Raw genomic sequence first — 72,089 nt, 5'->3', positions numbered from 1 at the left:
CTAGCGCTATGTTCACCTGTTAATATTATGCTTACTCCCTTGTTTAAAGATTTTTTTTTTTACAATTAAATCCTTAAAAATATTTTTTAAATAAATCTTCTTACTTTAAGATATATAATTCTTCAAAATCAATATGCAATATTTTTGTCTAGAATGCATCACACTGATCAGATTGATTTCAGAGTTAATGATTTATGATATTGAACAGACATTATACCAATCAGTATCATACTATTTTAGTTGATAACTCAATATACTTTATTTTTTTTGTAAACTCCCAGTGTTTAGGTAGTGACCACTACTTTGTTTGCAAGGTTGTATCATATTTCCTCAATCTTATTGCTTAATATTAACTTAGCTTGATGTTGAAAATATTGCAAACACTATGTTTTGTGGTCAATAAAATCATTTATTTTTGGAGAAAACTGTTAATATCAGTTGAAAATATATATGTTTTAATTGTCTTTAAAAGCGCGTTCATGTGCTTCTTGTGTTGAACTGTTTAAAAGAGCATAATGTTTAAAACACATGTCATTGAAGCAAATTAATTGTCCAATCATGGTGTTAAAATTTGAAAATAATCTCTCTGGGGTACACTTATTCATGACGAAAAATGTTATATATCTGCGATTATTCTTGAGTTAACTATGAACAAACAGTGATTAATCGTGATTAAATACTTTAATCGTTTGACAGCCGAGTTAGAATGCAATAAAAAAAAAAAGACTTGTCTCTCATAAAGGGATGTGAATTATAGGCAAAATTTCAAAAAAAGTGGGACCCGTTTTCACACCATACAACCCCCCTACACATTTCTATTACATAAAAGATATCCGAGTCCACTGGACCCGGGGCTAATGGACGTGTGGAAATGGATGTTCTGTGTACCACACACACCCACCCACACAAACACACACACACACACACACACACACACAGCAGGCCTAGACAGGAGGAGGACAGAGTGAAGGTACACAGAACATCAGAGGGTCAAATGTGCGAGAAAATGAGAGCAGACAGTGTTGACAAACAATGTTGCAACCTTGTGTGGGAACTATCTAACATATTATGTTAAAATACTGATCAGGTGTTTATTGGGATAAGGTAAACATCTGTTCAGTATTTTAACATAAAAGTGTTTGATTGTGAGGCATTAAAAGCCACAAAATGCAACGGGCCCATCAGACCCACAAACGCTGGCTGAGTAACAACAATATGAACATTACACAAGGGTTAAGCTCTTGCCAAACACGCTGTAGCATGTCCCCGGTCACATTAACCAGCGTGGAAGGGATTATCTGCTTAAGATCATCGATGCTAGTGATGTGTATTTCTTGTTTAGTCATCCTCGTCCCGACAGAAGGGTGACACGGCAGTGCGGCTGGATCAAAAGAGACGTCGGGGATGCTTTACTGAACCAAAAGTTGCTTTATTACAAGCGAGCATCATTATACAGGACTGCAGTTCCTGGAGGAGGTCAGGTCAAGAAAATGAGGCACTTCTAACTTGGAGGAGCCGAATCACAGTCTGTTATTCCTTCTTTCTCTGTCTGGGTGTGTGCTAATTCAGGAGAGTACAAGCTGACCATGATCATTCCCCACTCCATCCAGCTGTATAATCTCGCCATACAGCAATAGATGATATCTGTATATTACCTGACACCTTCTATGTTAGCTACTTCTCTTTGTTTTTAATGTCTATGTTCTATTTTCTGCTGGATTTACTCTCTATTTTATGCTGCTGCTGTCATATATACTGTAATATTGTACATGTTAATTGTTATATATTGTATATATGATATAGACATAATATAATATATCAGTATATATAATATACTGTACATATATTATGTAAATATTACGTATATACCTTATTTTCCGGACTATAAGTCACAGTTTTTTTCATAGTTTGGCCGGGGGTGCGACTTATACTCAGGAGCGACTTATGTGTGAAATTATTAACACATTACCGTAAAATATCAAATAAATGTCCCCAAAAAATGCGACTTATACTCCAGTGTGACTTATATATGTTTTTTTCTTCTTTATTATGCATTTTCGGCCGGTGCGACTTATACTCCGAAAAATACGGTATGTTATATTTTATATTGCTATATTTAGTCTATTTATACCTGCATTGTCCTTTCCAACCTTACACTTTCCATCATTGTAACTGAGCTACTGTGTGGAACAATTTCCCTTGTGGATCATTAAAGTTTGTCTAAGTCTAAATCGAAGTCTAGGGAGATGTTCATGTGTAAGTGACCGGAAAAAAAAACTCTGTATGTCGGAACTTAAATGTTGGCGTGAAGATAGACATGGATTCTCTCCTCCAGGATAGAGCTATCACTTTTGCATTCAAAAGTCTGAATTTATTGCCTCTTTTCGTGAGAGAGTTAACCCAGTCCACATACGAATGTCCAACTAAGGCTCCTTCATTTATTATGGGCTCAACCATTGTTTACTGTCACGGTATGGTTGCGGCTTACTGCGCGGTTCGTTTTCCCGGGATGCAAACGGACGACTCCGGACAGGACTTGCAGGTAGGAACATCATTTAATTCTTAATAAACACTCAACGAGGTACAAAACAGAAAACAAATCGAAGGAACAATGTGCCAATCGCACTACTGCTTAGCACAGACTAAAGACAAGCCAAACTTACTTAACAGGAGCGTGACGCAAACAAAGAAGGCAAAGGCAGGCTTAAATAGTGTCTCTGATGAGCAACAGGTGCGCGTCCGGAACAACAGAGGCAGGTTAAAATCATAAGTAGCCATGGTAACAAACTCAGGAGGTGCACAAACAGGAACTAAAGAAGTCCAAAACAAACACAAAACACAAAACATGAACCGGACCACGGATCATGACAGTTTACTTAAACCTGGTGGTTCGCTTTCTCCAAGGTGAATATAAACATTCACCATACGTAGAACATAATGAGTTAATTAATTCACTTCACTAGCAAGACGAAGGGGGACCTAGACCAAATCTTGATGTGTTTCAAATTATTTGGTGAAAGTTATTTCAACAAAAAATTCCGGAATTATTGGCCTTCAAATTTTTGGGGACACACTGTTCATCAAACACATTTCTAATATTTTGTCATATTTAACTAGAACACGGCTGAGGTAAAAAAAAAAGAAAGGAAAAAAAAGGAAAATGTTTTGCAATAGTGCCATATTATCAAATCAATCTTCCAACTTTACAGGATTATTTTTCTAAAGAACCCCAGTAGGGACGAGCGATGAGGTCAAAGACCAGATCGCTTTCCCTTGTGAGTGGTCTGCTGGTCACGGTTTTTAAACCAAAGCCGTATTGAGCTCTAAAGATCTTAGACAAAGGAGGGCTAATATGTCTGGGGTGAAAGGTCAAATTGTACAGAGTCACAATTTTCAATCTACCCTCGTTTTCTTTGATAATTACCGACGACTCTTTTCGTTCCTATAGCCCTCTTTAAGTTCGACAAGACTGACCGTCATACTTCATAGCTGGAACATCGAATGAACCAAACTGCATTTGAATGCATCATCAATCGGCCGTATCTTGATAGCGTGGTCATACCTGGTTTTACCATCGGCGAGCCATGCGTTTCCCACCTAGGCCGTCAGTGATGTCCTACTTAGTCCGACTTCAATAATTACCTTTTTAAAATACCATCATCTATGTCACCACAAGACCACGGCTGGAGAAATACTACACAGAAACTGGAGATGTCCTATAATATCGGATAAATGCTTTAAAATGTAATATCGGAAATTATCGGTATCGGTTTCAAAAAGTAAAATGTATGACTTTTTAAAACGCCGCTGTACGGAGTGGTACACTTACAGAGCGCCAATAAACCTTAAAGGCACTTCCTTTGCGTGCCAGCCCAGTCACATAATATCTACAGCTTTTCACACACACAATCCAAGGCATACTTGGTCAACAGCCATACAGGTCACACTGAGGGTGGCCGTACAAACAACTTGAACACTGTTACAAATATGCGCCACACTGTGAACCCACACCAAACAAGAATGACAAAACACATTTTGGGAGAACATCTGCACCGTAACAAAACATAAACACAACAGAACAAATACCCAGAACCCCTTGCAGCACTAACTCTTCCGGGACGCTACAGTATACACCCCCCGCTACCCCCTACCCCGCCCACCTCAACCTCCTCATGCTCTCTCAGGGAGAGCATGTCCCAAATTCCAAGCTGCTGTTTTGAGGCATGTTGAAAACAATAATGCACTTTGTGACTTCAATAATAAATATGGCAGTGCCATGTTGGCATTTTTTTTTTACATAACTTGAATGATTTATTTTGGAAAACCTTGTTACATTGTTTAATGTATCCAGCGGGGCATCACAACAAAATTAGGCATAATAATGTGTTAATTCCGCGACTATATATATCGGTATCGGTAATTAAGAGTTGGACAATATCGGAATATCGGATATCGGCAAAAAAACGCCGTATAAGCCAGTGGTGCCACTCGTAGCTGGTTGATACAAGTAGCTTAGCCAGCTTCCTCATCTCAAAAGATCTACTTTCTCTTTAAATATCCTTTTTCAACCCTTCTTTGTGGGTTAAAATTAAATTAAATTAAAATGTCTCTGCCACTTCCTTCTTTCGCAAATCACAAGTTGTGTTTGTCGGGTTTAACGTAAGCCTAGAAAGAGGTGGGCCACTCGTGATCTGATTGGCTATCGCAACTGTCTATCAACCGTATGTCCTCCGTTCGTTTACACCGCACAGCCGGCACTAATGTTGATTGTATGCAGCGCTGGCAACAAGCTGGCTGAATTCTGATAAAAGTTTTAACGGAAAAACCTTTTAAACTAGAGCCTATTCCAGTTGACTGGTCACCAGGTAATTGCAGGGCACATACAGAGTGCATCCGGAATGTACTCACAGAGCTTTTTCCACATGTTTATCTTGCGAGGGTTGTCCCGATACCAAAATGTATATTGATACTTTTCAAAATAAGTGTCACCACAAAATCATTATTGGCTTCTGTAGAGGTTTCAGTGTGCGTGGGCTCTCTGTGGTCGTAGAGAATCGAAGGGACCCGCAGTCCAGGGCTCAACAAAGCCTTTTATTATTTTTATCTTTTAAGCTCAGTGCTCTTTTGCTTGCGGCCTCCTGCTCTCGCGTGCGTCTCGGCTCTCTCGTGTGCCTGCTATCCTCTCTCCCCCTCTCATGGCCTCGGCCCCTGCTGATAAAGGAGACAGGTGATTAGATAACCCACCTCAGGTGGGAAATCCACTCACCTGTCAGCTGCTTCGAAGCCGGTCCATACACACGCCCTTCCCGCAGGAGTTGCGCGGACCACGCCCCCCTCCACAACTTCATTTTTAACAAAACATGTTATGATTTATTAAACATATGTTTCATTTTGCGCTCAAAAAACACTTTTACATACACTATATTGCCAAAAGTATTTGGCCACCCATCCAAATGATCAGAATCAGGTGTCCTAGTCACTTGTCTCAGCCACAGGTGTATAAAATCAAGAACTTAGGCATTGAGACTGTTTCTACAAACATTTGTGAAAGAATGGGAGCTCAGTGATTTCCAGTGTGGAACTGTCATAGGATGCCACCTGTGCAACAAATCTAGTTGTGAAATTGCCTCACTCCTAAATATTCCAAAGTCAACTGTCAGCTTTATTATAAAAAAAAATGGAAGAGTTTGGAAAAAACAGCAACTCAGCCACAAAGTGGTAGGCCACGTAAACTGACAGAGGGGTCAACAGATGCTGAAGCGCATAGTGCAAAGATGTCGCCGACTTTGCTACAGAGCTCCAAAATTCATGTGACCTTCCAATTAGCCTACGCACAGCACGCAGAGAGCTTCATGGAATGGGTTTCCATGGCCAAGCAGCCTAATTTAAGCCATACATCGCCAAGTCCAATGCAAAGCGTGGGATGCAGTGTTGTAACGTGCGTCGCCACTGGGCTCTAGAGCAGAGGAGACGCCTTCCCTGGAGTGATGAATCACGCTTTTCCATCTGGCAATCTGATGGACGAGTGTGGTTTGGAGGTTGCCAGGAGAACGGGATTTCGGACTGCATTGTGCCGAGTGTAAAATTAGGTGGAGGAGGAATTATGGTGTGGGGCTGTTTTTCTAGAGTTGGGCTTGGCCCCTTAGTTCCAGTGAAATTAACTTTGAATGCTCCAGGATACCAAAACATTTTGGACAATTTCATGCTCCCAACCTTGTGGGAACAATTTGGAGCGGGCCCCTTCCTCTTCCAACATGACTGTGAACCAGTACACAAAGCAAGGTCCATAAAGACATGGATGACAGAGTCCGGTGTGGATGAACTTGACTGGCCTGCACAGAGTCCTGACCTGAACCCGATAGAACACCTTTGGGATGAACTAGAACGGAGACTGAGAGCCAGGCCTTCTCGACAAATTTTAGTGTGTGACCTCACCAATGCACTTTTGGAAGAATGGTCAAAAATTCCTATAAACACACTCCGCAACCTTGTCGACAGCCTTCCCAGAAGAGTTGAAGGTGTAATAGCTGCAAAAGGTGGACCCACATCTTATTGAACCCTATGGGTTAGGAATGGGATGGCACTTCAAGTTCATATGTGAGTCGAGGCAGGTAGCCAATAACTTTTGGCAATATAGTGTATTACTTATAGTCTGCCGTAATCTAGAATTAGGTTGGAATACAGTATGAATAATATACAGTCTGAATATAAATGCGTATGTATAAAACATGTATAATTGTCTCTTTTTGTACATACGCTGTACAAAACCAAATCTTTAGATTCGCCACAATTTTACCGTAATATTTGCAGGTTTTTTTCTTTTTTTTACAGCTTAAAAAATAAAATAAAAATGCATGGAATTAAATTAAATGCTATCGAAAAACGGTACCACTGTTTTGTTTACGTAAAAATTCATGCACGTTTTTTATACTGTAAAATCTACGGTTGTTGTGTTTTATAGTGTATTATTATTCTATAATGAAACTGGATTTTACTGTAAATACATTTTACTGTAACAGTTTTACATGAACAGTTTGTTTGATCATTTGCTTTGAAATCGCAAGTAGAGCAAATATTTAAGTATTTATCTTTATTTGAACGATAACATTGTTTTGAAATGTATGATGATATAATATTTTGTTTTATTAATAGAGATGATTCAAGTTTAAATATATGTAATTGTACGCAGTACATTTATTTTTGTAATACATTTATTAAAAAAAGATCATGTACTCTATTTACACATTTCCACACTTTCGGGCGCCACACAAATTGATGTGGCGGGCCAGATCTGGCCCCCGGGCCTTGAGTTTGACACATGTGTGTTAAATGCTTCATGATTTATGGTCACCAATTTTCATTGAAGACAAATCCAATAATTAGTAAATATTAAAAATAGGCTATATAGGTAAAACACATTGTAAAGATAAAACACACATGAAATTGTGGGAATTTGTCACAAAATTCAGTCATTTCACTTGCATTAGTTTACGCTACGTGGGCGTTTTTGACTGTGCTAATAATTGTCAACAAGCCCAGCAGCTGTGTGTGCCTCTTTGTATCCATATGTGCACAACAGGGAAGCTCGTTCACTACATTACCTGTTGCTTTTTGCACTCCTTGTGCGGGTCTGAATGCTTGTTGTTTAAATATTACGTTTGAAGGACAGGTGGTAATGCTGTATTGTCACTGAAGTGAATTAATTAACTCATATTATTTTTTGCATATGGCGAATGTTTATATTCATCTTGGAGAAAGCAAACCACCAAGTTTAATTAAATTAAGATATTTCAGTTTGAGCACATAATAAGATAAGGCCGCTTAGTTTGATATTCGCAGGTGGATTGGATCACCTCTCGTAGGAAAGAGGCCCTAATTGGGACTTCGGAATGCAAGAGTGATAGCCCTATCCTTGAGAAGAGACTACCTGTCTAGCTAAACGCCAACATTTAAGTTATGACTTAAAGCAGTTGTTTTCCAGACACTTAAATGCTAACATCTCCTTTTATGGTCAGGATGTGCTCTCCCGACTTAGCACCCACACACAGACAGGAAGGGGGAATATACAACTGATGGTTTGGCTTCTCCAAGTTAGGAGTGCCTCATTTTCTTCACCTGACCTCCTCCAGGAACTGCAGTCCTGTATAATGGAGCTCGCTTGTAATAAAGCAACTTTTGGTTCAGTAAAGCGTCTCCGACTTCTCTTTTGATCCAGCCGCACTGCCGCGTCGTCCATTTGTCGGGACGAGGATGACAAGACCAGAAAAACACATCATCACCTTTGGCGAGGCGTGTTTTAAAGTAGCGATTGAAGCAGTTTAAAGCGTCAGCTTTATCATTAGTTTTGAAGCAAAAATACCTCCATTTGCGCTTCATGCACCCTCTTTATTAACCAGTAGGATTGCCGTTTTTTTGCCATTGTTTCTCTCAACTCTGTTTCTAGTTGTAAGCGCTCTGTGTGTGCATGTTGACAGACTCAACAGTTACTTCAGCTCAGCAACGCCACTGCCGCACAGATAAACAAAAAAAAAAATAACGGTATTTTTCAAAGGTAGTACAGTACCTTTTTTTAATTCATTATTACAGTGGTACTTTATGAGTACCAGTATACTGAACAGCCAGTGTTACAGCCTTATTCCAAAATACAATAAATTCATTTTTGCCCTTAAAATTATTGACACTATCCTCATAATTGACTTTGTTTTAATGCAGATTTATTGAAAACTAAACACATTTTTAAATCACATGTACCTGAAAGACTCTCAGAACATGGGAAACAAAATTATCTGGTCTGATGAGACAAAGAATGAAGGCGTTGGCTTGAATGCCAGGCGTCATGTTTTGGATTGAACCAGGCACCGCTCATCACCAGGCCAATACCATCTCTGCAGTGAAGCATGGTGGTGGCAGCATCATGCTGCAGGGATGTTTTTCAGCGGCAAGAACTGGGAGACAAGTCAGGATAGAGGGAAAGATGAATGCAGCAATGAACAGAGACATCCCGGATGAAAACCAAAGCTTCTCACCCAACCTGATGGAGCTTGAGGGGTGCTGCAAAGAGGAAGAGGTGAAACTGCCCAAAGATAGGTGTGCCAAGTTGAAACTGCCCAAAGATAAGTGTGCCAAGTTTGTGGCCTCGTATTCAAAAAGACTTGGGGCTGTAATTACTGCCAAAGGTGCATCAAGAAAGTATTGAGCAAAGGCTGTGAATACTTATGATTATTAATGTTTTATTTTTAATACATTTGCAATTAAAAAAAAAAAAAACATGTTCACATTGTCAGTATGGGATATTGTCTGTAGAATTTTGAGGAGACAAATTATTCAGTTTAGAATAAGGCTGTTACATAACAAAATGAGGGAAAAGTGAAGTGTAGACACTCACATTTACACAGTTAAGAACATACGTCTCAACTCTGCGGCCTGTAGGCCCATATTTCGTGGCCCTCGACTTAAAAGGAATTGCACTTTTTTTTAAAAATATTGCTCATCATTAACAACTCAAATGTGAGACAAGAACTAAATTGTAAAAATGCGCTTGCACAAGGTCGCTGACGATGCAGGTGTGGAAGTCGCTTTCTAGCGGTCCCACTGACAGACACTTCACAGGAGACAGGCGTGCAAAGTTGAAGAAAGTTTTTAATGCACATAGATTTTATCCAAGTCTTTTTTCCGCAGAACGTGACTTTTCAGTCACGTCCGTATCCTCTCTCCCTCTCTGCTCTTGGCCGCTCACTATTAAAGACAACAGATGATTAGATTAACACGTACCACCTGGGAAATCTAATCACTTGCCAGCTGTGTCTCGCCGTCAGCACATTCCCCGCCTCCATCTGATGGTGCTCGTACTCAGCACCATAGACAGAGGCGGTGACCTTTGCTACTGCAGACACACTGGCCACACCTTCCTCCTCAGCAGGTAATGGGGGTTTGATCTATTACGCCTATAAAGCCCTCTGAAAACCATCTTAGAACCTTTATTGCTGTATACACATACTGTGAATATATATTTAATGCAGTAACAGACACATTCATAATAACATACAATACTTAATATATATTGGTCATTTCAAGCAATGCCAGAACATTTTTTTTTTTAAATTAATCATGGCAGACTTCATCAAAGCCAACGACAACTACTTTGGGGACAAATGATGAGGATTCAGAACCTTATATTTTTGAGCCTGAATATAAGGAGGATGAGCTGCAAGTTTTAGAAAGTGGGTGCCAGGCAAATCCAGCTCTAGCTGATGTAACAGCATCGTTAAGTCCTCAACAAGAAATGCAAACTTCGAATATAATAAAAAAACTCACTGTACATCGTCTGCTCTAATTGGGGTGCCGACTGATGGGATGTTTATATCTTTCAGCAGCATACTTGTGTTTCCTGTTTATATGAATTAGCCATTATAATCCTCACTCCTCAGGCGAACATGCTGGGAGCAAAGAAGCATCTCGCTGTCTTCTTAGCGATGTCTTTGGGTCTAACTTCAATCTAAGTTGACCAACTTCTCGGCTTATGGCCACAACCTTCTCGTATACAGGTGTGAGGCATGATTAAATATAGAGCTAATAGCAGCAGTTTTGTAATAAAGGCACCGTGTTACTAAAAATATTTTTTCAGAGTTAGCTCCCACAACAACATATGTTGCTAATACTTTGTTAATATGCAAATCACGGCATGTAAATGGAGAATTGTGAATGAAAGGCCAAAGGAAAAATAAATAAAGAAAAATGCAGTTCCTCTTCACCTGCATAGTTGATTTTAATTGCGGCCGGCATACCCCGGGTGGTTAATAGTACAATTAATGGTGGCGATCTTGAATCCAATTAGACACCAACGGTGCAAACACAAATATTACAAGACAGCAAACCGAAATTGGGCAACATAAAAAGCAAGTGACGACAGCGACAAAACATACAAATGTTATATTTAATCTTACATTTCTATTGACTTAAGGCCGACCACAGCTCAGAGTGACTATAATAGCTAGTAGAGGTACAATTAGTCAACAAAATGTGGTCAGGTGGTTGAAACATGATTTTGAAGTAAATATTTTATGCAGTGGCCCTCAGATAAATTGAGTTTGAGACCCCTGATTTAGAGTCTCCAATTAAACTAACATGCATGTTTTTTGCATGTGGGAGGATCCAAAGTATCCAGAGAAAAACACCGCGCGCAGGTGGAGAATACAAACTTATATATTTGTGTGTATATATATATATATATATATATATATATATATATATATATATATATATATATATATATATATATATATATATATATATATATATATATATATATATATATATATATATATATATATACATATATATATACAAATATATGTATATATATATATATATATATACATATATATATACAAATATATGTATATATATACAAATGGATGTGTGTGTATGTGTGTGTATATTTATATTTATATACATATATATATATATACAGTATATATATATATATATATATATATATATATGTATGTATATATATATATGTATATATATATATATATATATATATATATATATATATATATATATGTATGTGTGGGAAAAAAATCACAAGACTATTTCATCTCTACAGGCCTGTTTCATGAGGAGGGGTACCCTCAATCGTCAGGAGATTTTAATGGGAGCATTCGCATACCATGGTTTATATAGGGCACGGAGTGGGTGGGTACAGGCTGGCCTAGGGGCGTGGTGATTGGCTCATGTGTTACCTAGGAGGTGTTTCCGTCTATGGCGGCATGCTGTGACAATTTCGCTGCGCTTGTTGAGGGATGACAGGTCTGGACGGTAAATAATAAACAGTTTCTCTTTCAAGCATAGGTTGCATCTTTTATTACCACTATTGTAAGGTGTGCTGGATGCAAGAATTTGCCATGTTATTGAATATTCAACATTATTGTCTTTGAGGTCCCAAATGTGTTTGCTGAGTTCTGTGGTATTTCGCAGGTTTTTGTTCCTGTGGTATATATATATATATATATATATATATATATATATATATATATGTATATATATATATATATATATATATATATATATATATATATATATATATATATATATGTATATAAATATAAATACACACACACACATATAATTAATAAGTACAGACCTAACTGCTTGGCATCTCTGCCTGTCGCACCTCCTCCAGTGCACTTGGAGGTCAGCTGCAGGGTCGTCAGCTGGTGCCACCGTTCACTGATGTTTCGCCCCCAAGCCAGGACACCTCGCGGTGGGGGGGCAGTGGCTAAGCGGGGACGTCTCCCCGCGCCACTCCCTGCAACTGACCTCAATGGGGTGTTGAGCCCCAAGTGTTGTCCCTCCTTCTTAGCCACATCCAGAAACTTGCCTTTTCTGCCTCCTCTGCCAACTCCTTGATGGCCCTCCTCAGGTTGGAACCGGTCATTCCCGCCGCACGCAGGAGCCGGGTCGCAGAACCTCCTACGAAGCCCCTGCATCCGATCTCCACGGGGTGAATGGACGCAGACCAGCCTCCCCCCTTGCAGTCCTCTGCCAGGTCGTTGTACTTTGACTGTTTGAACTCATGTGCTACTGGTATTCCCTCCTCCCATGGCACGGTTAGTTCAATGACAGTACAACATTACACAAGGCTTTCAAAAATATTTTAAAATATTTTAGTATGTCTTTGGTAAGCTACAAAGCCACACCGTCGGCGAATTACAGCTACAGTAGTCAGACGTACTGTGCTTCAACATAAGGGTATTATTATGGTGTGTGTATAAGGACTGCAAAATGGCACATTTCCGGTGTTGCTCCATTATTTAACCACGGATGAGATGCTGCTCTGTTATTGATTTAAATAAAGTCTGAATGTCATTAAAATAATTAGTTCGTTCAAGAGACGGTGAAAAGGCCGCCCGAAAATGGCCTGTGAAACCTAATCAATGCCAAATTTTGACCAAAGAACCACCATTACATGTTATGTAGACCACAAGGCATATGCTTTATAATCCGGTGCGCCTTTTGTATGAAAATAGTCCCGAATAGACCCGCTCATCGATATCACATTATAAAGCATTTTATCAGCCGATAATATCGGCCTGATGATATTATCGACTGATAAATGCTTTAAAATGTGATATAGGAAATTATCGCTTTCGCGACTTATACTCCGAAAAATACGGTAATTTTACTTTTTGAAACCGAATTCGATAATTTCCGATATCACATTATAAAGCATTTATCAGCCGATAATATCGGCCTGATGATATTATTGGCTGATAAATGCTTTAAAATGTGACATCGGAAATTATCGATTTCGGTTTCAAAAAGTAAAATTACCGTATTTTTCGGAGTATAAGTCGCACCGGAGTGTAAGTCGCACCTTCCGAAAATGCAAAATAAAGAAGGAAAAAAACATATATAAATCGCACTGGAGCCCGGCCAAACTATGAAAAAAACTGCGACTTATAGTCCGAAAAATACGGTAATTAGTTTGGTATTCAGGCGTGTTACTCACCTTTGTCCTGTACATGCAGGAAGCGCATGCACATACATATAGACGCAGTCCCATAGAAGCAACAAACACTTTTTAATCATTTTTAAAGATGTAGTACCGTATTTTTCGGAGTATAAGTCGCACCGGAGTATAAGTCGCACCTGCCGAAAATGCACAATAAAGAAGGAAAAAAACATATTTAAGTTGCAGTGGAGGCCAAACCATGAACAAAACTGCGAATTATAGTCCGAAAAATACGGTAATGACTTTTTAAAACGCCGTTGTACGGAGCGGTACATATTCGGTAAAACACATATATAAACCCTGTCAGCAGCCCCTCCTGTCTCCCCTCTCCCACACACAACACAGGAGTCGACGACTGCAGCATGAGAGGTTTACTGGCGACGCTTGATGACCTCATCAAACCGCCGCGAGCGAAGCATAACAACAACAAGAGTGTGTTGTTGCCGGTGCTGTAGCCGTGGCTAACAAGCCAGCGAACTCGGTGACTGACTAACGACACCATTTCTATGATTTGGGAATATTTTAAAGTGTGTCTGACGGATAAAAAAAACTGGCAATTTGCAATGACTGCAAAAAGTTGGTTATGCGAGGAGGAACCAAGACGTCTTCCTTTAATACGAGCAATTTGACCTCCCACCTCTTCTAATGATACGTGCGACCGGTACATGGCAGTCACACATAAGAGATCCGTGTAGACTGCAAGATGACGTTGGCAAGCAAGCCTAAGCCCTGAATAGACCCACTCATCGGCAGTGCGCCTTATAATCCGGCGCGCCCTATAGTCCATAAGATGTGTACAATATTGTGTTGCAGGAGCAGACATTCCAGGACTCGTTTCTTTTGATGAAATGCGGGCCCGAGGCGTGTTGGTTTCAGTATAGCCCCGCGGGCCGGTAGTTTGACACATCCTGGTTAAAACACGACACGGACGCTGGACTTTAAACCAATACCATAACTTTCGCTGACATTTCAACGACAAGTATTGAAAAGTTTCCCCACAGAAGCGAGTCATTATTGACCGGAGTGCTTGGCAAAGTAGCACACAGCTCACTGGACGTGGCTCTCTGTAACTGTTCAATCTCACGCCAGAGATGTTTTATTGGATTCTAATCTTGTGACCGGACAGTCTATTGCATTAAGATGAATTTACTGCCATGGCCACAGAGCCGTTTCTGGACAATTCCCTTCATATGGTGCGGGGTCTTTGGCTGTGGAAAATTTCCTCCCGCTGCAGAGTATTTCATGCTGTCAGAGATGCGCCTAATTGGCAATTGAATCATGCTGCAGTGGACCATCACTTGTCTTTTATGAAGGGATCAAGTGTGTGCTCGCCAACATATAATACCGTATGTCTGTGCTGGATGTTGCAAAAAAACATATGCTCAAATGCATTGTCCTTTTTTTTAGCAAGCCACAGCAGAAATACGTTGAATTAAGATCACCCTTCTCGGTTTATTGGTCAGAATTTTAACAGTAAAGGACAATTAAAAGCACATTTATATGGTCCAAGAGTTGTTTGCGGCTAATAAACCCCCCGATCTATGTAAATATAAATTAATGTTTAAGAGACAAGGTTAAAAGTCTAACACATTTACAAGGAGAACTTGCAATCCCGTGACACTATTAATGTCATAAATGCAACCATCAAATCCAAATCAAGCCATAATTTTCCCCGCTGCTCTTTGAGTCGATCGCTTTTGCAGGAATTTAGCAAAAACTGAAATCTCAATAAGATTAAATATCTCAAATAAGGGTGATAATTGCTTATTTTCTGTCTGATAAGATAATTCTTCTCACTAAGCAGATTTTATGTTAGAGTCTTTTACTTGTTTTAAGGGTTCTGGTCCGAATTTATCTCAGTAAGATATTGCAGCTTGTTGCTGATATTTTATGACCTATATTGAGTAAAACATGCTTGAAACTAGAATATCAACTGTTGCAAAACTGTGTCATCAGCACCCATAAGTATAAAACTTTTTTTTTAAAGTAATAATTTCTTATTTCAAGCATGAAAAAAAAAAATCATGACTTTGACACAATTGTGTCTCATAAACAAAACAGACATTTGCTGTTTTACTTTCAATGAAACAATAGAAAATACGTACTCATATAGTAGTACAGTTGGCACAGTACAGTAAACTGACAGTTAATATTTAAACATTTGACATTTCAAACAATTTTGAACAGAAATAGTTCATGCACATTCAGATAAATTCCTCAAAATTACAATTAAAACATTTTGGCCGGAGGCCAGGCTGTATATATGCGCACTAGTTGACTGAAAGAGCACGCACTTGGCGCGATGATGTCATGTTATCGATGGAAAAATGCATTTTTATGTTAGAGTCTTTTAACTTATTTTAAGGGTTTTGGTCCTAATTTATCTCAGTAAGATATTGCAGCTTGTTGCTGATATTTTATGACCTATATTGAGTAAAACATGCTTGAAACTAGAATATCAACTGTTGCAAAACTGTGTCATCAGCACTCATAAGTATAAAACTTTTTTTTTTAAAGTAATAATTTCTTATTTCAAGCATGAAAAAAAAAAATCATGACTTTGACACAATTGTGTCTCATAAACAAAACAGACATTTGCTGTTTTACTTTCAATGAAACAATAGAAAATACGTACTCATATAGTAGTACAGTTGGCACAGTACAGTAAACTGACGGTTAATATTTAAACATTTGACATTTCAAACAATTTTGAACAGAAATAGTTCATGCACATTCAGATAAATTCCTCAAAATTACAATTAAAACATTTTGGCCGGGGGCCGGGCTGTATATATGCGCACTAGTTGACTGAAAGAGCACACACTTGGCGCGATGATGTCATGTTATTGATTGAAAAATGCATTTTTATGTTAGAGTCTTTTACTTGTTTTAAGGGTTTTGGTCCTAATTTATCTCAGTAAGATAATACAGCTTGTTGCTGAGATTTTATTACCTATATTGAGTAAAACATGCTTGAAACTAGAATATCAATTGTTGCAAAGCTGTGTCATCAACACTCACAAGTATAAAACTACTTTTTTAAAGTAATAATTTCTTATTTCAAGCATGAAAAAAAAAAATCATGTCTTTGACACAATTGTGTCTCATAAACAAAACAAATGACAGCCAAATGAACTTTGCTGTTTTATTTTCAATGAAACAATAGAAAACATGTAATCATATAGTAGTACAGTTGGCACAGTACAGTAAACTGACAGTTAATATTTAAACATTTGACATTTCAAACAATTTTGAACAGAAATAGTTCATGCACATTCAGATAAATTCCTCAAAATTACAATTAAAACATTTTGGCCGGGGGCCGGGCTGTATATATGCGCACTAGTTGACTGAAAGAGCACACACTTGGCGCGATGATGTCATGTTATTGATTGAAAAATGCATTTTTATGTTAGAGTCTTTTACTTGTTTTAAGGGTTTTGGTCCTAATTTATCTCAGTAAGATATTACAGCTTGTTGCTGAGATTTTATTACCTATATTGAGTAAAACATGCTTGAAACTAGAATATCAATTGTTGCAAAACTGTGTCATCAACACTCACAAGTATAAAACTACTTTTTTAAAGTAATAATTTCTTATTTCAAGCATGAAAAAAAAAAATCATGTCTTTGACACAATTGTGTCTCATAAACAAAACAAATGACAGCCAAATGAACTTTGCTGTTTTATTTTCAATGAAACAATAGAAAACATGTAATCATATAGTAGTACAGATGGCGCAGTACAGTAAACTGACAGTTAATATTTAAACATTTAACATTTCAAACATTTTTGAACAGAAATAGTTCATGCACATTCAGATAAATTCCTCAAAATTACAATTAAAACATTTTGGCCGGAGGCCAGGCTGTATATATGCGCACTAGTTGACTGAAAGAGCACGCACTTGGCGCGATGATGTCATGTTATCGATGGAAAAATGCATTTTTATGTTAGAGTCTTTTAACTTGTTTTAAGGGTTTTGGTCCTAATTTATCTCAGTAAGATATTACAGCTTGTTGCTGAGATTTTACGACCTATATTGAGTAAAGCATGCTTGAAACTAGAATATCAACTGTTGCAAAGCTGTGTCATCAACACTCACAAGTATAAAACTACTTTTTTAAAGTAATAATTTCTTATTTCAAGCATGAAATAAAAAAATCATGACTTTGACACAATTGTGTCTCATAAACAAAACAGACATTTGCTGTTTTACTTTCAATGAAACAATAGAAAATACGTACTCATATAGTAGTACAGTTGGCACAGTACAGTAAACTGACAGTTAATATTTAAACATTTGACATTTCAAACAATTTTGAACAGAAATAGTTCATGCACATTCAGACAAATTCCTCAAAATTACAATTAAAACATTTTGGCCGGGGGCCGGGCTGTACATATGCGCACTAGTTGACTGAAAGAGCACGCACTTGGCGCGATGATGTCATGTTATCGATGGAAAAATGCATTTTTATGTTAGAGTCTTTTAACTTGTTTTAAGGGTTTTGGTCCTAATTTATCTCAGTAAGATATTACAGCTTGTTGCTGAGATTTTACGACCTATATTGAGTAAAGCATGCTTGAAACTAGAATATCAACTGTTGCAAAGCTGTGTCATCAACACTCACAAGTATAAAACTACTTTTTTAAAGTAATAATTTCTTATTTCAAGCATGAAATAAAAAAATCATGACTTTGACACAATTGTGTCTCATAAACAAAACAGACATTTGCTGTTTTACTTTCAATGAAACAATAGAAAATACGTACTCATATAGTAGTACAGTTGGCACAGTACAGTAAACTGACAGTTAATATTTAAACATTTGACATTTCAAACAATTTTGAACAGAAATAGTTCATGCACATTCAGACAAATTCCTCAAAATTACAATTAAAACATTTTGGCCGGGGGCCGGGCTGTACATATGCGCACTAGTTGACTGAAAGAGCACGCACTTGGCGCGATGATGTCATGTTATCGATGGAAAAATGTATTTTTATGTTAGAGTCTTTTAACTTGTTTTAAGGGTTTTGGTCCTAATTTATCTCAGTAAGATATTACAGCTTGTTGCTGAGATTTTATTACCTATATTGAGTAAAGCATGCTTGAAACTAGAATATCAACTGTTGCAAAGCTGTGTCATCAACACTCACAAGTATAAAACTACTTTTTTAAAGTAATAATTTCTTATTTCAAGCATGAAAAAAAAAAATCATGTCTTTGACACAATTGTGTCTCATAAACAAAACAAATGACAGCCAAATGAACTTTGCTGTTTTATTTTCAATGAAACAATAGAAAACATGTAATCATATAGTAGTACAGATGGCGCAGTACAGTAAACTGACAGTTAATATTTAAACATTTAACATTTCAAACATTTTTGAACAGAAATAGTTCATGCACATTCAGATAAATTCCTCAAAATTACAATTAAAACATTTTGGCCGGAGGCCAGGCTGTATATATGCGCACTAGTTGACTGAAAGAGCACGCACTTGGCGCGATGATGTCATGTTATCGATGGAAAAATGCATTTTTATGTTAGAGTCTTTTAACTTGTTTTAAGGGTTTTGGTCCTAATTTATCTCAGTAAGATATTATAGCTTGTTGCTGAGATTTTACGACCTATATTGAGTAAAGCATGCTTGAAACTAGAATATCAACTGTTGCAAAGCTGTGTCATCAACACTCACAAGTATAAAACTACTTTTTTAAAGTAATAATTTCTTATTTCAAGCATGAAATAAAAAAATCATGACTTTGACACAATTGTGTCTCATAAACAAAACAGACATTTGCTATTTTACTTTTAATGAAACAATATAACAAACGTACTCATATAGTAGTAGAGATGCCACAGTACAGTAAACTGACGGTTAATATTTAAACTTTTAACATTTCAAACAATTTTGAACAGAAATAGTTCATGCACATTCAGACAAATTCCTCAAAATTACAATTACAAAATTTTGGCCGAGGTCCGGGCTGTATATATGCGCACTAATTGACTGAAAGAGCACACACTTGGCGCGATGATGTCATGTTATCGATTGAAAAATGCATTTTTATGTTAGAGTCTTTTACTTGTTTTAAGGGTTCTGGTCCGAATTTATCTCAGTAAGATATTGCAGCTTGTTGCTGATATTTTATGACCTATATTGAGTAAAACATGCTTGAAACTAGAATATCAACTGTTGCAAAACTGTGTCATCAGCACTCATAAGTATAAAACTTTTTTTTTTAAAGTAATAATTTCTTATTTCAAGCATGAAAAAAAAAAAATCATGACTTTGACACAATTGTGTCTCATAAACAAAACAGACATTTGCTGTTTTACTTTCAATGAAACAATAGAAAATACGTACTCATATAGTAGTACAGTTGGCACAGTACAGTAAACTGACAGTTAATATTTAAACATTTGACATTTCAAACAATTTTGAACAGAAATAGTTCATGCACATTCAGATAAATTCCTCAAAATTACAATTAAAACATTTTGGCCGGGGGCCGGGCTGTATATATGCGCACTAGTTGACTGAAAGAGCACACACTTGGCGCGATGATGTCATGTTATTGATTGAAAAATGCATTTTTATGTTAGAGTCTTTTACTTGTTTTAAGGGTTTTGGTCCTAATTTATCTCAGTAAGATATTACAGCTTGTTGCTGAGATTTTATTACCTATATTGAGTAAAACATGCTTGAAACTAGAATATCAATTGTTGCAAAGCTGTGTCATCAACACTCACAAGTATAAAACTACTTTTTTAAAGTAATAATTTCTTATTTCAAGCATGAAATAAAAAAATCATGACTTTGACACAATTGTGTCTCATAAACAAAACAGACATTTGCTGTTTTACTTTCAATGAAACAATAGAAAATACGTACTCATATAGTAGTACAGTTGGCACAGTACAGTAAACTGACAGTTAATATTTAAACATTTGACATTTCAAACAATTTTGAACAGAAATAGTTCATGCACATTCAGATAAATTCCTCAAAATTACAATTAAAACATTTTGGCCGGGGGCCGGGCTGTATATATGCGCACTAGTTGACTGGAAGAGCACACACTTGGCGCGATAATGTCATGTTATTGATTGAAAAATGCATTTTTATCTTAGAGTCTTTTACTTGTTTTAAGGGTTTTGGTCCTAATTTATCTCAGTAAGATATTACAGCTTGTTGCTGAGATTTTATTACCTATATTGAGTAAAACATGCTTGAAACTAGAATATCAATTGTTGCAAAACTGTGTCATCAACACTCACAAGTATAAAACTACTTTTTTAAAGTAATAATTTCTTATTTCAAGCATGAAAAAAAAAAATCATGTCTTTGACACAATTGTGTCTCATAAACAAAACAAATGACAGCCAAATGAACTTTGCTGTTTTATTTTCAATGAAACAATAGAAAACATGTAATCATATAGTAGTACAGATGGCGCAGTACAGTAAACTGACAGTTAATATTTAAACATTTAACATTTCAAACATTTTTGAACAGAAATAGTTCATGCACATTCAGATAAATTCCTCAAAATTACAATTAAAACGTTTTGGCCGGAGGCCAGGCTGTATATATGCGCACTAGTTGACTGAAAGAGCACGCACTTGGCGCGATGATGTCATGTTATCGATGGAAAAATGCATTTTTATGTTAGAGTCTTTTAACTTGTTTTAAGGGTTTTGGTCCTAATTTATCTCAGTAAGATATTACAGCTTGTTGCTGAGATTTTACGACCTATATTGAGTAAAGCATGCTTGAAACTAGAATATCAACTGTTGCAAAACTGTGTCATCAACACTCACAAGTATAAAACTACTTTTTTAAAGTAATAATTTCTTATTTCAAGCATGAAATAAAAAAATCATGACTTTGACACAATTGTGTCTCATAAACAAAACAGACATTTGCTATTTTACTTTTAATGAAACAATATAATATACGTACTCATATAGTAGTAGAGATGCCACAGTACAGTAAACTGACAGTTAATATTTAAACTTTTAACATTTCAAACAATTTTGAACAGAAATAGTTCATGCACATTCAGACAAATTCCTCAAAATTACAATTACAAAATTTTGGCCGAGGTCCGGGCTGTATATATGCGCACTAATTGACTGAAAGAGCACACACTTGGCGCGATGATGTCATGTTATCGATTGAAAAATGCATTTTTATGTTAGAGTCTTTTACTTGTTTTAAGGGTTTTGGTCCTAATTTATCTCAGTAAGATATTACAGCTTGTGTGCTGAGATTTTATGACCTATATTGAGTAAAACATGCTTGAAACTAGAATATCAACTGTTGCAAAGCTGTGTCATCAACACTCACAAGTATAAAACTACTTTTTTAAAGTAATAATTTCTTATTTCAAGCATGAAATAAAAAAATCATGACTTTGACACAATTGTGTCTCATAAACAAAACAGACATTTGCTATTTTACTTTTAATGAAACAATATAACATACGTACTCATATAGTAGTAGAGATGCCACAGTACAGTAAACTGACAGTTAATATTTAAACTTTTAACATTTCAAACAATTTTGAACAGAAATAGTTCATGCACATTCAGACAAATTCCTCAAAATTACAATTAAAACATTTTGGCCGGAGGCCAGGCTGTATATATGCGCACTAGTTGACTGAAAGAGCACGCACTTGGCGCGATGATGTCATGTTATCGATGGAAAAATGCATTTTTATGTTAGAGTCTTTTAACGTGTTTTAAGGGTTTTGGTCCTAATTTATCTCAGTAAGATATTGCAGCTTGTTGCTGATATTTTATGACCTATATTGAGTAAAACATGCTTGAAACTAGAATATCAACTGTTGCAAAACTGTGTCATCAGCACTCACAAGTATAAAACTTTTTTTTTTAAAGTAATAATTTCTTATTTCAAGCATGAAAAAAAAAAATCATGACTTTGACACAATTGTGTCTCATAAACAAAACAGACATTTGCTGTTTTACTTTCAATGAAACAATATAACATACGTACTCATATAGTAGTAGAGATGCCACAGTACAGTAAACTGACAGTTAATATTTAAACTTTTAACATTTCAAACAATTTTGAACAGAAATAGTTCATGCACATTCAGACAAATTCCTCAAAATTACAATTACAAAATTTTGGCCGAGGTCCGGGCTGTATATATGCGCACTAATTGACTGAAAGAGCACACACTTGGCGCGATGATGTCATGTTATTGATTGAAAAATGCATTTTTATGTTAGAGTCTTTTACTTGTTTTAAGGGTTTTGGTCCTAATTTATCTCAGTAAGATATTACAGCTTGTGTGCTGAGATTTTATGACCTATATTGAGTAAAACATGCTTGAAACTAGAATATCAACTGTTGCAAAGCTGTGTCATCAACACTCACAAGTATAAAACTACTTTTTTAAAGTAATAATTTATTATTTCAAGCATGAAAAAAAAATCATGACTTTGACACAATTGTGTCTCATAATTAAAACAGATGGCAGCCAAATGGACTTTGCTGTTTTATTTTCAATGAAACAATAGAAAATATGTACTCATATAGTAAGTAGTACAGTTGGCACAGTACAGTAAACTGACAGTTAATATTTAAACATTTAACATTTGACATTTCAAACAATTTAGAACAGAAATAGTTAATACACATTGAGATAATTTCCTCAAAATTACAATTAAAAAATGTTGGCCGGGGGCCTGGGCTGTATATATGCGCACTAATTGACTGAAAGAGCACGCACTTGGCGCGATGATGTCATGTCATTGATGAAAAAATGCATTTTTAGACCATATGATTTGCCTGAGCGGCTAGGAAACCCCGATCAGTAACAAGCGGTTGCCTTGTTGCCTTTCCATTAAGAATAATAAATTAGTTTTTAGTATAAGTTTGCTGGTTTCAAAAAATGTAATGCCGAGCGCATATCAATAAGATAATGGCACTAGCATGTACTTAATTTAACAATATTTTTCAACACATTGAGCAAATATTAGTGAGAATATTTTCATTTTAGTGAGAATATTCTTATTTTAAGGTATTTTGGGGTTCATTGAAGTTAGCTAATTAGGGACCGCAATATCCCTTTGGGACAGAGGACCCTATTGTATTTGTAAGGTTTTAATATTATTATTCCGCTGCCTCTTTGAGCTGTAATTTGACCCCCTTAACATGCTTCAAAACTCACCATATTTGACACACACATCAGGACTGGCGATAATAAAAAAAAAAAAACCCAAAACTCAAAATTGCGCTCTAGCGCCCCCTAGGAAGAAAACACAGACAAAACTGCCTATAACTTCCAGTAGAAATGTTGTAGCGACATGAAACAAAAACCTCTATGTAGGTCTCACTTAGACCTACTTTTTATTCACTAACACCCTTCAGCAAAAATCAACAGAAAGTTGGCAATTCTCCCTTCAAAACAAAAGTTTTGTAAAAACAGTCACATTTGCCTCTTTGAGCTACAATTTTACCCCCTTAACATGCTTAAAAACTCACCAACCTGGACACAAACATCAGGACTGTCAAAAATTGAGATCTAATAAAAAAAAACCCAACCCCAAAACTCAAAATTGCGCTCTAGCGCCCCCTAGGAATAAAACACAGACAAAACTGCTCCTAGGAAGAAAATACAGACAAAACTGCCTGTAACTTCCAGTAGGAATGTCGTAGAAACATGAAACAAAAACCTTTATGTCCTGTAGGTCTTACTTAGACCTACATTTCATAAATTGACAACCCCCAGCAAAAATCAACAGGAAGTTTGCAATTACCCCTTCAAAGCAAAAGTTTTGTAAAAACCAGTCACCTTTTTTCAAAAATTATCTCCTCTGAGCACGTTTGTCGTGTCGGCTTCAAACGAGCACAGGAGAGAGATTGAACCCTTTTGATTAAAAGTTGACGAAAGAGTTTTAATTACTGCTCCGGTTTGGATTTTATGTGCCGTCAAAGTCGGTCCCGTCCATCGCTGCTTGCAGCTTTAATTTTACTTGTTTTGGAAAGTCTTGACAAGCCAAATGTCCTTGTTCTATTGGCAGATAATTTTGCTTCGTTCAAATAAAATACCCCTAATTTTTTTATTTTTTTTTCTTCTTTTCAACACTGACTTCTTGCAGTGTAGCACGGATGAGTTATGGCTGCAGGTTGACAGGGGTTATCTATCAGGCGAATATTTGATTAAGCTAAATAGAATCCTTCAGCGGGAGAGACAGCAAACAATGAAAAACTTTTCACGGACCATCTCGCGTTGTAAAAAAAAAAAAAAAAAAAAAAAAGCATCAGTGACAGGAGGAGACATTAGATTGGCATCATGTGTCAGTGTCATCCTTCAGGTGATTAAAAGCCAAACGATTGATGTTTTCCTCCGAATCTCTAATTAAAAGAATAATTGGAAAATTAATAGCTCTTATGAATTTGGAGGTGCCAGTCACCATCGCGACTCCCAGTTGTAAGTCAGGCATTTATGATCTGTGGGACGCCAATAAATTGTCTGTAACAGTAACTTTAATATGCATAGTTTTAATGGGAAAAAAGTTAAATGTGCTTGTAAACACGGATTGAGTCGTGAATGCTCAATGCAGAAGGCCTAAATCGCCAAATTGCTCCTAAAATATCGAGGCTTCACTATATTGCAGATTGTTTAAAGGGGAACTGCATTTTTTTTTTTTTCCTGTTTTTCACATTCATTATGAAACACCTGACAATGGATGGATTTTTTTTATGCATTCCAACTTGTAAATAAAAGTCAGCTTACAGCGAAGCCAATGGAAGGTCCTCTATATCACCATAAATAACCATTCAAAAAGCGCCAACAATACTCAAATGTACATTTCCTGACTTGAATATGAACCAAGAGTTAGTGATATTGTTATTATAAGCGCTAATGCATACAAGCTATTTAAAGCAGTAATTTACCATGTGTTCCAATGTTTACATCATCGAACGGTCTGCTGCTTCTTTGCTTCCTTGCTCCCCGGAGGTTTATTCTAGATCAGGGGTCTCAAACTCAATTTACCTGGGGGCCACTGGATGCAGAAACTGAGTGAGGCTGGCCCGCAAGAAAATATTTCTTAAAAAAAATCTAACATGCAGTTTTTAATGAATTCCCCTTCTTTGAATGGCTTTCCCGCCCGAGCAACCATCTCACTCACCATGTAGCTAGCTTTGACTGCTGCATCGCTCTTTTCGCTTGCTTTCTTGAAGAGATCTTGTTGCCTCAGTAGACTGCTTTTAAAATTTACAACCCGGTTCACTCTCTCATCTCCCTGGTATTTTGCATACTCCTCAGCGTCTAGTTGTATAATGACGTTTCAAATTGTATTCCTTGTGCACCACAACTTTCTCTGTGCAAATAAGACATGTCGGGGTGCTCCTGTGCTCAACAAAGAAATGTTGCATTTCCCACTTTTCCTGGAATTGTCTTTGCTCATCACTAACCGTTCTCTTCACTGCAGGCTTTGAAAACGACATGTTTGGGGTTGTGGAATATATTTCTATTTAGCCAACGCACTGTGCAATAAACAATCCACTCATTTTCTGGGTCCACTCAACACCGAAAGCATGGAATGTTCGGTGAGTGTGAGTGGACTTTATCTCCACACTGCTGACATGACAAAGGTTAATTGACTGTTCTCATGTTATAATGAGTGGGTCCATAAGGTGCCTTTGGTGTCCTCATCAGAATCCCTGAGTCATCAGAAAAATATGGCAGAATAATATAACTCTGTAGCCTTAATATGAATGGTAAAACATGTCCACACATTAAAGGCCTACTGAAACCCACTACTACCGACCACACAGTCTGATAGTTTATATATCAATGATGAAATCTTAACATTGCAACACATGCCAATACGGCCGGGTTAGCTAACTAAAGTGCAATTTTAAATTTCGCGTGAAATATCCTGCTGAAAACGGACCTCACGGATTGTAGAGGACATTTTGGGACAGCATGGTGGCCAGCTATTAAGTCGTCTGTTTTCATCGCAAAATTCCACAGTATTCTGGACATCTATGTTGGTGAATCTTTTGCAATTTGTTCAATGAACAATGGAGACAGCAAAGAAGAAAGCTGTAGGTGGGAAGCGGTGTATTGCGGCCCGCATGCAGCAACACAAACACAGCCGGTGTTTCATTGTTTACATTCCCAAAAGATGACAGTCAAGCTTTACCATTGGTCTGTGGAGAACTGGGACAACAGAGACTCTTACCAGGAAGACTTTGAGTTGGATACGCAGACGCGGTACCATGAGTACGCTTTCAAACATTTGATCGCTTGCCAGTACGTGCGTGCCGCTATGTGCATGTCACGTACGTAACTTTGGGGTCTTTGGGGAAATATATGTGCTGTATGAACTTTGGGGAGGTGAACGATACTTTGGGCTGTGGGATTGAGTGTGTTGTGCAGGTGTTTGAGTTGTATTGGCGGGTTGTATGGACGGGAGGGGGGAGGTGTTTGTTATGCGGGATTAATTTGTGGCATATTAAATATAAGCCTGGTTGTGTTGTGGCTAATAGAGTATATATATATATATATATATATATATATATATATATATATATATATGTCTTGTGTTTATTTACTGTTTTAGTCATTCCCAGCTGAATATCAGGTCCCACCCGCCTCTCACAGCATCATCCCTATCTGAATTGCTCCCACTGCCCTCTAGTCCTTCACTCTAACTTTCCTCATCCACAAATCTTTTATCCTCGCTCAAATTATTGTCTGCTACTTCCGGTACAGGCAAGGCTTTTTTATCAGCGACCAAAAGTTGCGAACTTTATCGTCGATGTTCCCTACTAAATCCTTTCAGCAAAAATATGGCAATATCGCGAAATGATCAAGTATGACACATAGAATGGACCTGCTATCCCCGTTTAAATAAGAAAATCGCATTTCAGTAGGCCTTTAATATGACAATAAGTCTAGGTTTCAGCAGCTTTTTTAAAAATCATTGGCTATATGTGACTTTAGCATGTCCCACACACTGTTTTGCATACTACATTATATGTAAAAAGTGGTTATATGGTAGAAAAAAAATAAAATAATAATAATAAATAAAAAATAAAAAATAAATAAATAAATATATATATATATATATATATATATATATATATATATATATATATATATATATATATATATATATACACTAGGTACTTAAACTCCTCCACTTGGGGCAGGGTCTCCTCCCCAACCCAAAACCTTATTTCCAACCTTTTTTAATGTGATGACTCCTTTCGTATTTGTTAACCCATTTCAACCGTTCCACTGTCAAAACAGTCCTCTTGTCAGGAAAAAAAAAACAGTTGGTTTAAGAACTTGAAAAATTCCCGGTTTTCCAAGAAATTCCATGATACCATTTTTCAACAAAAAAAAAAAACTGTTACTACTTGAACATTTCTTGACAGATTTAAACAATTCCAATTCAGCTCATTCAGAACAGCTTTTTATCCAAAATTCACCAATTTCCAAGAACTTCCTATTGAAAGGAATGGGACATTTCTCAAAGTTCCACAACTCCCGCATTTTTTATCCGATTCAAACCGTTCCAACTTCAAAATGTTCGATATGTTCAGGAATAGTGTGCTCTCTTTTCAACAATTATAAAAAAAATCCTGGATTTTCTGGAATTCACATTTTCCAGGGATATTTTCCCCTTTCAGAATGATTTATCCATTTTTCAAACTTCCACAAATCCCACATTTTTCAACCGATTAAAACCAATCCACCTTCAACACATTCAACTAATTCTGGAAATTCAAACAACCATGTTTTCATGTTCAACAAATTTCTTTGTTGAACATGTTCTTTGTTTTTTTCTAACCTTACTTCCAACCTTTTTAATGTGATGACTCCTTTCATATTTGTCATCCCATTTCAACCATCAAAAAAAATTTGTTTAAGAACTTGCAAAATTCCCGGTTTTCCAAGAAATTCCTTAATACCACTTTTCAATTAAAAACTGTTACTACTTCAACATTTTTTGACGGATTTAAACAATTCCAACACCAACCAATTAATCTTATTCATGCTCCTAAACATTTTCAAAATAATCCGGCTTATGCCAAAATTCCCAAAATTTCCAGGAAGTTCCCATGAAAGGAATGGGACATTTTTCCAAGTTGCACAATTCCCACATTTTTCAACCGATTCAAACCATTCCACCTTTGACACATTCAATGTATCCTAGACATTCAAACTACTATTTTTCCAAGGTCAACACATTTCCAGGAATTCCTGTTTTTTTTCTAACCCTATTTTTCGTTTGACTACTCCTATTTGCTTTTTTCATCACATTTCAACTGTTCCACCGTCAAAACATTTTTCTTAGTCACGACAAAAAAAAAAAGTTGGTTTAGGAAACTGAAAACATTCCCTGTTTTCCCGAAATTCCAAGAATTCCATAATACCATTTCTCAATTAAAAAAATGTTACTACTTCAACATTTCTTAACCGATTTAGACAATTGCAACACCAACAAATTCAGCTCACTATTTGCTCCTAATCATTTTCAAAATAATCCCGCTTATCCCAAAATTTCCAAATTTCCAGGAAGCTACCCTTTGCAATTAATGGGACATTTTTCCAAGTTGCACAATTCCCACATTTTCAACCTATTCAAACCATTCCAACATCAACAAATTCCACTCATTCTGGGAATTCAAACAACTATTTTTCCACGTTCAACACATTTCCAGGAATTCCTGTTTTTTTCTAACCATATTTCTAACCTTTTTTAGTGCGATGACTCCTTTCAAATTTGTCAACCCATTTCAACCGTTCCACTGTCAAAACAGTCCTCTTAGTCAGGACAACAAAAAAACACTTGGTTTAAGAACTTGAAGAATTCCCGGTTTTCCAAGAAATTACATAATACCATTTTCAATAAAACAAAATGTTACTACTTCAACATTTTTTAAACAATTCCAACACCAACAAATTCAGCTCATTCAGGACATTCAGGCTCCTAATTATTAAAAAAAAAAAAATCCCGCTTTTCCCAAAATTTCCAGGGAGTTCCCATTGAAAGGAATGGGACATTTTTCAAAGTTGCACAATTCCCACATTTTTCAACCGATTCAAACCATTCGATCTTCGACACATTCAATTTATCCTAGACATTCAAACTACTATTTTTCCAATGTCAACACATTTCCAGGAATTCCTGTTTTTTTTTTTAACCCTATTTCCAACCTTTTTTGTTTGACTACTCCTTTTCCTTTTTTCATCCCATTTAAACTGTTCCACCGTCAAAACATTTTTCTTAGTCACGACAAACAAACTAGTTGGTTTAGGAACTAGAAACATTCCCGGTTTTCCCGAAATTCCAGGAATTCCATAATACCCATTTCTCAATTAAAAAACTGTTAATATTTCAACATTCCTTGACTGATTTAAACAATTCCAACACCAACCAATTCAGCTCATTCAGGACATTCATGCTCCTAATCATTTTCAAAATAATCCCGCTTTTCCCAAAATCCCCACATTTCCAGGAAGTTCCCATTGACAAAAATGGGACATTTTTCCAAGTTGCACAATTCCCACATTTTCAACCTATTCAAACCATTCCAACATCAACAAATTCCACTCATTCTGGGAATTCAAACAACTATTTTTCCACGTTCAACACATTTCCAGGAATTCCTGTTTTTTTCTAACCATATTTCTAACCTTTTTTAGTGCGATGACTCCTTTCAAATTTGTCAACCCATTTCAACCGTTCCACTGTCAAAACAGTCCTCTTAGTCAGGACAACAAAAAAACACTTGGTTTAAGAACTTGAAGAATTCCCGGTTTTCCAAGAAATTACATAATACTATTTTCAATAAAACAAAATGTTACTACTTCAACATTTTTTAAACAATTCCAACACCAACAAATTCAGCTCATTCAGGACATTCAGGCTCCTAATTATTAAAAAAAAAAAAATCCCGCTTTTCCCAAAATTTCCAGGGAGTTCCCATTGAAAGGAATGGGACATTTTTCAAAGTTGCACAATTCCCACATTTTTCAACCGATTCAAACCATTCGATCTTCGACACATTCAATTTATCCTAGACATTCAAACTACTATTTTTCCAATGTCAACACATTTCCAGGAATTTCTGTTTGTTTTTTTTAACCCTATTTCCAACCTTTTTTGTTTGACTACTCCTTTTCCTTTTTTCATCCCATTTAAACTGTTCCACCGTCAAAACATTTTTCTTAGTCACGACAAACAAACTAGTTGGTTTAGGAACTAGAAACATTCCCGGTTTTCCCGAAATTCCAGGAATTCCATAATACCCATTTCTCAATTAAAAAACTGTTAATATTTCAACATTTCTTGACTGATTTAAACAATTCCAACACCAACCAATTCAGCTCATTCAGGACATTCATGCTCCTAATCATTTTCAAAATAATCCCGCTTTTCCCAAAATCCCCACATTTCCAGGAAGTTCCCATTGACAAAAATGGGACATTTTTCCAAGTTGCACAATTCCCACATTTTCAACCTATTCAAACCATTCCAACATCAACAAATTCCACTCATTCTGGGAATTCAAACAACTATTTTTCCACGTTCAATACATTTCCAGGAATTCCTGTTTTTTTCTAACCATATTTCTAACCTTTTTTAGTGCGATGACTCCTTTCAAATTTGTCAACCCATTTCAACCGTTCCACTGTCAAAACAGTCCTCTTAGGCAGGACAACAAAAAAACACTTGGTTTAAGAACTTGAAAAATTCCCGGTTTTCCAAGAAATTACATAATACCATTTTCAATAAAGAAAAATGTTACTACTTCAACATTTTTTAAACAATTCCATCACCAACAAATTCAGCTCATTCAGGACATCCAGGCTCCTAATTATTAAAAAAAAAAGGAATGGGACTTTTTTCCAAGTTGCACAATTCCCACATTTTTCAACCGATTCAAACCAATTGATCTTCGACACATTCAATTTATCCTAGACATTCAAACTACTATTTTTCCAATGTCAACACATTTCCAGGAATACCTGTTTTTTTTTTTAACCCTATTTCCAACCTTTTTTGTTTGACTACTCCTTTTCCTTTTTTCATCCCATTTAAACTGTTCCACCGTCAAAACATTTTTCTTAGTCACGACAAACAAACTAGTTGGTTTAGGAACTAGAAACATTCACGGTTTTCCCGAAATTCCAGGAATTCCATAATACCCATTTCTCAATTAAAAAAACTGTTAATTTTTCAACATTACTTGACTGATTTAAACAATTCCAACACCAACAAATTCAGCTCATTCAGGACATTCAGGCTCCTAATTATTAAAAAAAAAAATCCCGCTTTTCCCAAAATTTCCAGGAAGTTCCCATTGAAAGGAATGGGACATTTTTCAAAGTTGCACAATTCCCACATTTTTCAACCGATTCAAACCATTCGATCTTCGACACATTCAATTTATCCTAGACATTCAAACTACTATTTTTCCAATGTCAACACATTTCCAGGAATTCCTGTTTTTTTTTTTTTAACCCTATTTCCAACCTTTTTTGTTTGACTACTCCTTTTCCTTTTTTCATCCCATTTAAACTGTTCCACCGTCAAAACATTTTTCTTAGTCACGACAAACAAACTAGTTGGTTTAGGAACTAGAAACATTCCCGGTTTTCCCGAAATTCCAGGAATTCCATAATACCCATTTCTCAATTAAAAAACTGTTAATTTTTCAACATTACTTGACTGATTTAAACAATTCCAACACCAACAAAGTCAGCTCATTCAGGACATTCAGGCTCCTAATTATTAAAAAAAAAAATCCCGCTTTTCCCAAAATTTCCAGGAAGTTCCCATTGAAAGGAATGGGACATTTTTCAAAGTTGCACAATTCCCACATTTTTCAACCGATTCAAACCATTCGATCTTCGACACATTCAATTTATCCTAGACATTCAAACTACTATTTTTCCAATGTCAACACATTTCCAGGAATACCTGTTTTTTTTTTTTAACCCTATTTCCAACCTTTTTTTGTTTGACTACTCCTTTTCCTTTTTTCATCCCATTTAAACTGTTCCACCGTCAAAACATTTTTCTTAGTCACGACAAACAAACTAGTTGGTTTAGGAACTAGAAACATTCCCGGTTTTCCCGAAATTCCAGGAATTCCATAATACCCATTTCTCAATTAAAAAAACTGTTAATTTTTCAACATTATTTGACTGATTTAAACAATTCCAACACCAACAAATTCAGCTCATTCAGGACATTCAGGCTCCTAATTATTAAAAAAAAAAATCCCGCTTTTCCCAAAATTTCCAGGAAGTTCCCATTGAAAGGAATGGGACATTTTTCAAAGTTGCACAATTCCCACATTTTTCAACCGATTCAAACCATTCGATCTTCGACACATTCAATTTATCCTAGACATTCAAACTACTATTTTTCCAATGTCAACACATTTCCAGGAATTCCTGTTTTTTTTTTTTAACCCTATTTCCAACCTTTTTTGTTTGACTACTCCTTTTCCTTTTTTCATCCCATTTAAACTGTTCCACCGTCAAAACATTTTTCTTAGCCACGACAAACAAACTAGTTGGTTTAGGAACTAGAAACATTCCCGGTTTTCCCGAAATTCCAGGAATTCCATAATACCCATTTCTCAATTAAAAAACTGTTAATATTTCAACATTTCTTGACTGATTTAAACAATTCCAACACCAACCAATTCAGCTCATTCGGGACATTCATGCTCCTAGTCATTTTCAAAACAATCCCATTTTTCCCAAAATCCCCACATTTCCAGGAAGTTCCCATTGACATAAATGGGAAATTTTTTCAAGTTGCACAATTCCTATATTTTTCAACCTATTCAAACCATTCCAACATCAACAAATTCCATTGATCCTGGACATTCGAACTAACACTTTCCCAAGTTCCAAACCAAATTCCGGTTTTCCTGGAAATTCAAACTTTTCAACATTCAAACCATTCCAACATTCAAACTATTCTTACATTCTGTCAGCATTTCAGTTCAACTTCAGCATTATAATTGCTTCATCCAGTTCCATTAAATTTTTGGTTATCGGTTTTCAGGCTGCAACTTTAAAAGGTCAGATTTCCCACCACGAACCATGTTCTCCCACTGGCATGGAGCAACGCCACAGCTTCACATACCAGAAAGGCCATGGCAATGATAGCGCATACTAAAGATACTGCTCTTACTATTGGAAGCCATTACCATCTTTAGGTGGAATGACTTCATGACTTCAGTGCGGTAAACTGATGATGCAATCTTCATCTTTCTTTTCAATAGTCTGGAAATGCCTCTCCTGAGAGGTTTGAGGAACCTCTTGACATGTTGTTTCCTCTTCATTACCCAACCAGCTGTTGTTCCTAATGAGCCTACAGGCAATCTCTCATCCGCCCGACTGTAGCGATATCTCTCGTGCAACTAGTGACTTATCGCCTGCCCACAGAGTGAGGGCCAGCCCGAAAAATTGATGTCTGTCGTCCGCACAAGTTGTCCATTTTAAGAAATGCCCACCTAGAAAAGGATTCAATTTGTCAAAGCGTGTTGAAATTGGTTTAAAAAAAAAAAAAAAAAAAGAGAAAAGTAAAAAGATGGTCAAAATAAGTTTAAAATGTCGCGGGGGTGGGTTCTCAGTTTTGAGACCAGAAAACATACATATACAATAAACATAGAATAGGACTTATTGTAATGTATATTACTGCGCTCATAACAGGTGCTGGGTTATTTTGATAACCCAATTTATGAGTTGCGAGTATGGGTTAAATTCTGGAGTTATTTTTATGAAGAGCAATGAATTTTTTTGGGTTATAAGGGTATTATTTTAACTCAATTTCTGGGTTTTCAAAACAATGAACCATTTTTGGGTTGTTTTTCAATGAGTAACCCATTTTTGGGTAAAAAGGCTTTTTTTTATTAAAAAAAATACTTTTTCCTTGAAGGGAATTTTATTAAGGATTAATCTCATTAACATTATTTACAATCACACATCTTATGTACATGACAATATTTGAGCATGCCAAACAGAACTACCATGACCATACACGGCAATTCTGCACGTGCAGATTAGTTTCACCTGCCTCTGATTAGTGTTCGGGACGCTCACCTGCTCCTAGGCACTAATCAGAGAGCTACTTATTCCTGTTTTTCGCCACAATCAGTCTGGCTTCCTTGTTTGGACTACGCAACATTGACGACGTCTTCTATTTTATTAAAAAAATACTTTTTGCTTGAAGGGAATTTTATAAAGGATTAATCTCATTAACATTATTTACAATCACACATCTTATGTACATGAAAATATTTGAGCATGCCGTACAGAACTACTATGACCATACACGGCAATTCTGCATGTGCAGATTAGTTTCACCTGCCTCTGATTAGTGTTCGGGACGCTCACCTACACCTGGGCACTAATCAGAGAGCTACTTATTCCTGTTTGTCGCCACAATCAGTCTGGCGTCCTTGTTTGCACTACGCGACATTCACGACGTCTTCTATTTTGCTTCCATGCAACCCGTTACGTTAAGTATTTCTACGATGTCTTTTTGTATTTTTGCATGATTCATGGACACTAAATCTATGTCTCACCTGCACATCTTGGAAAAATGATCTGCACAATAATATGCGACCCCGTCGTTACAGGGTTTGCAATAATCCAATATTGCAGTGAGCATTACTCAGCTTTTGTGTAAAATAAATTCAACCCAATAGTTGGGTTATGAATCAACCAACATTGAGTTATGATAACTCAACTTTTGGGTTAAATAATTCAACCCAATAGTTTGGTTGTGAATAACCCAACAGTAAGTTATCATAACTCAACTTTTTGGTTAAATGATTCAACGCAAAAGTCGAAAAAAATAACCCACATTTTTTAGTTAAAATAACCCGAATAAGAGGTGTGTCCTTTTCTGTACCAGCAGTTGGATTAAAATTGGGGTAATTTTTTAACCCAACATTTTTTAGTGTGTACATGTTATTAAGATATTGCCTCAAACTACATGTTACGGCGACATTGCAAAACATCATATGTTACACAGTAGACCCAAATTATGGGACCCTACAGTGCATCTGGAAAGTATTCACAGCGCTTCACTTTTTCCACGTTATGCCACAGCCAAATTCCAAAATGGAATAAATACATTGTTGTCCTCAAAATTATACACACAATACCCCATAATGAAATAAAAAAAACTAATAAAACAGTTTTTTTGTTTTCTATTTTGCTTTTTTGCTTTGGGTGTTGTTGATAAAAAGCTTTCGCTTTGCATAGTAGAGTTTTAACTTGCACTTACAGATGTAGCGACCAACTGCAGTCACTGACAGTGATTTCCTGAAGTGTTCCTGAGCCCATGTGGTGATATCCTTTACACACTGATGTCGTTTTTGATAGAGTACCGCCTGAGGGATCGAAGGTCACGGGCATTGCCGCTTATGTGCAGTGATTTCTCCAGATTCTCTGAACCTTTTGATTAAATTACAGACCGTAGATGGTGAATCCTTAAATTCCTAGCTTGTTGAGAAATGTTGTTCTTAAACTGTTCGACAATTTGCTCACACATTTGTTCACAAAGTGGTGACCCTGGCCCCATCCTTGTTTGTGAATGACTGAGCATTTCACGGAAGCTGCTTTTATACCCAATCATGGCACCCACCTGTTCCCAATTAGCCTGTTCACCCGTGGGATGTTCCAAATAAATGTTTGATTAGCGTTCCTCCACTTTATCAGTCTTTTTTGCCTTTTGTGCCAGCTTTTTTGAAACATGTTGCAGATCTTTACAGCTTTTGGCAGCGATTACAACCTCAAGTATTTTTGAATACGATACCACAAACTTGGCACACCTATCTTTGGGCATTTTCAACCATTCCTCTTTGCAGCACCTCTCAATGTCCTTTAGGTCGGATGGGAAGTGTTGGTTTCTATTCAGGATGTCTATGTACATTGCTGCATTCATCTTGTCAGGTAGGTAACTAAGTCCGTGGTCACTCTGTCAGAGCTACAGCATTCCTCTGTGGAGGGAGAAGGACAACCATCTCTGAAGAACACCACCAATCAGGCCTTTATGATAGAGTGGTCAGACCGAAACCATTCCTTGGGAAAAAGTTTGTGAAAATGCAACTCTTAGACCATGAGAAAAAAATAATTTGGTCTGATGAGACAAAGATTGAACTGTTTGGTGTGAATGCCAGGCATCATGTTTGGAGGAAACCGGGCACCACTCACCACCAGGCCAATACCATCCCTACAGTAAAGCATGGTAGTTGCAGCATCATATCTTTCAGCGGCAGGACCTGGGAGACTAGCCAGGATAGAGGGAAAGATGAATGCAGCAATGTACAGAGACATCCTGGATGAAAACCAACGTGACGAGTTTCGAGATAACAGCCGTCTCTCAGCTAATTGTTCGGCTTTAATTTGCATATTGACTGCCTCGTAAAATCCGCCCAAAATTACCGGTCTTACTCGCTGGCATTAACTCATGGATAATGATGGACGTGACTTTGTTTTCAAAACCATGGGAAGCAAGAATATAGAAAGAAAGAAATTATTCATCAAAAATACGACCGAACGTGTCCTCAACTTGGCAAAGCAATTCGAGCGCAGCATTGCGAGTCACACCATAATGAAGCAGAATGATGCTCAAATAATATTAAACAGGATACATTTATCCATGAACAATACGGAGAAGCTACTGATGGTGTGTTTGATGGTTGCTGTACAGTATTTTTCTATTCATAATTATTTTTAAAAGAGCATTGTGGAGGGGGGCGTGGCCTGCGAGCCTCCAGCGGAACGGGGTGTGCCAGGACCGGCCTCGAAGTCAGCGACAGGTGCGTGGATGGCCCAGGTGGGCCTGATTATCTAATCACTTGTCGCCTATCTTGTGGTCTAATAACATGTAATGGTGTTTTTTTTGGTGAAAGTGTTGCATAAATTATGTTTTACAGACCATCTTCAAGTAGTTCTCTGAGCGTCTCTTCAAGATGCGCCGTTTTGTGGGCGGTCTTACCTACAGGAGTGGAAGAATTGTCAAAAGATGGAGCTAATTGTTTAAACGACATTCAGACTTAAATCAATAACGGAGCAGCATCTTCTCATCCGTGGGTCAATAATGCAACATTATTGAAATGAAAAATTATATGAAAAACATCAATAGAGCAACATCAGCAAATAGGATATGTACAAATATGATGGTAAAAGTGATAGTAAAGAAGCAGTTAGTGAAAAAAATAATAATACAGAAATGGCAATGAGCATTATTACACTACAAATGGAGCAATACAAATACAAATAGAAATAGCGCTATTGATAATGAACAATACCAATAATTTACCTCTATTATCAACAATACAATTGTTCAAATGCAACAATACATATACGTAATGATGACTAGAGATACAAAAGAAAGCAGAAAAATGGAGTTAACTGTTTTAATGACATTCAAACTTTACTTAAATCATTAACGGAGCAGCATCTTCACAACGCCGGAAACGAGTCACGTGAAAAACCGTCCGACCGGAACCCTCAAATAACTAAAGTTCCGTGGGTAAATCATGTAAACCCACTACAGTTTTTAGCGCTTTGATAGTTAGTCTACTGACAGATGTAAGTAAGAACTTTACGCTACTTTATATTAGAAATGGCAACAACGAAAGATGGATGCCACATAAGAAGGTAGAGAAAAAAAAGAAGCTTATGACTATGGCGGACATGTGCGCATTTTATTCAGATCCCAAATACACATCAGCAGGTACCAGAAGGTAAGAAAAGTTGGTTTTCCATAACATTGCGAAACAAAACGGCAGGAAATATGTCTGCTAATAGGTGCCATTTTGCGGTCCTTATACACACACCATAATAATACTCGTGTGTTTAATGTGCCGACAATCCATCAAGCGGTGCGGCTTCATAGCTTACCGAAGTTATACTAAAAACACTTTAACAGATTTTTAAGCGCCATGTGTAATGTTCTATTTTCTCAATGGGACATTTAAAGTCTCTGTGTTGTTTACTGGCCTCATCTGGCAGTTTACACGTATCTCGTATGTGTGACTGTCATCTACTGGTCACACTTATCATTACGCCATGCACCAAATAAAATTGATTCGAGGTCGGTAAGCACAACTAGAATCATGCCGTGCATCAGGCGCACCGGGTTATTAGGCGCGCTGTCGATTTTTGAGAAAATGAAAGGATTTTAAAGGCCTACTGAAATGCGATTTTCTTATTTAAACGGGGATAGCAGGTCCATTTGATGTGCCATACTTGATCATTTCGCGATATTGCCATATTTTTGCTGAAAGGATTTAGTAGAGAACATTGACAATAAAGTTCGCAACTTTTGGTCGCTGATAAAAAAGCCTTGCCTGTACCGGAAGTAGCAGACGATATGCGCGTGACGTCACAGGTTGTGGGGCTCCTCACATCTGCACATTGTTTACAATCATGGCCACCAGCAGCGAGAGCGATTCGGAACGAGAAAGCGACAATTTCCCCATTAAATTGAGCGAGGATGAAAGATTTGTAAATGAGGAAAGTGAGAGTGAAGGACTAGAGGGCAGTGGGAGCGATTCAGATAGGGAAGATGCTGTGAGAGGCGGGTGGGATCTGATATTCAGCTGGGAATAACTAAAACAGTAAATACACACAATACATATATATACTCTATTAGCCACAACACAACCAGGCTTATATTTAATATGCCACAAATTAATCCCGCATAACAAACACCTCCCCCCTCCCGTCCATATAACCCGCCAATGCAACTCAAACACCTGCACAACACACTCAATCCCACAGCCCAAAGTACCGTTAACCTCCCCAAAGTTCATACAGCACATTTATTTCTCCAAAGTCCCCAAAGTTACGTACGTGACATGCACATAGCGGCACGCACTTACGGGCAAGCGATCAAATGTTTGGAAGCCGCAGCTGCATGCGGTACCATGTCTGCGTATCCAACTCAAAGTCCTCCTGGTAAGAGTCTCTGTTGTCCCAGTTCTCCACAGGCCAATGGTAAAGCTTGACTGTCATCTTTCCGGAATGTAAACAATGAAACACCAGCTGTGTTATCCGGCACAACACCTGCTGCAATACACCGCTTCCCACCTACAGCTTTCTTCTTTGCTGTCTCCATTGTTCATTGAACAAATTGCAAAAGATTCACCAACACAGATGTCCAGAATACTGTGGAATTTTGCCATGAAAACAGACGACTTAATAGCTGGCCACCATGTTGTCCCAAAATGTCCTCTATAATCCGTGACGTCACGCGCAGGCGTCATCATACCGAGACGTTTTCAGCAGGATATTTTGCGCGAAATTTAAAATTGCACTTTAGTAAGCTAACCCGGCCGTATTGGCATGTGTTGCAATGTTAAGATTTCATCATTGATATATAAACTATCAGACTGCGTGGTCGGTAGTAATGGGTTTCAGTAGGCCTTTAAGTGTGCCTTATAGTCTGAAAAATACTGTACTTTTCTCAGTCCTGTGTGTAAATTTCTAGTCCCACACAAAGTGGCAAAGGGAGATGTTTTTTGTTCAACGAGTGTTCTTGCAGTGGTGGCGCCATGTGTCTATTTTTGGTTGTATATGCTCTGCGCAGAGGTGGGTAGTAACGCGCTACATTTACTTTGTTATATCTACTTGAGTAATTTTTGGGATAAATTGTACTTCTAAGAGTAGTTTTAATGCAACATACTTTTACTTTTACTTGAGTATATTTATAGAGAAGAAACGCTACTTTTACTCCGCTACTTTTATTTACATTCAGCTCGCTACTCGCTACTCATTTTTATCGATCTGTTAATGCACGCTTTGTTTGTTTTGGTCTGTCAGACAGACCTTCATAGTGCCTGCGTTTCAAAAAATACAGTCACTGGTGACGGTCACTCCGTTCCACCAATCAGATGCAGTCACTGGTGACGTTGGACCAATCAAACAGAGCCAGGGGTCACATGACCTGACTTAAACAAGTTGAAAAACTTATTGGGGTGTTACTATTTTATGGGTTAATTGTACGGAATATGCACTGTACTGTGCAATCTACTAATAAAAGTTCCAATCAATCAATCAAAAGTGTGAAGGAAAAAAGACCCTTTTTTATTTCAACCGTACATCCCGTCCAAAGCCTAAAGACTGACTGCACAGTTCCTGTCTTCACAATAAAAGTGCTGCTCCATCGCGCCTGCGCTTTCAAAATAAGAGTCTCCGAAAGCCAGCGCAAACAAGCTAGCAAGCTACGGAGTTTGCCGCCAATGTATTTCTTGTAAAGTGTATAAAAAGGAATATGGAAGCTGGACAAACAAGATGCCAAAAACCAACCACTTTCATGTGGTATTAGAGGAAGGAGGAACTTTTTTTCTCCTCCATTTGAAAACGTGGACGTTATCATCACTACTGTCTGATTACAATCAATGCAAGTCCTCAGAATCAGGTAATACACCAACTTATATTCTTGTCTTCATGAAAGAAAGGAATCTATATGTGTTAAACATGCATGTATATTCATTAAAACACATTTAACATGTAAACAAAAACGGCAAAATAAATAAATATAAATTATATACTGTATATATCAATGTATGTATATATATATATATATATATATATATATATATATATATATATATATATATATATATATATATATATATATATATATATATACACATACACACACCTTTAACATGTAAACAAAAACGGCAAAATAAATAAATATAAATTATATACTGTATATATCAATGTATGTATATATATATATATATATATATATATATATATGTATATATATATATGTATATATATATATATATATATACATACATTGATATATATATATATATATATATATATATATATATATATATATATATATATATATATATATATATATATATATATATATGTATATATATATATATATGTATATATATACATACATTGATATATATATATATATATATATATATATACATACATTGATATATACAGTATATAATTTATATTTATTTATTTTGCCGTTTTTGTATACATGTTAAAGGTGTGTGTGTGTGTGTATATATATATATATATATATATATATATATATATATATATATATATATATATATATATATATATATATATATATATATATATATATATATATATATATATATATATATATATATATATGTATGTGTGGGAAAAAAATCACAAGACTATTTCATCTCTACAGGCCTGTTTCATGAGGGGGGGTTCCCTCAATCATCAGGATATCTCCTGATGATTGAGGGAACCCCCCCTCATGAAAAAGGCCTGTAGAGATGAAATAGTCTTGTGATTTTTTTCCCACACATACATATATTGCGCTCTACTACGGTATCGAGCACTATTTTTTGGATAACCTTATTAAGACATATATATATATATATATATATATATATGTATGTGTGGGAAAAAAATCACAAGACTACTTCATCTCTACAGGCCTGTTTCATGAGGGGGTTCCCTCAATCATCAGGATATTTTAATGGGAGCATTCACATACCATGGTTTATATAGGGCACAGAGTGTGTGGGTACAGGCTGGCGTAGGGGCGTGGTGATTGGCTCATGTGTTAACTAGGAGGTGTTTCCGTCTGTGGCGGCATGCTGATACATTTTCGCTGCGCTTGTTGAGGGATGACAGGTCTGGACGGTATATGATAAACAGTTTCTCTTTCAAGCATAGGTTGCATCTTTTATTACCACTATTGTAAGGTGTGCTGGATGCAAGAATTTGCCATGTTATTGAATATTCAACATTATTGTCTTTGAGGTCCCAAATGTGTTTGCTGAGTTCTGTGGTATTCCGCAGGTTTTGGTTCCTGAAAGAAGCCTTGTGATTGTTCCATCTGGTTTTAAACTCTCCCTCGGTTAATCCTACATATGTGTCGGATGTGTTAATGTCCTTGCGTGTTACCTTAGATTGGTAGACAACTGATGTTTGTAAGCACCCCCCGTTGAGAGGGCAATCAGGTTTCTTGCGGCAGTTGCAGCCTTTGTTGGTTTTGGGGTCGCTCTGTCTGGGGGCCGACGGCTCATTTGCAATTGTTTTGTTGTGGTTTGAGATAATTTGTCGTATTTTGTTCATACAGCTGTAGCTCAATTTAATGTTGTTCTTGTTGAATACTTTTCTTAGGCTGTTGCCTTTGGGGAAGTGTTTGTCAATCAGAGTGAGGAATTTGTGGCCAATGTTAGTTGAGACGTTTTTGCTGTGTGGGGGGTTGTATCAGATGATGTTGTTTCGTTTTCTGTTCTTTTTTGGTTGGTTTCCTGGCGTGGGTTCATAGGTGAGGGTGAAATTGTATCCGCTTTCATCAAGGGCTTTTTGGTACGGGGGGGTTGCTTGGTCAAATTCAGCTTTGCTAGATGACAGCATCGATAGCCTTTTATTAATTCCGGTAGGTATTCTTTTCGTGGTGGTGGGTGGGTGGTTGCTGTCATAGTGCACGTATTGGAGTGTTGTGTTGGATTTCGTGAATGGTTGGTAGCTGTTATTTCTCAGGTTGAAAGTGACGTCGAGGAAGTTGACGGTTTGCTTGTTGGCTTCAATCGTGATCCGTAGGCCGTTCTCTTTGAAAATTTGGCATATGCGCTTCTTGGTGTTCTCGCTGCTCCTTGGCGAGGCGCGACACACTGCCAGTCCGTCATCACGGTAAATACCAAGGTTCAGGTTGAGGCTAGCGAGCTGGGAGAGGAGGAAACTCCCAACGAGTTCACACGTTTCTGCTCCGTTTTACCACACATACATATATTGCGCTCTACTACGGTATCGAGCACTATTTTTTGGATAACCTTATTAAGACATATATATATATATATATATATATATATATATATATATATATATATATATATATATATATATGTGTGTGTGTGTGTGTGTATATATATATATATATATATATATATATATATATATATATATATATATATATATATATATATATATATGTGTGTATATATATATATATATATGTATGTATATATATATATATATATATATATATATATGATATGATATGTGTGTGTATGTTACTCATCATTTACTCAGTACTTGAGTAGTTTTTTCACAACATAGTTTTTACTTTTACTCAAGTAAATATTTGGGTGACTACTCCTTACTTTTACTTGAGTAATAAATCTCTAAAGTAACAGTACTCTTACTTGAGTACAATTTCTGGCTACTCTACCCACCTCTGGCTCTGCGTCACTAAAAGGTGCAATTTGTTGTTTGTCTTCCGCAGTTTGTTTTGCAACTCAATTTAAAAAAATATCTGTTTCAAGTTGCTTTCATATTTATCAATAGCGATGTAGATTTGTAGGAGAGTGAAACCATATCAGAAAAAGACAAGACAATGCCACGTGCAGGCAAACAATATCCTTTGGCTCTCAGACATTGTTGAGACGATGTTTTGCTTGGAGTGAAATTAGCTAAATATCATCAGCTACGCATCTTCCCTTGACGCCTTCTCATCACCGCTTACCAAAATAAGATCAGTACTTAAAGTGAATGTTATCTCCAAGTTCAGTACGGGGACTATCATCACCTGAGCAGTTTCTTTGCAAAGTCTTTACTGTAATCAGCGTGGGTCCCTGACAGGGTGCTGGAGGTGTAGATTAGCCCACCCTCAGATTACAGCCTCATGAATCCTCGTCGGCAGCATGTGCTCTGACGCCGAGCGAGTGAAACTGCGAGTAAGGCGTGCCAGAGGAGAATTACTCCCCTGATGTATCGCATTAATATGTGATAAACAACCTTGCATTGCCAGATTACAATAAATAATTCACTGTCCTTCAGAGGGTGTGATATGTGCCTTCACAGATTATTTACAGCCTTGAAATTATTCTTTTAATCTCGAACAGAAAGCTGCCAAGGTGAACTCTGAGTAAATAATGCATGGTGAAAGTTTATACCGCCAATGCATTCTTTTATTTTTTTCCATTTTAAGAGGTTTTTTTGGTAGCTGCAGTTCAGAAACCATCAGAAAACACATTTAGAAACAATCAGTCATGTAAGCTTTATACCATATTCTCCGGAATATAGGCCACAATGTATACAAAGGTGCGGCCAATCAATGGATTTAGTATACAACAAATAGAGACTGAAAAGGTGTGTTAATATTTAGTTTAGTTTAGTCTTTATCTGAAGGGATAATGCACAGAGACAGACAGATATATTCTACACCAGATCATAGCTAAATAGCACATTTCCATCTGCAGTCCCTGGTTACCTAAATTAAAGACATACAAAAATATGCAATACAATTAAACTATAGCATGTAATCAAATTAAGAAAAGTCATACAATGACCCTTTCATTGACATATACATTACAACCACCCCTCCTTTATATCATAACATATAGACAATACATGCTCCTGTTCACATTTGTCATGATTTGTAAAAACAACCATAATTTCAACAGACAGACCTCACAGCTTACAACATAATGCTGTCATGCATGAATATAATACACATTTAGTTGACATGTCAAACATAGTGCCCACCTTAGTGACCGAGTGAGCAGCTTTGATTACTCCAAAGCCACTTTTTAAAGGCCTACTGAAACCCACTACTACCGACCACGCAGTCTGATAGTTTATATATCATTGATGAAATCTTAACATTGCAACACATGCCAATACGGCCGGGTTAGCTTACTAAAGTGCAAATTTAAATTTTGCGCGAAATATCCTGCTGAAAACGCCTCGGTATGATGACGTCAGCACGTGACGTCACAGATTGTGGAGGACATTTTGGGACAGCATGGTGGCCAGCTATTAAGTCGTCTGTTTTCATCGCAAAATTCCAAAGTATTCTGGACATCTGTGTTGGTGAATCTTTTGCAATTTGTTCAATGAACAATGGAGACAGCAAAGAAGAAAGCTGTAGGTGGGAAGCGGTGTATTGAGGCCGACTGCAGCAACACAAACACAGCCAGTGTTTCATTGTTTACATTCCCGGAAGATGACAGTCAAGCTTTACCATTGGCCTGTGGAGAACTAGGACAACAGAGACTCTTACCAGGAGGACTTTGAGTTGGATACGCAGACATGGTACCGCATGCAGCTGCGGCTTCCAAACATTTGATCGCTTGCCCGTACGTGCGTGCCGCTATGTGCATTTCACGTACGTAACTTTGGGGACTTTGGGGAAATATAGGTGCTGTATGAACTTTGGGGAGGTGAACGGTACTTTGGGCTGTGGGATTGAGTGTGTTGTGCAGGTGTTTGAGTTGTATTGGCGGGTTATATGGACGGGAGGGGGGAGGTGTTTGTTATGCGGGATTAATTTGTGGCATATTAAATATAAGCCTGGTTGTGTTGTGGCTAAAAGAGTATATATATATGTCTTGTGTTTATTTACTGTTTTAGTCATTCCCAGCTGAATATCAGGTCCCACCTGCCTCTCACAGCATCTTCCCTATCTGAATCGCTTCCACTGCCCTGTAGTCCTTCACTCTCACTTTCCTCATCCACAAATCTTTCATCCTCGCTCAAATTAATGGGGAAATCGTCGCTTTCTCGGTCCGAATCGCTCTCGCTGCTGGTGGCCATGATTGTAAACAATGTGCAGATGTGAGGAGCTCCACAACCTGTGACGTCACACTACTCGTCTGCTACTTCCGGTACAGGCAAGGCTTTTTATCAGCGACCAAAAGTTGCGAACTTTATCGTCGATGTTCTTTACTAAATCCTTTCAGCAAAAATATGGCAATATTGCAAATGATCAAGTATGACACATAGAATGGATCTGCTATCCCCGTTTAAATAAGAAAATTACATTTCAATAGGCCTTTAACTTCAATTGTGAATGAAGAGTAATCGGTTAGACTTTTGAAGTTTGTTGTGAGGATTTTGCAAAAGAGGTTTTACATCTGGGTACGCTACACTGCCCCCTGGTGATGACTCTAGTGGTCACAGCAGATGTAAACTGGACAAAGTGCTTAAGTGGCGCTGGTGCGGCGTTATTTAGGATGTTGTTGATGCTAATCTTTGAATGTTAGCAAAATTTAACGGTCTATAATTTTGAAGAACTAAACAGTGATGGTGGTTGTGGTATTCGGTCAAGGATTTTTAGCGACTGTTTGTGCAAGGCTTCCAGTGTAATTTTGCTTGCCCGGGACCAACATGTTATACAATAATAAAAACAAGACATCATCAATGCATTAAAATAAGTTTGAGCTACCCCTCATTGCCTCGTCGGCCGGCGGGTACTGCAGGTCTGGTGACCTGCCAGACTTTTATTCATTTATTATTATTATATATATATATTTTTTTTAATGTATTTATTATTTTTATTTTTATTATTTACTTATTTTTATTTTATTTTATTTTTAATTTTTTTTTTTTTTTTAAATCTTATTATTTATTTGTGTGTGGCGTCGCGCGGGTCTCACTTCCTGTTGGGTGGGGTCCGTGCCCGTGTGGCCCGACCTTGCGCTGTGGGGTCTCTGTTGGTGACTTGATGTGGTGGCGGCGCGGCCCCCGTGTCTGGTCTGGATGCTATGTCTCGGTTGTTTGGGCGGTGGTGTGTTTGTGCGGGTTTGGGTTGGGGTGGGGGGTCTTTTGGTGGGGGTGGGGGGGTGTTGGTGTCTCTTGTTTGCGTGTTGGCGTTCGGGCTGACTGGCGGGCTGGCGCCGGCTGGTCTCCGTGGTCCTGGTGGCGTGTGGTTGCTGGTCGCAGTTTTTTTTTGATCGCTTTGATTTGATTGGCTGGTGCTGGCTGTCTGGGGTTATTGCGGCTGCTGTTTCTGCTGCCGTTTGTTAGTGGTGTGGGCGCCCGTGGCTGCTGGGTCTGGTGCAAGGGTGTGGCTGATGTTGTGACTGGTGGCAGCGCGCGCGCGTGATGGCTGTTGGGGCTGACGAACTGTGTATATGTATGTATATGTGTGTGTATGTATGTATGTATATATATGTGTATGTGTATATATGTGTATGTATATGTATATATGTGTATGTGTGGGTATGTATACATGTGTGTGTGTATGTGTATGTATATATGTATGTATGTATGTATGTATATTTCTGGGGGTACGCTCTGGGCCTGCCTGTCAGACGGGGGTCGATGCCTCAGGCTACTGCATCCGAACTGCGTGTCTGGAGCTCCTGGGTCCCGCTGTCCATCCCTTCCGGGTGCCCGTCTTGGTTGGGGCCTGTTGGGCCTAGTCCCTGCGTCTATTGTGGTAGCTTGGTCACCGGGTTTATAAGACGCACTGTCGAGTTTTGAGAAAATGAAAGGATTTTAAGTACGCCTATAGTCTGAAAAAAACGGTACCTGGCAATGCTGCTGTAACTTTTCACTCATTGAAAAATGTTTCTCTGCTTACATCAAGCCCAGTCGAGGTCCCGCCCTTGATAGCCATTTACCCCACTGTGATTGGTAGGTTCTTTCAGCTGCGCACACAACACTGCCATTCTTATAAAACTCACGTATCACACTTAAATAAAACGTTCATATTATGGTGGAGGCCTCAAAATATCAAGTTTGAGACCCCTGGTCTACAGTACTTTCTTCTGTTTAGTGCCTTGAACCGGAAGTACAAGTGTCGTTCCGTCTACTAGTCGTTCGTAGCAATTCTACTCGTATGGCTTTTTTTTTCATCACTCCAAGCAATGTTTGTAAGTTTCACAATATAACTTAAACAACTTACTAACCGTCACATGCAAATTTGTACGTGCTATCGTAATGTAATCAAGCTATTAGCTAATATGCGAAGATGTTTACTTGTTTCTGTGTTAGTATTATCAATTGACAAAGGCATTATTTTTGTATTGTTTCAGTTTCACAAATTCCTTAGTAAATTCACTAAAATGTCACTGTGGAGTTATTGAGTCTGTTTAGCTGATTAGAGAGCTAGCTTCTGCAGCGAGCGGGTCCATGACAATGACTTCTGTTTTGTTTGATCAGTCGTTTTTCTGCCGTGTTATAAACAATTTTTGGAAACAATTAGGGTATGTAAATTAGTGTTGTACGGTATACCAGTACTAGTAAAGTATCGCAATACTAATACTACTACGCTGCTGAATGTAAACAAATGCCATGGGTGGATCTACACCTGACATCCACTGTAATTATACCAAGTACAGGAGTGTATCTAGTCGATACTACTATTATTACATCAATATTTTTTATCGTCACAAAATCTTTTTTCCTTTTTGTTTTAATTCATATTATGTTTATAAACTCAGGAAATATGTCCCTGGACACATGAGGACTTTGACTATGACCAATGTATGATTCTGTAGCTACTTGGTGTCGGATCGATACCCAAATTTGTGGTATCATCCAAAACTAATGTAAAGTACCAAAACAACAGAAGAATAAATGATTATTACATTTTAACACAAGTGTAGATATAACATGTTAAAACAGAAAATAAGCAGATATTAACAGTAAATGAACACATTGATTAATAATACATTTTTACAGCTTGTCCTTTGTAATGTTGACTAAATAATAGAATGATAAATGACACAATATGTTACTGCAGACAAATTAGGAGTTTTTGTTTGCTTGCTTACTACTAAAAAACAAGTTGTCTTGTGTGTTCACTATTTTATTTAAGGACTAAATTGTTCTTCAATTGCAATAAGAAACACGTTTAATGGACCGTAACATTGTGTGTTAAAATAAAGCCAATAATGCTTTTTTTTGTGATCCCCTTTATTTAGAAACGTATCAAAGTATCAAAATACATTTTGGTACCAGTACCAAAATATTGGTATTGGGGCAACCCTAATGTAAATAAACATTTTGAAAATCCTTCTGTGTAAATATCTAATCTCAAGACATACAGTATATACCAGCAGCTTATATATGGACAAATATGGACAGTGTGGCTTATATATGGACAAATATTTCTAACTTCAATTTAGTGAGTGCGGCTTATATGCGCTCTATAATCCGGAGAATACGCCACAAACGAATGAAGTGCTGTGCAGACACCCTCATGTTTGAATGCAGCGCTCCGAAACAAGTTGTGGCGCTGTGAACATTGTGTGCAAAAAAAAATATGCATCCGTCCCTGTGGAATTGACAACAAACCGGAGAACAGCTGCTGTTTTGCAGTATATTATAATGCCAAAGCTCTCCAGAAGACACAATGACAAAACAGCTGCATTGAATCGAGCAATTTCTCACAGCGTAATTAACCCTTGTGTAATGTTCTATTGTTGTTACTCAGCCAGGGTTTGTGGGTCTGATGGACCCGTTGCATTTTGTGGCTTGTAATGCCTCACAATCAAACACTTTTATGTTAAAATACTGAACAGATGTTTACTTTTTCCCAATAAACATCTGTTCAGTATTTTAACATAAACATTTTTGTTGTTGTTACTCAGCCAGGGTTTGTGGGTCTGATGCACCCGTTGCATTTTGTGGCTTTTAATGCCTCACAATCAAACACTTTTATGTTAAAATACTGAACAACTGTTTATTGGGATAAGCTAAACATCTGGCTGAGTAACAACAATATGAACGTTGCATGGAAAATGTATCTGCCAGTTTCTGCATCCCACATGGATTCTTCTTTTGTGTTTCTACACCTGCGGTTCCCACACAAGGTTGCAACATTGTTTGTCAACACTGTCTGCTCTCATTTTCTCGCACATTTGACCCTCTGATGTTCTGTGGACTGTAGAGAATGCATATATGTTAAAGAGTTATTTCTTTATTCATAGCTATGTTTAGATCATCTTGTACTTTTCCTTTGTATATTCTGTATACCAGTTTCTCTTTGTCTACATAGGTCTGTTTAGTGTCTTAGACATTGGAATGTGAAGAAGGTACATCCCCCTTCTTTGCCTTATCAGTGTTGGGAAAGGGAGAGGCATTCTTTTTCTGGGGGAAGAGGAGGGGCTGCCTTCTTCTTTAAAGAGTAGTTTTTTTTTTTCCGTTTGAATGGTAGAACAACTTAAGAAGCCGGTATGAATGTATTGGTCTAGGTGGTTCTCCTGTAGCTTCAGTAAAACTTGATAATACTCCTATTCTGTCTTGATGGTCCTTCTTACTCAGCATATATGTCATCGAAAGAACTTGGGATTGACCAGCAACTTTAATTCCCTTGGAGGAAAAGCTGGTCGATGCAACAGTACCTACACTCTGTCATCCTCCTGTCTAGGCCCGCTGTGTGTGTGTGTGTGTGTGTGTGTGTGTGTGTGTGTGTGTGGGGGGGGGGGGGGGGGGGGGGGGGGGGTACATTGGATTTTGCAATGCTTTTTTAGCCTTGTAGGAGTAATGTGGTCAGGTTGAAGGTCGAAGGGGTCGTGGTACCGCAAAAGGTGCCGGTTCGAACATCATCTTTAAAAAGAAGACCAGTCTTTGAGGCGTCTGCAACATTGGAAGGGCAAGGTTGTGAACAAAGGTGGAGGAAGTCCTAAGGGTTTAAGACCTTTTAAAATTGATAAGGATGAGCAAGCCCACCTGTGGCTAACCTTGCGAGGCAGCGAGGGAGATTTACAGGTTTGTAAAATCCCAAATGAATTCTCACAAGCAGAGTCTGCTTCTGAGTGTTCGCCTCCTCTTTTTTTTCCCTGTTTTTAAGACATATTTCTGAAACAAAGAGAGTCCAACAATGACTCTTGAAGGGGGTTACACTGCACAGTTTTGGACCTGACACATGCGTAGCAGGTTCAAAGACCCATCACGGGTGGAGTCGCATGTGCTTGATTTGTCAATACAGCAGCTGGGCAGCTGTTTTCAATGTGCTTGTACTGGTCTGATGGCAGGAAAGGAAACGAGCAGCACTCAAAGAACACAGAACCATACATCACAAAGGCCGCCCATGGCGGTGACATGTGTTTTTTTTTTACTGGGTAGCCCTTGGTCTGATGGTGAAAACATTGAGAGAACCAGGACCACGGTTTGCCAATGTGGGGATGGCGTTCAAATGATTACCGTATTTTTCGGACTATAAGGCGCACTTAAAATCCTTTCATTTTCTCAAAAATCCACAGTGCACCTTTTGCAGTGCATAATTTTGGTTGTGCTTACCGACCTCGAAGCAATTTTATTTGGTACATGGTGTAATGATAAGTGTGACCAGTAGATGGCAGTCATACATAAGAAATATGTGCAGACTGCAATATGATGTAAACAACACCAAAACTTTAAATGTTCCATTGAGAATATAGAACATTACACATGGCACTCAGAAATCTGTCAAAAATGTTTTAGTACGACTTCGGTAAGCTATGAAGCTGCACCGCTTGATGGATTGTCGGCGCATTAAACATACGAGTATTATTATGGTGTGTGTATAAGGACCGCAAAATGACACCTTTTAGCAGAAAAAATTACCTGGCATTGAGCGTTGGCTCCTATTATTCACATGTCTGCCAAGCTGCTAAATCATTTGAGGACTCGAATCTAAAAAAAAAATAGACATGTAACAAATACGCATACTTGTATTTGGAATTAACTGAACGCAGCTGTGCAGAACCAAATTATTTGTCTCCACAGGCGGGCATCTTCGGGTGTTGTGACTACAATGTGACTACATTTTGGTCTTTATTTGTATTTACTGTATTTTCCGGACTATAAGGCGCACTTAAAATCCTTTCATTTTGTCAAAAATCGACAGTGCGCCTTTTACAACTCGGTGCGCTGAATGTACGGCATAATTCTGGTTGTGCTTACCGACCTCGAAGCAATTTTATTTGGTACATGGTGTAATGATAAGTGTGACCAGTAGATGGCAGTCACACATAAGAGATACGTGTAGACTACAATATGATGGCAGTAAACAACACCGACACTTTAAATCAGGGGTCCCCAAACTTTTTGACTCGGCCGCATTGGGTTAAAAAAATTTGGCCGGGGGCCAGGCTTTATATATTTTTATATATATATATATATATATATATATATATATATACATATATACATTGTGTTTATAATCCATTTTGTCATTTAACATCAATTAACATTGATGTTCATCAACATCTAACATTGTCACGTTATCGATGGGAAAATTAATTTTTAGACAATATGATTTGCCTGAGCGGCTAGGAGACACCAAGAGTAACAAGCGGTAGAAAATTGATTAGAAAGAGTAGATTAAAAAAATAAATAAATAAAATAAAATAAAAAATAAAAACTTTTTTTTTAACTTGGGACTCCCTGTGGGCCAGATTTTGGATGCTGGGGGGCCGGTTCCGGCCCGCGGGCTGTAGTTTGAGGACCCTTGCTTTAAATGGTCCATTGAGAATATAGAACATTACACACGGCACTAAGAAATCAGTCAAAAATGTTTTAGTACGACTTCGGTAAGCTATGAAGCCACACCGCTTGATGGATGGTCGGCGCATTAAACATACGAGTATTATTATGGTACGTGTTTAAGGACCGCAAAATGGCACCTTTTAGCAGAAAAAATTACCTGGCATTGAGCTTTGGCTCCTATTATTCACATGTCTGCCAAGCTGCTAAATCATTTGAGGACTCGAATCTAAAAAAAAAAAATAGACATGTAACAAATACGCATACTCGTATTTGGAATGAACTGAACGCAACTGTGCAGAACCAAATTATTTGTCTCCACAAGCAGGTATCTTCGGTTGTTGTGACTACAATGTGACTACATTTTAGTCATTATTTGTATTTACTGTATTTTCCGGACTATAAGGCGCACTTAAAATCCTTTCATTTTCTCAAAAATCGACAGTGCGCCTTATACAACCCGGTGCGCCTAATGTACGGCATCATTCTGGTTGTGCTTACCGACCTCGAAGCAATTTTATTTGGTACATGGTGTAATGATAAGTGTGACCAGTAGATGGCAGTCATACATAAGAGATATGTGTAGACTGCAATATGATGGCAGTAAACAACACCAAAACTTTAAATGGTCCATTGAGAATATAGAACATTGCACACGGCACTTAAAAAATCTGTCAACATGATTTTAGTACGACTTTGGTAAGCTATGAAGCCGCACCGCTGGATCGATCGTCGCCGCCTTAAACATATGAGTATTATTATTGTGCGTGTATAAGGACCGCAAAATGGCACCGTTTAGCAGACATATTACCTGCCGTTTCGTTTCGCAATATTATGCAAAACCAATTTTTCTTACCTTCTGGAAATATTTGGGATCTGCATAAGTTCTGAAAATGTGCGTGCATCCGCCATTGTAGTCCGTGCCGACACCGTAGTCATAAGCTTCTTCTTTTTCTCTACCTTCTTATGTGACATTCATCTTCCGCTGTTGCCATTTATAATATAAAGTAGCATAAAGTTCTTACTTATATCTGTCAGTAGACTATCAAAGTGCTAAAAACTGTAGTGAGTTTACATAATTTACCCATGGCACTTTAGTTATTAGAGGGTTCCGGTCAGACGTTTTTTCACAGGACACATTTTCGGCATTGATGTTGCAAAATGGCGCATCCTGAAGAGAGGCTCAGAAAGCTACTTGAATATGGTCTGTAAAACATAATCTTTGCAACACTTTCACCAAAGAACCACCATTACAGGTTATGTAGACCAGTACATGGTGAGAGATACAGTCTGGTGTGCCGTGGGAGATTATGTAATTTCACCTAATTGGGTTAAAAATATTTTTTGTAAACCAGTAGTATAATCCGCAAATAATGTGCTGTTGTTGAGTGTCTGTACTGTCTAGAGCTCAGCAGAGTAACCATGTAATACTCTTCCATATCAGTAGGTGGCAGCAGGTAGCTAATTGCTTTGTAGATGTCGGGAACATGGTTTGTCGTGATCACAGAATGCATGTGACAGCGGGAGGCAATGTGCAGGTAAACAGGTATCTAACGCTTAAACCAAAAATAAACAAAAGGCAAGTGCCGCTAAGAAAAGGCATTGAAGCATAGGGATGGCTATGCAAAATTAAACTAAAACTGAACTTGCTGCAAAGTAAACAAAAACAAAATGCTGGACGACAGCAAAGACTTACAGCGTGTGGAGCAGACGGCATCCACAAAGTACATCCGTACATGACATGACAATCAACAATGTCCCCACAAAGAAGGATAGCGTCCGCACAACTTAAATAGTTTTGATTGCCAAAACAAAGCAGGTGCGGGGAATAGCGTTCAAGGAAGACATGAAACTGCTACAGGAAAATACCAACAAAACAGGAAAAGCCACTAAAGCCAACTAAAACACTACAGACAAGAAAAACGTCAAAAACCTCAAAATAAGTCACAGCGTGATGTGACAGGTTGTGATAGTACACCTCCTTTGAAACAAGAGTAATAGTGAAGCATGGTTGTTATGATTTGAATTCATATCCAACAATTGCGAAAACGACTTTTTACTGTCAATATCGGCCGCTGACTTTCATTTTTCAATGGTGGTGTGCCTCGGGATTTTTTCAATGAAGAAAATGTGCCTTGGCTCAGAAAAGGTTGAAAGACACTGACGTAGACCACAAGATAGGGATTTAAATTTAGAAAAAAATCATAATATGACCCCTTTAATGCGCCTTATATTCCGGTGGGCCTTTTGTATGAAAAATACCTGAATAGACCCACTCATTGTCGGTGTGCCCTATAGTCCGAAAAATACGGTACTTGAAATATTTAAGTAAGGATGTTGCTGCTAACCAGTGACGTGCGGTGAGGTTCATGGCTGGTGAGGCACTGACTTCATCACAGTCAAATTTACAAACATTTGAACCCTAAAGAGAATCTTATTCACCATTTGATTGGCAGCAGTTAACGGGTTATATTTAAAAGCTCATACCAGCATTCTTCCCTGCTTGGCACTCAGCATCAAGGGTTGCAATTGGGGGTTAAATCACCAAAAATGATTCCCGGGCGCGGCGCCACTGCTGCCCACTGCTCCCCTCACCTCCCAGAGGGTGATCAAGGGGATGGGTCAAATTGCACCACACCTAGTGTGTGTGACAATCATTGGTACTTTAACTTAACTTTAACTTTACACATACAAACTGTAGCACACAAAAAAGCAGATTTAATAAAAAAAAACTTTATTATGGTCTTGAGTTTGAGTTTGAGTTTGAGTTTATTTCGAACATGCAAGTATACAACATGATACATCACAATCTCCAGTTTCTCTTTTCAACATGTTCGAAAAGGAGTAGGAAGAAGCAGAGCTTATTTAATCCTACCCCTTTTCTTTTACATAACAGTTGCTAAAACTTTTGTTCACTTCCTGTTCTCAATTTATTCACAATATACTCCATAAGTAATCACAATAAAATAAGTAAATAAATGATAATTGGTGAAGTAAGTTACATTTCATATGTTGAGATAAGTAAGATTATTTTGTGAGTGAAAAAATGAAAGAATGGATGAGTTAAATAAATTCAGAATGTTTGTCATGGTTCTTCTTCTTTGTACTTTGTAAACACTTTAAGTTTGAAGAGTTTCTTGAAGTGGATCATATTAGTACATTGTTTGATTGCTTTGCTTAATCCATTCCATAATTTAATTCCACATACTGATATACTGAAGGTCTTAAGTGTTGTACGTGAATACAAATGTTTTAAATTACATTTCTCCCTAAGATTATATTTCTCCTCTTTTTTTGAGAAGAATTGTTGTATATTCTTTGTGTATAATTTTAGCTGTTTGCAAATTCACTATGTCGTAGAATTTCAGTATATTTGATTCAATAAATAAAGGATTTGTGTGTTCTCTATATCCAACATTATGTATTATTCTAACTGATCTTTTTTGTAACACCGTTAATGAATGAAGTGTACTTTTGTAATTATTTCCCCATATTTCTGCACAATAACTCAGATATGGTAACACTAGTGAGCAGTAGAGAATATGAAGTGATTTTTTGTCTAAAACATGTTTTGCTTTATTCATTATTGACGTGTTTCTTGCTACTTTATGTTGTATATTTTTTACGTGAGATTTCCAGTTCAATTTATCATCAATCATTATACCTAGAAATTTGGTTTCATTTACTCTTTCAATTTCTATTCCGTCTATTTGTATTTGTGTTTGACTTTCTCTTCTACTGTTACCAAATAGCATTATTTTAGTTTTACTGAGATTCAACGATAGTCTGTTTTTGTCAAACCATCTTTTTAATTTGTTAATTTCTTCTGTTATTATTTGTAGTATCTTCTGTGTGTTCTCTCCTGAACAAAACGCTGTTGTATCATCCGCAAATAATACTAACTTTAAATATTTTGTAACTTTACAAATGTCATTTATATATAGATTGAATAATTTAGGTCCTAGTATTGATCCCTGAGGTACACCACAGGATATATTTAGCGTTGTAGAGGTGTGTTCGCCTACCTTCACGTATTGTTTCCTGTTCATTAGATAACTTCTTATCCAGTTTAAGACTAACCCTCTGATGCCATATCGTTCTAGTTTTTTGATTAAAATATTATGATTAATTGTGTCAAATGCTTTAGTTAGATCCATAAAAACTGCTGCCGCACATTTTTTATTATCTATAGCATTGTTAATTTCTTCTGTAATTTCGATTAAAGCCATCAAAGTTGAAACATTAGCTCTGTATCCATATTGATTTTCTTCGAGTATTCTATTTTTATTTATGAAACTCTCTAATCTGTTATTGAACAGTTTTTCAATGATTTTAGAAAATAATGGAAGTAAGGAAACAGGTCTATAGTTTGTAAATTGATGTTTGTCGCCAGTCTTGTAAATTGGTGCAACTTTAGCTATTTTCATTTTGTTTGGAAATGTACCTGTTTGAAATGATAGGTTACTAATATACATTAATGGTCCTGAGATCTCTTCAATAACCTTTTTTATCGTTTCCATATCAATTTATTACAATCAGTTGAAGTCTTAGATTTACATTTTTTCACGATTGTAACTATTTCCTCCTGTGTCACATTACTGAGGAACATGGAGTTGGGATTTCGCTCTATGGTATCATTATAGTCCTCAATTGAAACTGGGTCTGGAATCCTTTCTTCCAATTTTGGTCCAATATTTACAAAATAATTATTGAAGCTTTCAACTACTTCCTTTATGTTGTCATTTTTTTAATTTCCGTCTAAGAAGTATTGAGGGTAGTCCCTCTTAGTGCCATTTTTAATAATGCTATTGAGGATGCCCCATGTTGCTCTCATATTAGTTTTGTTCTTGTCCAATAATTCACTGTAATATTCTTTTCTACATAATCGTAGTATGTATGTTAACTTGTTTTTATACTTTTTGTACTTAATTTCTGCCTCTGTAGTTTTTAGTGCTATAAATTTCCTATATAGTGTATTCTTCTTCTTACAAGCATTTTTTAATCCTTTTGTCATCCATGGTTGATTATTCTTTCTCTGCTTATTACTGAGTTGTATCCATGGACAATGTTTGTTATAAAGTATTATGAACTTGTTTAAGAAATGTTCATATGCTTCATCAACCTCATTTTCATTGTACACATTGTCCTAATCTTGCTTTTGTAGCTCAATTTTGAAAGCAATCATCCTCTTCTCTGTGCACAGTCTTCGAAATGTCCTTTTGTCTTCCATGTTCTTCTTGTAGTTTCCATCATATATTGTAAAAACTGGCAGATGATCACTAACATCAGTTATAAGTAGACCACTTGTAGTGTTATTATCAAAATCATTGGTAAAAATATTATCAATAAGCGTGGCACAGTGTCCTGTAATTCTGCTTGGCTTTGTGATTTTAGGATATAAACTGATGCTGTACATTGTATCAATGAAGTCATCAATAGACTTTTGCTTGTTAGGGTTCAATAAGTCAATATTAAAGTCACCACATAAGAAAAGTATTCTTTGACCATTGTCCATGTAAGTAGCCTTGATCCATTCTTCAAATGTTTCTATACTTGACTTAGGTGATCTATATATACAACTGATGAATATGTTTTTGCTTTTTTCCTGACATATTTCAATTGTTATACATTCTAAGATATTATCTATAGCAAATGACATGTTTTTTACCACTTTGTAGTTCAGGTTCTTCATCACGTACACAGCTACTCCTCCTCCATTTTTGTTGTTTCTGTTGATGTAGTTTAGTTCATATCCATCCAGATCAAAATCTATTCCTTTTTTATCATCAATCCATGTTTCTGTGACAGCAATCACTTTGAAGGGTTCGTTGATGTGTTCCAAAAAGTTCTTAATATTGTTGTAGTTTGCATACAAGCTTCTGCTATTAAAATGAACAATTGACAATTTGTTATCACATTTAATGTTGCTGTTATATTGATCATCCGTATAATAAAAACAATTATTACTGAAGTGGGAGAAAAAAATTGTATCTGGATCTATATCATTTTCCAAATCCTGGTTTTTGTGATCTTTGTTGCAGAAATTTTTTAGTTCCATGTTTTCTTGTTCAACAATCTTTGATGTTGTTTCAATAATCTCTATAAGTGTAGGTGGATGCAATCCTGAATCTAGGTCCTCTTGTGTAGTCGTCCCTTGGAACATAGTAGTGTTGATGCTGAATTTAGGTGCTTGTTTTCTGTCAGAGTCCATTATCATCGTTGTTGTGGAAGCTGTGTAAACTTTAAAAATTGTCCAGGTCCTTGATGTCATGGACAGCAAGTACTCTTGCTTCTGGACCTCCATTCTGCTTGATGTAGATTTTACAGTTGGCGCTCCAAGTTCCCTGGATTTTTCCCTGCTTTCTCAAGTCGCGTGCTTTCTTGGCGATTCCAGCATTACGTTTTGTGTGATGCTCATTCATGTACACATTTGTTCCCTTCAGCTTCTTTCCCTGTCTCAGCAATGCCATTTTAGATTTTCTGTTTACAAGTTTCACGAGCACGACTGGAGTGGCGTTGTTGTTTCTTCCGTTCAGTGGGATGCATGTTTCGATGGTATTAATGTCAATTTCAATTTCTTTTGATTACAGAAAGTTGACCACTTGCTGTTCTGCTGAGATCAAATCCATTTCATCTGGTTCACCTTCATTATTCACAGCTCTCGCATAGGATCTTGGTTTAATTCGGTGCCCTGTCACGATGATATCATTCATCTGTTTATCCTGATCCATTTCATCTATGATATTCTTCAGCATGTTGTTGTCTTCTTGAAGGATCTTTATTTGTTTGCCCATTTCAGTGGCTTCATTATTTCTGATGTTTTTGTGAGATTGCAGACTTTCTATATTTTGCTGCAGACTTTTCACATCTTGTCTGTGTTCTTCTTTCATTTCTTTCATTTCTTCTTTCCATCCCTCCATCATGTAGTTCAATTTTTCTAACATTTCTTCTTTAAAATCATGGAACATTTGTTGTATCCCTTCTTGATTCCCATCATGTCCTGTGTCCAGCCTCAAATCTTGTTCAGTCTTTCCTTTAGCTTTTCGCATCGCGGCAGTCGATGACGTCAGTGCCTCTTATGTCTTAACGGCAGTTACTTCTTTAGCAACTTGCGGTACTTTTAATTTATTTTTTCAACAATTTCGTACCTTGCGCCGTTCAGAGATCAATTTTGGGTGTCAGTCTGTCAACTTATATCACTTGCGACGTCGAAATCACTTTAAAACAGCTGTAAACTCGCAACTTTTGGTTGCCAGGCAATCGCTTTGAACTGCGGCAAGGCGCCGTTGGCTTGAGGCTAACGGCTCTTCCAACTCGCCTTATTTCAGGGTATCTGTGCCTCTCAACTGACCAATATCAGATCGAAGATGCCAGGTGACTCTCCTGTGGCTGTGATCACAAATCAGTGGTCAAAATCTTCAGACTTAACAAAAACTCCGGTAGCAGAAGCGGAGCCTTTTTCTTTTGCGTCCTTTCTCATGGACTTATAAATGAAGTCCATGCACTGCTCCTTTTGAACAAAAGCATCGATAACTTGTTTATAGAAGTCTTCCTTATCTTTCTTCAGTTTTAATAGTCTCTCTGTCTCGATGGAGATCTTCCTTTAATTATTACCTCCTGCTTTGATTGAAAGTCCAGTTTAGAAAACTGTTTTATTTAAGATACGTAATCCTCCATGTTAAAAGTCCAGACAAGAGGAAAAAATAAACGATCGCTAACCGTTGCTGCTTGTTGTCACGTATTCTGCAGTCGAGTAGTCGCAAAAATGTTCCCTGGGATCACTAGCGCCCTATACCACCATGAGGCGGGATTACTGCGAGCCTCAGCCAGTTGTATGATTGCTCAGCACAAGAAATACGTTACACACATACAGTTGTTGACAAAATACACTGTACATTATATACCTCAGCTAACTAAACTATGGAAATGTACAATATAATTCATATAGCAATACGGTCTCACTGCACAGCAGGCCAGCAGTTAGCCGAGTCATTGGGCTCAACTGGCTGCTGATCACCACAAGTCTCTTCTCAGTATTTGAACGGCAAATGTGAAAATTCAGCGATTTTGAATAAAAATAATCTAAAACTGGTGAAGTTAAATGGAAAATAACTTTATAGTATAATCACTGGATACATATAACAATTAAATTTATTTTTTTTCTTTTTACATTTTTTTTCTTTCCATGATGGCACGTGAGGCCCCGCCTCACCTGCCTCCCCTGACTGCACGTCACTGCTGTTAACAGAGCTCCCAACACTTCTCCACTCCAGGACCTGAAAAGCTATACATACTGAATCATCGAAATTACCCATTCGCCAAGTCATTCGCTGAATCCGATGCTGACGTTTCAGTAGATACTGTATCGTCTTTCAAAAATTAGAAAGGCAAATTAGGATTACACTTGCAAAAAGACGACTTTTAACAGGATGTAACCGCTTTAAATATGCTGTTTTCAATTTCGTGAGAAAACGGGCAAAAAAAAAAAAAATGTGATTGCAGCTATGGACCACACATGCTGGCCGTGACCTTCTGACGGCTGAAGAGAAGCACTTGAGCAAAGCACCTGATTTCCAACGGCTTCCTCCAGGAAGGTCACCAGTACGGATGGGTACCGTATTCGGTACATTTGAAAAGCCCTGACTGAATTCTGTCAAAACTACGACTCACATAAAATCAGACAATACCTTTTGTTGCGTGACATCACTTCTGGTTTGCAGACTGGGCTGGCTCTAACAAGCACTGAAGCAGCAACCGTCTCTAAGAAATGTTGCATCTTCAATGTAAATAAAGCAAATATGCCTGATATAAAAGGCTCAAGCATAAAGTAAGACTGGGGCTGGACAATTACCATATTTTCCGGACCATAAGGCGCACCGGATTATGAAGTGCACTGCCAATGAATGGTCTATTTTCGATCTGTTTTCATATATAAGGCGCACCGGATTATAGGGCGCATTAAAATGAGTCTTTTTTTTTTTTTTTTTCCAAATTGAAAACACTACATAACATGTAATGGTGGTTCTTTGGTCAAAATGTTGCATAGATTATGTTGTACAGATCATCTTCAAGCCACTTTCTGACAGTCGCTTAAGTCGCTTCTGTGGGCGGTCTTATTTACGTGGCTCACCATCGAGAGTGTCTTCTCCCCGTCATCTTTGTTGTAGCGGTGTAGCGTGCAAGGACGGGAGTGGAAGAAGTGTCAAAAGATGGTGCTAATTGATTAAATGACATTCAGACTTTATTTAAATCAATAACGGCGCAGCATCTCCTCATTCGGAAACAACAACGACGCCGGAAATGTGTCCTGTGAAAAACCGTCCGACCGGAACTCTCTAATAACTAAAGTTCCTTGGGTGAATAATGTAAACTCTTTACACCGGTATATTTTAGCGCTTTCATGGCGAGTTTACTGACAGATACAAGTAAGAACTTTGCACTACTATATTTAAAAATGGCAACAGCAGAGGATGAATGTCCCATAATAAGAAGATAGAGAAAAAGAAGAAACTTATTGACTACGGACTTCAAAGACTGACGTGGGCAATTTTTTAGGACTTAGGCATATCCCAAATACAGATCAGCAGGTACCAGAAGGTAAGAAAAGTTGCTTTTGCATATTTTTGCGTAACAAAACGCCAGATAATGTCTTACCTCATACACACCATAATAATACTCGTATGTTGAAGCAGAGTATAATCCATCAAGCGGTGCAGCTTCATAGCTTACCAAAGTCGTACTAAAACATGTTGATAGATTGTTGAGTGCCGTGTGTAATGTTCTATATTTTCAATGGAACATATAAAACGTTGGTGTTGTTTACTTGAGTCATATTGCAGTCTTCACATATCTCTTATGTTTGACTGCCATCTACTGGTGACACTAATCATTACACCATGTACCAAATGAAATAGTTTCGAGGTCGCTAAGCAAAACCAGAATTATTCCGTACATTAGGTGTACCGGGTTATAAGGCGCACTGTCGAGTTTTGAGAGAAAAAAAAAAGGATTTTAAGTGCGCCATATAGTCCGGAAAATACGGTAATCAAATTATATTGTTGATTTTGATTATGCATTCTCACAATAACGAAAATCTAATAATACAAAAAACAACAATTAATAGACCGTGCAACGTGTATGCAAATTCCTGGGCTCGTGACGGTGAAACAGGTTAGCATGTGTTATGTTTAGGAGGGAGTGTAGACGGCACAGACCACACGGGGGCGTAGTAGCTCTATGATTTATTATATGTATAATAATCAAACAATACTACTATTATCTAAACACGGGTATGGAGTGTGACAAAAATCCAAGGGGGTCTATGGTGTGAGACTATGTGTAGGATTTAATTTACTGGGAGTGTTGAGCGAGAGGCGGAAGTCCCGGCAGGCTCGAGTGTACATGAGACAGGCAGGAAGTCGAGGGGCTATAGCGGGGCGTAGGAGGTCCGTGTCCAAGCAGGGGGTAGAGGATGGAGGGAGGCAGTTCGGAATCCAAAGGGAAGTCGAGGCACACAGCTCGATCACGGGAGACAGGAAAAGCACTGCGGCAAACAAAGAACATAAGACACTGAAACTGGGAAGACACAGAGCTAGAGCAAGTTCATGGGACTGGAGCCAGAGACGCGATAGCTTACTGTAAACAGAGAACTACGTTCCGGCGCAGGATCTTCGAGTCCGCTGGTCTTTATACTGCTCGCCTTCATCAGTCCCAGGTGCGCGGATTGCTGATCGCCTGCAGCCTTGCCGGCGCGTGGCCGCGATGCGGCCAGAGCGAGCAGGGGCATGTCCTGGTGCTCTGCCAGCGGAGGCGCCGCAGATGACATGGGGGATTGAGCACGCGCCATAACAGCATGTTTACGAGAAGTTTGGGATGTCACCATGGTTGCTACTTTTTATTCAACACAGCGCTCGTATGCCTAATCAATAATCACTAAATTCAACAAAAGAGAAAGGTATTTGATCTCTGTGTTCACCTAACCGCGAACAGAGTCACACAATTGGCCTATAAAACGGAATCCACTGATAAACGCAAAATAATATCAGGGAAATTGACATAAATGTAAGAGAAATGTCAATTTGAGGAGAAGAAACATTTGTTTGGGAAAATATTGTGTTCGGTAGCGCTCATTTACCCCTGACACACCCAACGAAGACGCAACAAACTCTTTCCCTGTCTCTCTTGTCCCTTTTGTCAGACTGACTGGCTGTGTTTTTGCGTTTGTGAGAGCACCAAGGTCGCGAAACAGATACACGCTGCAAGCTTACACACACACACACATATCCCCCCAACCCCCATCCCCGCCTTCGACGCTTCACTCCACTTGGTATGACGGACAATTGAGAGGTTCTGTGTCAACATATGAATATGTGCTTCAGCTATCAATTTTTTTTTTCTCGGTCTCAGTCTGAGATTGACTTAAATTTTAAATTTCATCCTCCCCCCGCGTCGACTTTTTCCCCACCTTTTACGGGGCACCGTAAATGGCGACCCACCAGCAAAGATCCTTCCTTCCTTCCAACCACCCCATGCAGAACTAAACAATGTCGAGACGGTCACTTGAAACAGCAGCTAAACCACGAATATAAAGCTAACAAGAACAATCCATAGACCCTTAGCAAAACCCATTTGCTTGTGTTGTTGTGAACGACATCATTGATGTAAAATCAATGTACAAAAAGTGGTCGTGACTTGAGAGGCGCGCTCTTTTCTTTTTAACAGCCTCAAGTGAGTCGCCTCTTTACCCTTCAAGCTGAGAACAACAGCACAGCACACGTTCCCCTTTCACAATAATAGCGCGGTGCACCACATCCAATCTGACTGCACGGACAAATAATTACCCTACACAAGCATAATGTACTTAAAGCATTTCTTGATGCATTTATAAAATGATTATGCTTTGACATAAAATACTGGTCAAAATTGTCCAAATATGTATTGCACCAATAAAAGTGAGGATTTTTGCATTTAATTACCAAACATTCTATTTTTTATTTTTGTTACATAAAACTATGCCGGGGGCTTCACGGTGGCAGAGGGGTTAGTGCATCTGCCTCACAATACGAAGGTCCTGAGTAGTCTTGGGTTCAATCCCGGGCTCGGGATCTTTCTGTGTGGAGTTTGCATGTTCTCCCCGTGACTGCGTGGGTTCCCTCCGGGTATTCCGGCTTCCTCCCACCTCCAAAGACATGCACCTGGGGATAAGGTGATTGGCTACACTAAATTGGCCCTAGTGTGTGGATGTGAGTGTGAATGTTGTCTGTCTATCTGTGTTGGCCCTGCGATGAGGTGGCGACTTGTCCAGGGTGTACCCCGCCTTCCGCCCGATTGTAGCTGAGATAGGCTCCAGCGCCCCCCGCGACCCCAAAGGGAATAAGCGGTAGAAAATGGATGGATGGATGGAAAACTATGCCGGTAAAATAGGTGAAAAAGGTAAAAAAAAATATTAAAAACATTATGGAAAACTGAATTTTATTGTTTTTTTGTATCACTATTATTTGGTTTTGCTATTATTATTGTTTTGCTTTTTGTGGTTTATTTGTTACTTATTTTTATCTAAGTTTTTTTAAACTATATTTAAATTTGAGTTTTGGTGGTAGAATAAATACTCATGTGTTCAAATAAATGAATAATTATGTTATTAAATACAATATCAATCAAAATAAATGTAATGATTTTTTTTTTGCCCTAAGTAAGGCTCCACTTTTCATGAATGTGCTAACTTGGCTGTTACAAGTCTACTATATAATACTTGCAAATGAGACTAAGAAATGTAATAAGAAAACAAGAATAAACAACTGGACATTAAAGTGGTCATAATCAGCTAATTTGTAATTGTACATTTTCTATTTAACAATTAACAATAACCACACACAAAAGTACCCTAAATTTGTACAGTTGAGTATTGGTATCGATTTCCATGCCCGAGAAGGTGTATACAGGTCTATTTTTATACAAAAGGCGCACTGCCGATGAATAGTCTATTTTTGATCTTTTTTCATATATAAGGCGCACCAGATTATAGGGCGAATTAAAGGAGTCGTATACATTTGTATATGTATATATTTTGTCTTAACTAAAAACACTTCCTTGTGGTCTACATAACATGTAATGGTGGTTCTTTGTTCAAAATGTTGCATAGAATATGTTTTACAGATCATCTCCAAGCCGCTTTCTGACAGTCGCTTCCGGATGCATTGTTTTGTGGGCGGTCTTATTTACGTGGCTCACCTTCGGCAGCGTCTTTTCTCCGTCATCTTTGTTGTAGCGGTGTAGCGTGCAAGGACGGGAGTGGAAGAAGTGTCAAAAGATGGAGCTAACTGTTTTAATGAGATTCAGAAACAACACCGGAAATGTTTCCCGTGAAAAAACGTCCAACCGGAACTCTCTAATAACTTCCTTGGGTGAGTAATATAAAACTCACTGCACTGGTATGTTTTAGCGCTTTCATGGCAGATATAAGTAAGAACTTTACACTACACTACTTTATATCAGAAATGGCAACAGCGAAGGATGAATGTCCCACGACAACAAAATTGAGAAAAATAAGAAGCTTATCGACTACGGTGTTGCCACGGACTAAAAAGGCGGACGTGCGCAATGTTTCAGGACTCATGCAGATCCCAAATACAGATCAGCAGGTACCAGAAGGTAAGATAAGTTGCTTTTGCATAATATTACAAAACAAAACACCTGGTAATATGTCTTACCTTATTCACACACCATAAGAAGACCTCGATGAAGAACACAAACCAAGGACACAGATTTCCCTCGCCCGGACGCGGGTGACCGGGGCCCCCCTCTGGAGCCAGGCCCGGAGGTGGGGCACGATGGCGAGCGCCTGGTGGCCGGGCCTGTCCCCATGGGGCCCGGCCGGGCACAGCCCGAAGAGGCAACGTGGGTCCCCCCTCCAATGGGCTCACCACCCATAGCAGGGGCCATAGAGGTCGGGTGCAGTGTGAGCTGGGCGGCAGCCGAGGGCAGGGCACTTGGCGGTCCGATCCTCGGCTACATAAGCTGGCTCTTGGGACGTGGAACGTCACCTCGCTGGGGGGGAAGGAGCCTGAGCTAGTGCGTGAGGTGGAGAAGTTCCGGCTAGATATAGTCGGACTCACTTCGACGCACAGCAAGGGCTCTGGAACCACTTCTCTTGAGAGGGGCTGGACTCTCTTCCACTCTGGCGTTGCCGGCAGTGAGAGGCGACGGGCTGGGGTGGCAATTCTTGTTGCCCCACGGCTCAAAGCCTGCACGTTGGAGTTCAACCCGGTGGACGAGAGGGTAGCTTCCCTCCGCCTTCGGGTGGGGGGACGGGTCCTGACTGTTGTTTGCGTTTGCGCGCCAAACGGCAGCTCAGAGTACCCACCCTTTTTGGATTCACTCGAGGGAGTACTGGAGAGTGCTCCCCCGGCTGATTCCCTCGTTCTACTGGGGGACTTCAACGCTCATGTTGGCAGCGACAGTGAAACCTGGAGAGGTGTGATTGGGAAGAATGGCCGCCCGGATCTGAACCCGAGTGGTGTTCTGTTATTGGACTTTTGTGCTCGTCACAGATTGTCGATAACAAACACCATATTCAAACATAAGGGTGTTCATATGTGCACTTGGCACCAGGACACCCTAGGTCGCAGTTCCATGATCGACTTTGTAGTTGTGTCATCGGATTTGCGGCCTCATGTTTTGGACACTCGGGTGAAGAGAGGGGCGGAGCTTTCTACCGATCACCACCTGGTGGTGAGTTGGCTGCGATGGTGGGGGAGGATGCCGGACAGACCTGGCAGGCCCAAACGCATTGTGAGGGTTTGCTGGGAACGCCTGGCAGAGTCTCCTGTCAGAGAGAGTTTCAATTCCCACCTCCGGAAGAACTTTGAACATGTCACGAGGGAGGTGCTGGACATTGAGTCCGAGTGGACAATGTTCCGTACCTCTATTGTCGAGGCGGCCGATTGGAGCTGTGGCCGCAAGGTGGTTAGTGCCTGTCGTGGCGGTAATCCTAGAACCCGTTGGTGGACGCCGGCGGTGAGGGATGCCGTCAGGCTGAAGAAGGAGTCCTATCGGGTTCTTTTGGCTCATGGGACTCCTGAGGCAGCAGACAGGTACGGACAGGCCAAGCGGGGCGCAGCTTCAGCGGTCGCGGAGGCAAAAACTCGGACATGGGAGGAATTCGGGGAGGCCATGGAAAAAGACTTCCGGACGGCTTCGAAGCAATTCTGGACCACCATCCGCCGCCTCAGGAAGGGGAAGCAGTGCAGTGTCAACACCGTGTATGGTGGGGATGGTGCTCTGCTGACCTCGACTGCGGATGTTGTGGATCGGTGGAGGGAATACTTCGAAGACCTCCTCAATCCTACCAGCACGTCTTCCTATAAGGAAGCAGGGCCTGGGGAATCTGTGGTGGGCTCTCCTATTTCTGGGGCTGAGGTTGCCGAGGTAGTTAAAAAGCTCCTCGGTGGCAAGGCCCCGGGGGTGGATGAGATCCGCCCGGAGTTCCTTAAGGCTCTGGATGTTGTGGGGCTGTCTTGGTTGACAAGACTCTGCAACATCGCGTGGACATCGGGGGCGGTACCTCTGGATTGGCAGACCGGGGTGGTGGTTCCTCTCTTTAAGAAGGGGAACCGGAGGGTGTGTTCCAACTATCGTGGGATCACACTCCTCAGCCTTCCCGGTAAGGTCTATTCAGGTGTACTGGAGAGGAGGCTACGCCGGATAGTCGAACCTCGGATTCAGGAGGAACAGTGTGGTTTTCGTCCTGGTCGTGGAACTGTGGACCAGCTCTATACTCTCGGCATGGTCCTTGAGGGTGCATGGGAGTTTGCCCAACCAGTCTACATGTGCTTTGTGGACTTGGAGAAGGCATTCGACCGTGTGGGGAGTGCTCAGAGAGTATGGGGTAACGGACTGTCTTATTGTGGCAGTTCGCTCCCTGTATAATCAGTGTCAGAGCTTGGTCCGCATTGCCGGCAGTAAGTCGGACACGTTTCCAGTGAGGGTTGGACTCCGCCAAGGCTGCCCTTTGTCACCGATTCTGTTCATAACCTTTATGGACAGAATTTCTAGGCGCAGTCAGGGCGTTGAGGGGATCTGGTTTGGTGGCTACAGGATTAGGTCACTGCTATTTGCAGATGATGTGGTCCTGATGGCTTCCTCCGGCCAAGATTTTCAGCTCTCACTGGATCGGTTCGCAGCCGAGTGTGAAGCGACTGGGATGGGAATCAGCACCTCCAAGTCCGAGTCCATGGTTCTCTCCCAGAAAAGGGTGGAGTGCCATCTCCGGGTTGGGGAGGAGATCTTGCCCCAAGTGGAGGAGTTCAAGTACCTCGGAGTCTTGTTCACTAGTGGGGAAGAGTGGATCGTGAGATCGACAGGCGGATCGGTGCGGCGTCTTCAGTAATGCGGACGCTGTATCGATCCGTTGTGGTGAAGAAGGAGCTGAGCCGGAAGGCAAAGCTCTCGATTTACCGGTCGATCTACGTTCCCATCCTCACCTATGGTCATGAGCTTTGGGTCATGACCGAAAGGACAAGATCACGGGTACAAGCGGCCGAAATGAGTTTCCTCCGCCGAGTGGCGGGGCTCTCCCTTAGAGATAGGGTGAGAAGCTCTGTCATTCGGGGGGAGCTCAAAGTAAAGCCGCTGCTCCTCCACATCGAGAGGAGCCAGATGAGGTGGTTCGGGCATCTGGTCAGGATGCCACCCGAACGCCTCCCTAGGAAGGTGTTTCGGGGACGTCCGACCGGTAGGAGGCCACGGGGAAGACCCAGGACACGCTGGGAAGACTATCTCTCCCGGCTGGCCTGGGAACGCCTCGGGATCCCCCGGGAGGAGCTGGACGAAGTGGCTGGGGAGAGGGAAGTCTGGGCTTCCCTGCTTAAGCTGCTGCCCCCGCGACCCGACCTCGGATAAGCGGAAGAAGATGGATGGATGGATGGACACACCATAATAATACTTGTCTGTTGAAGCACATCAAGCGGTGAGGCCTCATATCTTACCAAAGTCGTACTAAAACATTGTCATAGATTTTTGAGCGCTGTGTGTAATGTTCTATAGTCTCAATTAGAGATGTCCGATAATGGCTTTTGTGCCGATACCCGATATTCTGATATTGTCCAACTCTTAATTACTGATACTGATATCAACCGATACCGATATATACACTCACGGAATTAACACATTATCATGTCTAATTTTGTTGTGATGCCCCGCTGGATGCATTAAACAATGTAACAAGGTTTTCCAAAATAAATCAACTCAAGTTATGTAAAAAAAATGCCAACATGGCACTACCATATGTATTATTGAAGTCACAAAGTGCATTATTTTTTTTAACATGCCTTAAAACAGCAGCTTGGAATTTGGGACATGCTCTCCCTGAGAGAGCATGAGAAGGTTGAGGTGGGCGGGGTTGGGGGTGGGCGGGGTAGCGCGGGGGGGGGGTATATTGTAGCGTCCCGGAAGAGTTAGTGCTGCAAGGGGTTCTGGGTATTTGTTCTGTTGTGTTAATGTTGTGTTACGGTGCGGATGTCCTCCCGAAATGTGTTTGTCATTCTTGTTTGGTGTGGCGCATATTTGTAACAGTGTTAAAGTTGTTTATACGGCCACCTTTAGTGTGACCTGTATGGCTGTTGACCAAGTATGTCTTGCATTCACTTGTGTGTGTGAAAAGCTGTAGATATTATGTGATTGGGCCGGCACGCAAAGGCAGTGCCTTTAGGTTTATTGGCGCTCTGTACTTCTCTCTACTTCCGTGTACACAGCAGTGTTTTAAAAAGTCATACATTTTACTTTTTGAAACCGATACCGATAATTTTGAAACCGATACCGATAATTTCCGATATTACATTTTAAAGCATTTATCGGCCGATAATATCGGCAGTCCGATATTATCAGACATCCCTTTTCTCAATGGAACATATAAAATGTTGGTGTTTTTTACTTGAGTCATATTGCCATCATAGTGCAGTCTACACGTATCTCTTATGTTTGACTGCCATTTGCTGGTCACACTTATCATTACACTATGTACCACATAAAATAGCTTAGAGGTCGGTAAGCATAACCAGAATCATGCCGTACATTAGGCGCACCGGGTTATAAGGCGCACTGTCGATTTTTGAGAAAAAATATATTTTTAAGTGTGCCTTAGAGTCCGGCAAATACGGTAGTCCGCTTTTAGTCACAACACCCGAAGATACTCGCCTGTCTAGACAAGAAATCAGTTCAAAGAATTTGGTTCTGCACCGCTGCGTTCGGTTAATTCCAAATACGAATTTTTTTTCACATTTGAGTCCTCAAATCATTTAGCAGCTCGGCAGACATGTGAATAATAGGAGCCAAAGCTCAAAAAGCCATGCACCAAACCCTCGGGCTACTTATGTCATCAGCTATGAATCTGTAAAGCAAAGCACCTCTGTTGTTCAGTCCCTCTAAGCTACCGTGTATTAGACGCAGGAAACATTGCAGCCATGTTTCACACGGTTCAGATGGAGAGATTTGTGTGTTAATGCCTGAAGCTTACAGTCGTGCTTCATCAGCCGCTCTGTTTCTACAGCTATCGGGATTGCCATTCCAATCATAATCTTTTTTTCAAAACCATGTATGTTTCATACAGTGCATGCTGTCACTGTTAAATACGGTGTCCTTGTTATGGAGAACACACCCGTTTCAGCACGTTCCTTTTGTACATATTGTACTGTATATTAAAGGGTATTTATTTCCAGTGGAATTGTTTCAAGGCTATTTATGAGAACGTTCAATTATATTTATAGAACAGGGGTGTCAAACTCATTTTAGCTCAGGGGCCACATGGAGGGAAATCTACTCCCAAGAGGGCATACTTGCCAACCTTGAGACCTTCAAATTCGGGAGATTGGGGGTGTATATTGTAGCCCGGCAAAGTTACGGATGCAAGGGATTCTGGGTATTTGTTCTGTTGTGTTTATGTTGTGTTACGGTGCGGATGTTCTCCCGAGATGTGTTTGTCATTCTTGTTTGGTGTGGGTTCACAGTTGGGCGCATATTTGTAACAGTGTTGAAGTTGTTTATTCGGCCACCCTCAGTGTGACCTGTATGGCTATTGATCAAGTATGTCTTGCAGTCACTTTGCAGAAGCCGCATACAACATGTGACTGGGTCGGCACGCTGTTTGTATGGTGAAAAAGTGGACTCTTCGAAAGATTGTAGAGGACGCTAAAGGCTGTGCCAACACGGCACGCTCTTAATATTGTTATCCAGGTGAAAATCGGGAGAAATTCGGGAGAATGGTTGCCCCGGGAGATTTTCGGGAGGGG

This window comes from Nerophis lumbriciformis, linkage group LG36, assembly GCF_033978685.3.
Source record: "Nerophis lumbriciformis linkage group LG36, RoL_Nlum_v2.1, whole genome shotgun sequence".
NCBI classification, from domain to species: domain Eukaryota; kingdom Metazoa; phylum Chordata; class Actinopteri; order Syngnathiformes; family Syngnathidae; genus Nerophis; species Nerophis lumbriciformis.
Note: the sequence above shows the minus strand (reverse complement) of the source record.